Below are 69,612 nucleotides of genomic sequence, written 5' to 3' on the forward strand. Positions count from 1 at the left end.
CAGTGAGTGTGATTATTTTATAAAAGTAACGAAGTAACGCGTGTCGGGGCAATGTTAGTAACTGTAGTGTGATTACTGAATTATAAAAGTAACACGTTACACTACTCCGTTACCGACATAAGTAATATTATTATTATTACAGTTACTTTGTAACGCGTTACTTTGCGTTACACCCAACTCTGCTGGTGACCCAGTGGTGAGTCGGAAAAAGAAGAGCGAATGTCAGCAACCTTTTTTTCAAAGTAGTTAACAAAGTCGCTTGACAGAAGGGAGGAGGGGGAAGGGGCTTTGGGGGGGTCCAAGAGGGTGGAAAAGATGGAAAATAGTTTTTGGGGATTGGAATAGGAAGAATGGATCTTATCTTGAAAGAAAGTTCTTTTTGCCTGAGAGATCGAAGCAGAGAAAGAGGAGAGGAGAGCCTGATAGGTTAGGAGGTTGTCAGGGTGTTTGGATTTCCACCATTTCCGCTCAGCTGCCCGAAGGATGGTTCTATTAGCACGCAGTGCGTCATTTAGCCAGGGAGCAGGAGGGGACTGACAAGCCTGCCGAGATGTGAGAGGACAGAGAGAGTCCAGAGAGGATGAAAGAGTCGAGAGGAGAGTTTCTGCAGCAGAGTTTGGAACGGAAGAGTTGGAACGAGTCAGAGGAAGGGAGGGCTGAGAGCACCGATGAGGTCAGAGTAGAGGGGGAGAGGGAACGAAGGTTACGGCGGACAGGTGCAGAATTAGAAGAGATTAGTTTGTTATGTTTGGAGAGGGGGTAGAGAGAATTAAATGAAAAAGTGGTCAGATGTGTGAAGTGGGTTTACAGAGAGGTTAGAAGTAGAGCAGTTCCTTGAGAATATGAGATCGAGGACATTGCCAGCTTTATGAGTTGGTGGGGATGGAGACAGTGAGAAAGCAAAGGCTTTCAAAGGCTAAAAGAGATATTAGTTCAGATATCTTCCCTGTGTGGAGGTTGAAGTCTCCGAGAAGTACAGTGGGAGGGCCAGTTTCAGGGATGTGTGAGAGGAGATTATCTAATTCCTCCAAGAAGTCCCCCAAGGCGCCTGGTGGACGGTCGAGAACAACAATGGTTAATTGTATAGAATGGGTTACTGTGACGGCATGGAATTCAAAAGGTGGAAGGAGTAAAGTTAGGTAGTTTGAAGAGGGAAAAGCTCCATTTGGGAGAGAGCAGGAGACCAGTACCACCTCCTCTGCCAGTGGGTCTGGGTGTATGGGAGAAGGAATATGCTGTGGAGAGAGCTGCTGGGGTGGATGTGTTGGACGGAGTAATCCAGGTCTCGGTGAGAGCAAGGAAATCCAAAGACTGCAGAGAAGCGTAGCCAGAGATGAAGTCAGCCTTAGGAACAGCTGACTGGCAGTTCCACAGGCCACCTGTAACTATGTTGGATCGCAGTGGAGCATGTGGGATAGACGAGAGCAGGCCGGTTATATCGATTAGGAGATACACGGGGCCAGTGATAATTGTGAGAAGACACATAAACAGGAATGGAGAAAATACACATGATTATAGCATGAGGGGCTAAAAAAGAAACAAAACACCAACGATACTTAGCTCAAACAAAGTGGGATTTGCCTCCCTCGTGACTCCCGCAGGACTCTAATGTCTTTGTCAGTCTTAGACTCTGACGCTCCAGGAAAGAGCTGCCAAAAATGGAAGCTTGTACTGATTGCTGAGTTGTCACAGCTGTGTGCCTACGCCCCTTTAATTAATTAACTCTCTACAGCTGATGGGCGACAGCCGTGCCTTCTAGTCTATTGTAATGCACTATTTCAGACAAGTGTACCACTGAGCCCTGAGTAACAAGTTATCTTAGCTGATCTGAGATTTCAAAAGCACAATTTTAGCTATAACTACAGAACAATTATACAGAGTAGAATAAATGAAACAGAGAGGTCTCTTGACTCTCATACTACAAAATGTAATAGAATATTATAACAGTATACAGTACAGTATAAAATATTTGAGCTTTATTCTGATTGGTTTTCTGGGCACATCTTTTAGTAGTGTTGTCTTTTACCTCATTACAGTTGCTGGAAAGAGAGTGAATTGTTATTTCTTGTGTTGATTAGAAATTAAGAATCTGTTCTCATTGATGAACAGGCCTGATTCATTCATTTGTAGCCTACTCTGAAATAAAAATAAGAGCTTTGGGAACAATACCATTACAGTAGATCATGGGTGTCAAACTCAAGGCCCGCAGGCCAAATGCGGCAACCATGAGTGCCGCATTTGAGTGCAACCATAATGCTAATGTGGCCCGCCATGAAATTGAGTTTGACACCCCTGCATTAGATGAAGATAAAAGGTAAGGCAAGGGGGAGCTCATTCCACCATTTTGGAGCCAGGATAGCAAACCGACGTTTTTGCTGATGGGAACTTGGGTCCCCCTCGCAGTGCGGGTGCAGCGAGCCGTTTGGCTGATGCAGAGCGGAGTGCACGTGCTGGAGTGTATGGTTTAACCATGTCGTGGATGTAGGAAGGGCCCGATCCATTCACTGCATGGTACTCAAGTACCATTGTCTTAAAGTGGATTCTAGCAGTTACTGGAAGCCAGTGAATGGAGCGGAGGAGCGGCGTGGTGTGTGAAAATGTTGGAAGGTTGAAGACCAGACAAGCCGCTGCATTCTGGATGAGCTGCAGAGGTCGGATGGCACATGAAGGTAGACCAGCCAGGAGGGAGTTGCAGTAGTCTAGGCGTGAGATGACGAGAGCCTGGACCAGAAGTTGTCGCTTTCTGGGTCAGGAGGGGACGTATACTCCTGATGTTGTAAAGAGTGTATCTGCAGCAGCGGGTTGTAGCAGCGATGTTTGCAGTGAAGGACAGGTTGTTATCTAGGGTCACACCCAGATTCCTTGCAGTCTGAGTCGGGGAAACAGAGTTGCCGATGTTGATTGTTAGGTCAAGAGTGGGACAATCTTTTCCCGGAAGGAAGAGCAGTTCAGTCTTGTCAAGGTTGAGCTTGAGGTGATTATCAGACATCCACTGAGAGATGTCAGCTAGACAAGCAGAGATGCGTGTGACGACCTGGGTCTCTGAGCAGGGAAAATACAGAATTAATTGGGTGTCGTCAGCGTAGCAGTGGTATGAAAAACCATGCAGGCTAATGACTGATCCGAGCGAGTTTGTGTACAAAGAGAAGAGGAGGGGACCAAGAACAGAGCCCTGAGGGACCCCTGTAGTTAATTGACAAGGGTCTGACTCGGACCCTCTACAAGTTACCCTGTAGGTGCAGTCTTTGAGGTATGAGGTGAGGAGGGAAAGTGCAGAGCCTGAAACTCCAAATTCTTGGAGAGTGCGAAGGTGGTCTGTTACGTCCCGATTAGGGGAAGAGGAATGCAACATACACCAGTATGGAATTGGTAAAGTTACAAGGATGTATTTATACAACAAGTTAAACAAAAAGGCAGGCAAATGGCCAGGCACAAACAAAAGAGGCCAAAAGGGCGCAGGTTAAACTAAAGAGCAAACAAAAGGAGGACTTTAATAAAATGAGCCTGTTCAAAATAGAGATAAGGATTTACAACAAAACGAACAACAAAAAGAGACTGTAGAAAAACACAGCTATCTGTGAGTACAACAACTCAACGTAGTACTAACCTAAGCTAAACACCATAAATCACAATAACAGTAACCACTACCACATGAGGTACACAGTTAACAGCAAATAAGCAAGAAGCGTGAGGCATCTGTACACACACACACAACAGAGCCTCCCGAATGATGACAGTCGACCGGCTTTATAGTTCTCCCCCGGAAGGTGTGCGCTGGTTGTGCGCTGGGATTGGAGCATGTCGGCCCGTCAGCTCCAATCAGTCTTCGAGTCGGACCAGAGGATGCAGCCAATGACATCAGGGCCACTGCACCGTTCATTTACATCACACAGAACAAAGTAAATAGGACCGGGGAATCAGCGGCCGTAACAAGGTCCAAAAGGATGATGACAGAGGAGAGGGAGACTGCTTTAGCCGTGTGCAGTTCCTCAGAGACAGCGAGGAGGGCAGTTTATGTTGAGTGACCTGCCTTGAAACCAGACTGGTGCGGATCAAGAAGGTTCTTCTGATGGAGATAACAGGAGTTGTTTAAAGACAGCGCGTTCAAGTATTTTAGACAGGAACAGGAGGAGAGACAGGCCTGTAGTTTATAACATCGGACGTGTTGAGAGTGGGTTTCTTTAGGAGAGGGTTTACTCTTGCCTCCTTGAGACTGTTTGGAAAGTGACCAGAAGTTAGAGAAGTGTTGATGAGATGGGTGAGAAATGATAGAATATCAGGAGCGATAGTCTGAAGAAGGTTTGAGGGGATAGGGTCCAGAGGACAGGTGGTAGGACGGGCAGAGGTAATGAGGGTAAGAACCACACTTGGAGAGAGAGGGGAAAATGAGGTTAGTGTGTGGGTGAACGGTGGGTCTGGTGACCAGAGATGGGGTCGTTACTAAAAAAAAGTAATATATTACATATTACTTTTAAAAAAAGTAATATATTACACTACTTCGTTACTCTCTAGATAAAGTAACTCGTTACTTTACTCGTTACTTTACTCGTTACTTTACTCGCAGGGCCGGCCCGCCCCTACAGGCAGATCACGCAGACTGCGACGCACCTACAGTGTAAGCGCGCCACAGTTTTGCCTCTGCGAGACTCCACTTGCACCCCCAATTACTATTGCATTAAGGAAGACATAACACAAGTCTTTCTTTTTATATGCTCTAAAATAGGCTACCAGCCTACCACAACACACTAACAGTCTGTGACACGTAAATACACTAATTAATTAAACCAGTTCAAGACGCATTATTCTTATCATTCTTTATGAGCGCATAACGGTAAGGTATCTAATTACTTATTTATTTAGTATTCCATAACTTAGTAACAGAGATGGTCAAACTAAAGTGGTAGAGACATGGCAGAATTCCTACAATGAAGCGGGGCATTGAACTGTCCACCCGTGAGAGGGCGATCAACAAAAGAGAGCGAGCGGCCCCGTTGAGGGAGTTTACAGATGAAAAGACTCAGCCATGTTTATGCAGCACTGCTGCACGTGGAGATGTGGTCTCGCAAATCGCGCAGATTACATAGGCCTACATGTATATACACCGATATAAACCTGCGGCGGAAACCCCTCTTGTCTGTCAGTGAGTGTGATTATTTTATAAAAGTAACGAAGTAACGCGTGTCGGGGCAATGTTAGTAACTGTAGTGTGATTACTGAATTATAAAAGTAACACGTTACACTACTCCGTTACCGACATAAGTAATATTATTATTATTACAGTTACTTTGTAACGCGTTACTTTGCGTTACACCCAACTCTGCTGGTGACCCAGTGGTGAGTCGGAAAAAGAAGAGCGAATGTCAGCAACCTTTTTTTCAAAGTAGTTAACAAAGTCGCTTGACAGAAGGGAGGAGGGGGAAGGGGCTTTGGGGGGGGTCCAAGAGGGTGGAAAAGATGGAAAATAGTTTTTGGGGATTGGAATAGGAAGAATGGATCTTATCTTGAAAGAAAGTTCTTTTTGCCTGAGAGATCGAAGCAGAGAAAGAGGAGAGGAGAGCCTGATAGGTTAGGAGGTTGTCAGGGTGTTTGGATTTCCACCATTTCCGCTCAGCTGCCCGAAGGATGGTTCTATTAGCACGCAGTGCGTCATTTAGCCAGGGAGCAGGAGGGGACTGACAAGCCTGCCGAGATGTGAGAGGACAGAGAGAGTCCAGAGAGGATGAAAGAGTCGAGAGGAGAGTTTCTGCAGCAGAGTTTGGAACGGAAGAGTTGGAACGAGTCAGAGGAAGGGAGGGCTGAGAGCACCGATGAGGTCAGAGTAGAGGGGGAGAGGGAACGAAGGTTACGGCGGACAGGTGCAGAATTAGAAGAGATTAGTTTGTTATGTTTGGAGAGGGGTAGAGAGAATTAAATGAAAAAGTGGTCAGATGTGTGAAGTGGGTTTACAGAGAGGTTAGAAGTAGAGCAGTTCCTTGAGAATATGAGATCGAGGACATTGCCAGCTTTATGAGTTGGTGGGGATGGAGACAGTGAGAAAGCAAAGGCTTTCAAAGGCTAAAAGAGATATTAGTTCAGATATCTTCCCTGTGTGGAGGTTGAAGTCTCCGAGAAGTACAGTGGGAGGGCCAGTTTCAGGGATGTGTGAGAGGAGATTATCTAATTCCTCCAAGAAGTCCCCCAAGGCGCCTGGTGGACGGTCGAGAACAACAATGGTTAATTGTATAGAATGGGTTACTGTGACGGCATGGAATTCAAAAGGTGGAAGGAGTAAAGTTAGGTAGTTTGAAGAGGGAAAAGCTCCATTTGGGAGAGAGCAGGAGACCAGTACCACCTCCTCTGCCAGTGGGTCTGGGTGTATGGGAGAAGGAATATGCTGTGGAGAGAGCTGCTGGGGTGGATGTGTTGGACGGAGTAATCCAGGTCTCGGTGAGAGCAAGGAAATCCAAAGACTGCAGAGAAGCGTAGCCAGAGATGAAGTCAGCCTTAGGAACAGCTGACTGGCAGTTCCACAGGCCACCTGTAAACTATGTTGGATCGCAGTGGAGCATGTGGGATAGACGAGAGCAGGCCGGTTATATCGATTAGGAGATACACGGGGCCAGTGATAATTGTGAGAAGACACATAAACAGGAATGGAGAAAATACACATGATTATAGCATGAGGGGCTAAAAAAGAAACAAAACACCAACGATACTTAGCTCAAACAAAGTGGGATTTGCCTCCCTCGTGACTCCCGCAGGACTCTAATGTCTTTGTCAGTCTTAGACTCTGACGCTCCAGGAAAGAGCTGCCAAAAATGGAAGCTTGTACTGATTGCTGAGTTGTCACAGCTGTGTGCCTACGCCCCTTTAATTAATTAACTCTCTACAGCTGATGGGCGACAGCCGTGCCTTCTAGTCTATTGTAATGCACTATTTCAGACAAGTGTACCACTGAGCCCTGAGTAACAAGTTATCTTAGCTGATCTGAGATTTCAAAAGCACAATTTTAGCTATAACTACAGAACAATTATACAGAGTAGAATAAATGAAACAGAGAGGTCTCTTGACTCTCATACTACAAAATGTAATAGAATATTATAACAGTATACAGTACAGTATAAAATATTTGAGCTTTATTCTGATTGGTTTTCTGGGCACATCTTTTAGTAGTGTTGTCTTTTACCTCATTACAGTTGCTGGAAAGAGAGTGAATTGTTATTTCTTGTGTTGATTAGAAATTAAGAATCTGTTCTCATTGATGAACAGGCCTGATTCATTCATTTGTAGCCTACTCTGAAATAAAAATAAGAGCTTTGGGAACAATACCATTACAGTAGATCATGGGTGTCAAACTCAAGGCCCGCAGGCCAAATGCGGCAACCATGAGTGCCGCATTTGAGTGCAACCATAATGCTAATGTGGCCCGCCATGAAATTGAGTTTGACACCCCTGCATTAGATGAAGATAAAAGGTAAGGCAAGGCAAGTTTATTTATATAGCACCTTTTCAACACAAGGCAATTCAAAGGTCCACTTACTTGTGATTCTGAGAACTCAGCAGCATCTCATGGTATTCAGACAAATAAGACAGTTCAGGTGTATTTCAAGACAGAAATGTGACTTTTCAATCACGTGAACACAAAGGTCAACCAACACGAACCAGTCAAGAGCAAGAGAAAGATTGAGAAGACACAACCCAGTCTCATAAAAAAACGTGTAATAACTACGTTGGTCCACAACGTAGGACGTAGTATTTCTACAAAAACGCCTCTGAAATTGTAGGATCCCTATGTTTTTTTTCACCATTAATTCCAATGGCTGGCGTCTATGTCACGTGATCTTCACATTTCTCCCTGCAGAAAAAAAAAAGATGGCCGACATTCGTTTTATTCTCGGTGGAAAATGCCTATTTTACGGTTAGTTTGGCCATTAAAATGCCTTTTGATGTCATTTGATGCGAGAAATATGAGTTGTTATTTCAGATTATGTGTGCAGTGGATGTACATGATCTTTAATTTGCTAGTTATTACGAAGATTACTTCAGGAAATTGTGTCTATACAACGTTTTCATTGTTACCATTGTTCAGGGACGCTGCTATCGATATTATTTCTGTTATGTTGTGTAAAATGGTGTTATCTTTATTGCTACCCCCTTCCCCGTCAATGTATAGTGTTGGTCCACAGCACAAACGTATTAGTTTAACAAAATCCGCATCTAAAATTGTGGCATAGTGTGGTGCTGAGAGATGGGAGTCGGAGGCGGGGTATCAAAGGTACAAGCTAGACTTTTATTTAGCATCTCAAAACACATGTAAACAGCTTCATGCCCGGTGTCAGTACCAGATATGTTCGGGCTACCAGATATGTTCGGGTGTATTTCCGTCGCATCCGTCATCCGTCATATCCGTCATATACTCACCTCCCTCTGCTCCCAGCGCTCTGCTGCCACACACCGGCCGTCTGCGGAACTGCAGCCGGAGGAACTCGGGACAGCTTGTTATGTTTGGGGTGCTATGGTGGGGTCCCATGTACTTGTGCACATAAATAATGTTTCTAATTATTTACAATTCAAAAAATATATATATTCTGCGTTACTTTAGCCAACACTTTTATAAGGCCACTAGATTAGATAATTACGAAATGTGTAGATAGAATACATATATTTCAGGTTGTTATTTTGTCATTATGTTTAATGTTTTATTTACCTTTTAGTATTTGTATATAGTATCTGAACTTTGGAGAGGAGTTGGGAGACACACGACACATCAAATCACATCTACAGATCAAGGCGAAGCGAATGGAAGTACTCCCATACTCTATATACTAGCGTGAAAATGTTTGTGAAAACGTGTGCAAAGTCTCCGAAAATCCTAAAAATAAGCTCATATTTGAATTCCCCATAAAAAAACACATCATTCAGTAAAAACAAGGCCCCACTGATCATCTACTCTCTGAGACGATTCCAGGGATGCCTGGCTTGAGTTTCGACCACCAGGGAAAGTGGACAAAAGTGCCCGAGATCAGCCTCTTAATTTACCCAGGGCCTAGTGCTCAGTTTTGGGCATGAAAATTCAGGAAACTCCCCTGAGTATTTTATTAAATATCTGAAATTTGGAGAGGAGTTGGGGGACACACGACACATCAAATCACATCTACAGATCAAGACGAAGCTATTGGAAGTACTCCTAGCGTGTGAAAATGTTTGTGAAAAACGTGTGCAAAGTCTCCGAAAACGGAGCAGTGGCTGTGATGATAGCTTTGCGGCTAGCGATTAGTTGTTATTGTTTGAAGTTGTTGCTATGGAAACAACATGACGGAGAAAAATTAATATCTTCTACATATAATAACGGACAAAGTAAAGAATGAAGTGTAGGCTATGCCTGTTTGAAGTTGTTGCTAAGGAAACAACATGACGGAGAAAAAGTATAATCTTCTACATATAATAACGGACAAAGTAAAGAATGAAGTGTCGGCTATGTTTAAATGTTCGGAATTTGACCGTGATGGCCCTCTTGAGTTGCCGTAAAATATGACGAATATGACGGATGACGGATGCGACGGAAATACACCCGAACATATCTGGTAGCCCGAACATATCTGGTACTGACACTCGGGCTGCTTCTCAGGTCGACTATTTTCATTTCCTCGCTCCTCGGTCCTCGGTCTCACCGGAAGTTGATTTGCCTGCGCCATCTTGAGTACCGTCCCATGGCTCTTATTTCTGCCGGAGGACCGAGGATCGAGGAGCGAGGAGTGATAATGGAGGAGCGATAATCGAGGAACCACCAGACCATCCTCCGATGAAATCCTCAGATACTCGCCCCGCCCCCTTACTGTGTATCGCTCACTGATTGGACGATGCAGTGCATGCACTGATCTCATGCTTCTTGACATGAGAGCCGTTTCCCAGCGGAGTGAAGAAAATACATGAACCTCACGGGAGTCACTCCTCAGTTTATACCGTGTTTTGTTTCAATTCCTGTTTCATTTAGTTACACATATGTGATATATCTGAACAACAAAGTGGTCAAAAATCATTTTATTCATTTGTTGGAAACATTTTCATGATCGCTTTTTTCGTTTTACATTTTCATTTATTGTCATTTCCATTCAGTCAGTCATTAAGTGCTATTAAAATGTTAATGTGCTACATATCCAAACAAACAAACAAAGTGTGCAATCCAATGAATGTTAATCTAACTGGGTTTTGATAGATAACATATCTCTTTTTCTTCTCTCAATTATTTTATTTATTTTGTGCACTTTAATCAATATTAATCAAACTATTGTTCGTTTATACATTTTAAGAATGGCGTTTATCTTTTTTGAGAATGAGTTCTTATTTTATTTTATTTATTGGGATCTACAACAGATGATACAAATGTTTGTGTCAGTAAATGTGTACTAACAGAGGCGGGGGTGTGTGTGGAAATAACGGGGACAGAGCTGGCTGCTGCCAGACGAACAGCTGTGCAGCGTCATCACAAACGGACGTCGCTTCACGTGACGCTCCGGAGGAAAGGACGTCCCATTGCTCTTAAAACTCATTTCCCTGCTTCTCGTGGTTTCCTTGCGTCCCTCCATGCTTCCCTGGTGGGAGGGACTAAACGCAGGGAAACGACGCAAGTGAGGGAAGCAAGGATTTCATTTAATCGACCTGAGAAGCAGCCCGGGAAGCGAAGACCGGCGGAGACAGGAAGTCCGGTTCACTAAAATGTCCGTGCAGAACAATACCCTAACCCAGGCATCCTCAAACTACGGACTCTGGTCCGGATCCGGACCGAACCAGCACTGTCTCCGGACTCTGAGCAAATTATACTTTTCATATGTATGATCTCTCTGTATTATATGTGAGACATCGCCACAACGCATTCGCAACGAGTCAAAATTCTCCGCTATGTCCACTGCAAACAGCGCTCTGCATGTCTGACTGTTCCACTGTGTTCCACCTGTGTGTGTCAACGCTTTGGTCCAATCACATTCAGCATCCAGTCAGCGTTTTTTCCCCCCAAACAATCTGCGAATCAGAGGCACAGTAGGGCGGGTCTTCGCGGAATGCGGGTGGGAAAAATGTGTGTGTCTCTTTCAACCTGTCTAAGTCAGAGCGAGAATTAAAACAAAAACAAAAAAAATTCAGAGCGAGAGTTAACAGCTCATCTAGTTCCATCTGTACTGTAGCTAGTAGCCTAGTTTCACCTACCGGGGTGGCAACTGACACCCTAAAAATAGGCCTTGCCACCCCAGCTGCCACCCCAGTTGGCAGCTTTGTTTTGAAAGAAAAGTTGTGGCTCATCGGACATTTATGAGAGAAAGTCTCTAATGTCCGAGTGCAAGTGAATGCAGCACAAGATGCACGTCATGTAACCCCTCCCCCGGTCCTGGCGCGAGCGTGGACATACGATTTGGCGGCGATTTCATTTTTAACTGGACGGCGCAAAACGAGAAGCATTCTGACCCAAGCACTGAAGGAATGAGGTATTTGCGGTCTACAATGACAGAGAAGAGACTGTCAGTTTGTCTGTACTCAGCATTGAATCAAAACGCACTAAAGCTGTTGATCTTAATACGTTTGTGAGGCGTTTCGCTGAACAAGATGGTAATCGCCGCATTCAGCTGTAATAGACATGTCAACTTGATGCTCTGCTCACGGATGAGCATACACAACTATTAAGATGATGACCTTACGTGTGTAAATATATTGTTTTCTTTGAGGGGGTCTGCCCCCAAAAAACAGTTTTAATTCCTGAGAAAGTCAAATAAGACGGTGTGTAAAACTACACTGCCCAGCCAAAAAAAAGTAATCACTTTGATTTAACTAGGCCAGTAGGTAAGGACTTTCCACTGGATAATAACTGCAGTATAAAAGAATGCATGACTGAAGTGATTGAGACCATGTTGAAGGCAAACAAAAAGAGGAAATAACAGGTCAAATCAAGCAAATCCCCTCTCAGATTCCACAGCAACCAGAAGAACATAAATACTGGCTGGTGATTTGATTAATCAGCTTTGTGATGGAATAAAAAATGCACAGTGCATTTCCTTAGCTGTGGGTGAGTCCACTGACACCACTGACAATGCTCAGTTGCTGGTGTTTGTGAGTTTTTATGATGAGGCAAAGGGGGAGTTTGTTGAAGATGTGTTGGGCCTGACGAACCTCAGTGGACACACAAGGGGGCAAGACATTTATAAAGCAATAATGGGAATGCTGAATGAAAGAGGGTGCAGCTGCCTTTATTCCTAACTGTGCAGCTCTTACACTGCGACTCTGAGGGGTCAAGCACAGAAACAATAACAATGAAAACTGCTGCATACAGATTATTTTTGTTTTTGCAACCTCGTGTTAAGAATCTTGTTGCAATTGTTTAAAAGTTTGAATGACCGTAATAAACGGACCTTTGTCTTATTGAAACATTTATTTTGGACCTTTAAGATTTGTATTTGAGTACCCCTGCCCTAACCCATAGATCCGTGGGTGAATAATGTCAATCACCACAATAGATACGTTATTTTCCCATGTGCAATTCTCCATTTACTCAACAATAACACATAATTATCCTTGTGTTTATTTATTTGTTTGATTCATAAACACAAGTTGGAGTCCGTCAGGACCGAGGGTCGGAGCAGCTCATTTGCTTTACAGAATATTACACCCGGAAGTAAGTATTCTCTCCGCTTCGCTTGACAAACCCCGTGATAGTCCTCAAGCTCTGTGATTGGAGAGTGTGCAGAGCGTCGAACAGCACATGAAATGGGATGGAACCACGGCAGACTGTCCAAAACTGGATTTGAACGGGTTGTTCATTGATAAGCCTGAAACATGCACTTGTCAAGGTTCAGAGGCACATTTTGCAAATCTGGCAGTAGCCATCGATCATCTTAAGATAAGATATACTTTATTGATCCCAAGTTGGAAACATTTGCGTTACATCAGCATGTGTATAGTTGTAAATATGCAGTGGTGTTTATTTGTAAATCATTTAGTATAATCACACAAATTCTGTGTTTTATATTTAATAATTCTGTGTTCTTTATTTATTGATTGTTCAATACCTGACAAGGCCGGAGATGAAAAACTTGGGTCGCAGGTTCCTCAACAGTGCATTACAAGACATCTTTCAATATTTGTGTATACCTCCACCATTAAACTGTTGTATTCTGCACATTTCTTATACTATCTACATACATCTTATAAGAGTATAATACATATGTATAATATCAGTTAAAATAAGTGCTTCAATATAGTTAACATTGCTGGAGGTATACACAAAGTTTTACATTCATTGCATAACTACACCGTTTGTGAATATGTCAATAAACCTTAGATCTTGAAATCTTGAAAGGGATGTGCAAAATAGTCATTATATACAGTCTTTAATTAACTATTAGTAGAGAATAACGAGTAATGAACATACTTTATAGGCAGGGCTGCACATAACTGGTGCGCAGGTGCGCATGCGCACCTTCGCCAAAAAAAGAGCACCGTGTCATTTGAAAAAAGGCGCATTTGCGTACCAACATTGAGAGAGAGAGAGGGAGAGAAGAGAAAAGAGAGAAGAGAGAGAGTGAGAAATATATTTGCGAGTTGCATATGAACCATGATTTGAACTCAGGGCCGGCCCGTAGCACTGGCGTAATTGATGTTCGCCTAGGGCGCCAGATCTGTGGAGGCGCTGCGCTGGCAGCTCTGGGAGGGAAACTTTTTTTTTTACCGTTGGCGCTCATCCTAATTTTCGGCCTTGATGTAACAATATTCATAATTAAGTCAATGTAACACCCTTTTCACCCCGGTTACACGTTTCATTTGCCCTGTACGATGGGCGCTGTAAGTGATGAAAATGGGGGATGTTGGCTTATCTGGCGCCCGAAGCTCACAGCCAAAATGCGAGTGAGCGAGGGAGGGTGCACCAAGCCCCCAGGAAGTGCGCCGGACTCAGATGAAAATATTCGTGCTGGCCTAACGGCGGTACTACACTTCCGTTTGGTTGCCAGGCCCGGAAACACTTTTTCCCATTGACTTACATGGGGAAAGAGTGGTCTGTAACTCGTTGGATACGTTTTTTTAAACTAAATAAACTACCCAGTATGAACACTTGTATAGCCCTTATTAAAAACATTCGTTCCTCAAGTTGTAAAAATGTGCTAATAACGTTATTCTGAGAGTTATTTCCCTCTGCATTATGAATGCGCATCTAACCCACGGGACCGCGCCGCCCGGCACATTCATGTTACGTGTCCCGACCAATCAGAGCACACTGCTCACAGGGAGGGTGGGGGCTGGAGCTATGGAGAGGCGAAGTCACGCCCATCTACTTCCGGACCATGGGACCCCGGAAGCGAAAAATGTACATTGAATTCAATGGAGAGAGAACACGTATCTTTTTATCCCGTTTGAATTGTGCCACGAACTACACATATGATGTTTGTCAGTCTTAAACAATCATTTCCATGTCAAAAAAGTCACATTTTGTCGTAAAACTGCTCAAATATAAGACTATGAAAAATACGCTACTACAAAGACTACAAATCCCAAATCCCATTCTGGGTCGCGTAAGTGATGTCACAGGCATGCTCGGTGATTTATAATAAGACTCGTAATTAAAGCGAAGAAGAAGAAGATCTCATAACTGATTTATTCCCTCCAATAAATTATAGATCGCTAAAAATAAATTCACTTTTACAAGATGCCTGTGTGCTTTGTACCAGGTTGTAGTCATAAAAGTGATCATACCACTTGCTCCTTCTATCGATTCCCGTCTGATGAAAGGACCAGGAGTCGCTGGATCAGACATATCAGGTAATATCATAGGTAAATATACATGTTGTGCATGTTCATGTGCATAGTCAAGTTAGCTACCTAGCTAGTAGCGACGAGTAGCGAGCACGTTAGTTAGCATTACATTACTTAGCCTTGTCATTTTTTAGTAGCCTTACCATGAAGTTATTATTTTATTACATGAAGTAAACCAAAATGTTAAACAGTAACCAAACATGATGGTAAGTATTTCGTGAAACATTTGAAGAGTAGCCTACTGCGCCCTCCACCGGGTGCTAAGGAAGCAGTTCAGGGAGAGTCGAAGGCAGGCAGGGAGCTTTGCATGACATTCTTCTGGACGTGTTTCATTGTGATGACAATCTGTTTGTTGGAAAGACAGTCGTTGTGTGCTTATTGAGAGAAAATTGTTAGAAGAGATAATTATTCAAAGTGTTGTTACTTTAAAGTGTTGTTACTGACCTTTTTCTCTTTTATTTTCTTTACCTCACCTGTAACTGCTGAGACGTTGAGGAACATGCACACTGACCTGCTCTGGCAACCTGATTTCCACTGTACGTAATAGTATTTGGTTATGGTATATTATTTATATACATCAAAGGCACAATGCACCCCCCAGAGACACACATGTATTGAGTGTGATATTTTGCATAGGTCATGTGAAATCATCTTTACATACTAGAAAACTGTAGGAGCGGCAACTTGTTTTGAAATTGAATTTTTAATATCCGATAATAAAGTTGATCTGTTTTCTTTATTCTTCTCTCTTCCCAGCTCCATCCATCACCATTCTCTGTTCATGCAGGTCCTGCTTGCTAATCAATGCTCATATTTTTTTACACAATTACAAATAAAGTCATTGTATTGTATGACATGAAGTTGTGCTTCATTCGGAGTCAATAATAAATTAATTCTGCCTTCAACTGCACAATGATTGTGGACTGCACCGACATCCATGTAGCTGCCCCCCAGTAAGATGAACCAAGCAAACAGGGTCACCATCATGCCCAAGGACATCCAGCTGGCCCACCGCATCCGCGGAGAGAGGGCTTAGACTGACCTGAGACCAGCACACCCAAACACAACGGCTCTTTTAAGAGCCACCTACAGTTTCAAAGAGTTGCAATCCTACGTTATTATAATGATTAAACTGGTTCATGTATCACTTAGTTTACTGAACCGTGATGAATGAAAGAAATTAGTGAGGTAGTGGTTTACTGAAGTTACAAAGACATTAATATATGAGTAACAGGTCAGTGTAAACACAAGCTTCTGTCAATTATGGATCATTCAAACTATTTATATAAAAATATGTAATAAAGTTCTAAAACAAGTATTCGGTATATTCCTTGATAGCTTTTGGAGAAGGTTGTTTTTAAGTTTACTAAAATCTATCGTTTCAACTGTTTCACTTTATAAAAAAGGAACAGGTGAGTAGAGCATCATTGAGTTTCTTATTCTGTCAGTAAATTATCCAAATTAATTGTTTTTCATTATTTTAGTCAACCCTAAACACATTTATTGTACCTTTTAATGATGACCTTACATGGTCGGCAAAGTTAAATTAACTTCAGAAAATCAAATCTGTTCTGAGAAAAAACTAATAAATGTTTAAAGATAGGAACTTGCCATCCCACTGAAAAACAGTCCGTAGAGATTTAAAGGCGTAGTTGTAGTTCAGTCCAACGTTTCATTTGACAACAGTCAACTATTTTCATAAAGAATATATATATTTTTCAAAGTCAACTTTATTGTCAATCTTACTCAGTTTGAGAGATCAAAAAGACGTTTAAATAAAATTATACAATTTACAGATATGTATACAAATATATATATCCTATATACACCATCATGTATAATGATGGTGTATGATGTAGAAGGAAGTGTGGTAGATAACAAGTAAATATAGAGTTACATACAGATCCATGTTACAGCAAAATATGGAATAACTCAGAAGCACGCAGTATAATAATAATTACATGCAACAATTAAATAACTGCTCAGCATCTCCACCACAATCCCAATCTGCTGTGTCCTGTTTTCCTCTCCTCTGCATAACACCCCATCACACATTCGAAACACAACGCAGAGTCCGAGGGTGTTAAGAGTATGTTTATTGAAATGTCCTCCTCTCTACTGGCCAACACAGGGAGCATATGCTGGGTGTAGAATTTTTCCAGGAGGAGGAGATTTCCATGCCATGCAGGGTCTTTGGGGATGGGGATGATGATCACCTCCTTCGTGGTCCACACAACAAAGTAGCAGAGACTCCGGTCTGTGATATGCAGCTGCCCCAAGGGCAGGACTGGTGCCAGTATGGGTGATTCTACTTGAGAATATATGACCCACCCTCCTCACGAAGACAGAAGGATGGTAACTGGACTGCCTCCGCGATGGTCATGTTCCTCTGGCTGTGTGGACACTTCACCTCCAGCAGGGCAGATGGCTGCACAAGTCCATCGGGTGATGCTCCCAAAACACCCGACTCACTCACAAAGAGACCAGACTTGATTCTAACACTGTCACTTGATAGGCCTCCACAAAAGCCTTCACCCCTTCGGCCTCGTTTACAACCCCCCAGTTGACAGTTGGCGATGTCTCTGGCCAGTGGGTTGTATGTCTCCTCTCGCTGTTGGTAAAGATGAGACACCGGCTGGACTACTTTTTAAGTGCCAGGCTTCCTCCACTGGCACTCAACATCTGTGGAGCTGATCTGCCACATGGCAAATATTGCCAATGCTGCAGCGTGGCTGCATTTGTACATCTCCTGTGCACAATCACAGACAGCGCTCTGCATCGCGCCATCGTCTCCCATGCAGATCTGTAAAAATAAAGTAAGTACCATTTGTTAGCATGCTATAATAGATTGAATGAGCAATAATACAAGGATGGTCCGGATCTGGGGGTGGGAGGGTTTATTTTTTCATAGTTTTGTCCTCTTGTCTGATTGTTGTTATTGTTTGTTTTTTCTGTATTTTTTGTAATTTGTGTTGTATTGGTTGTGATTGTACATTGTATTTTTCTAAATGTGTATGAATACATTTTTGAAAAACATTTGATAAAACAACAATAAAAAAGGATTTGGTCAGGATCTAGACTCAGTGTGTAGTTTATTAATTAATCAATGCTCTCTACATTAGGAAAACACATACCAGTGTACCAGAGGGAGTCACACACAGCTGTGCCTAGATAACCAAAATCCTTGAATCTACACACAGCAAATAAAGTCAAATGACACAACGAGAAAAAGGAGATCACACATACAGTATAGTCGATATAAAACTGTCCGCTTCAATCTGAAGAGCAACTAAAACAAAACACGGGAGTGTACCTTGTTCTTGTGAACATTAATGTTATCCACAGCATACACAGAGACCACGAATTTCTTAAGGAGAAAACTAGTTACTAAAACAAAACACGTTAGTGTACCTTGTTAGCTAATGTTAGCTAGCTGACATTAACGTTACACATTGCACTCATATTACTCACCGAAACCTTGTAAAGCCGGTCCCGCATGCTGGCTCTTACTGACTAACTCCCCTTTCATATAGGTACAGCTCTCAACGTGCCCAGACTTGTAGTGATTTTCACCTCGTAAAATACTTTTATTCTCATTCTGAAAGAATGTGGTGAAATGTGCTAACGTGACGGCCATCTTTATGTTGGTGACGCGTATTGTGCGAGCCGAGAGACCTGTAGTTCAGCGGTTTCACACGAAAAAATGTGTAACTTCACAGTTTTACGACACATTTTTATTTTTTTGACTTGCAAAATGTTCTTTTAAATTGACAAACATCATATGTGTCATTCGTGGCACAATTCAAACGGGATCAAAAGATAACCCTTCTCTCTCCATTGACTTCAATGTATAATTTTCCGCTTCCGGGGTCCCATGGAGGCTTTCGGAAGGGGAGGGACTTCGCCTCTCTGAGCTACAACGAGCCGTTAAAGGCAGAGAGTGAAATTCAGTGAATACACGTAGTTTACAGAGATGCTGTATGAGAAACCAATGTGAGTTGCGTTTATCTTTACCCATGGATGCACAATAAGAACGGACCCATATCGTCTTACTGCCACCCCACGGAGCTGTAATAATGGATGTATTGCACATGTTTGCTGTAATTCATTATCATACTACATGGGCTGTATGATCAGATCTTGTACCGTAAATGTTGTATTAAATAAAGTTAATATTACCGACATTATTAACGTCCCTGTAGCTTCGTATTGCACTAAGAAGCTTATTGCACTGTATATATATATATATATATATATATATATATATATATATATATATATACAGTGCAATAATTATTTCATGCTAAATGAAGCTCTGTTGCTTGGATATCACTAGATCCTGTTACAGCGTAATATAAGTACATAACGATTGATGTGTACATTAGCATCATTACTAGCTAGCCGCTAACTGCCGCCTCGTTCATATCAAATCCATGATAACATTTACGTGTACGCAAATTGACGTGCTTGATGTGAACGAGCATTTTGGTTAAAGTTGCGCATGCTCTATGAGTGCACATACGGGTACTTCTCAGGCATGCTGGGTAATCTGTGACGTTTCACTCTCTCAAAAGTTGGGCCATTTTATCATCATGCGCTAATGAGCAGCTCTCATAGGAATGAATGAGGCCCCGCCTCCCACGCTGTATCCAGTTCTTATTATACATCCATGGGGTGCACCGGTACCAGCGCTGTTGTTATTAGTATCTGGTGCTAGCTGCTCTAACGGATATAAGAAGAAGATGTTTCTACAATGATGTGGAGGGAGAGTCCTCTCCAGTCAGACTGAGAGGCTGATAACTACAGCTCAGTGAGGTAAAGGACTCTGAGTGTTTAGATAGTTCACTTTAGTCTAAGTTCAAACGGTTTGGTCACAATGTATGTAAACAAATATTTCCAAGGCACTCCTTTATAATTATTGGGATAAACAGGTTTGAAATAATTCCAATGTATACTATAGGACAGTAACCAAAAATATCCTTTAAAACTGGAGAGATAAAAAAAAATGAATAAATAAATGTTAAGGTAAAATAAGATATGAATGAACAACATAAATAAAATAAGTTACATTCATTTGTTATTGGCTATGGTAGGTTATTGGTTATGTTCACATAGTTATTTGATTACATCCACTTTTCTAAGATGACAACAGAGACTTTCGACCCAAACCCAGCTGTTGACTTGTGGATGCAAGCAGCTAATCACAGACTCAACCAGAGAGAAAGAAGTAGGCCTACATCATCAGCTACCATGTCTGACAGAGAGGAAGACAGTGAGGAGAACAGTCAGGAGGGTAGTGATGACAGCTTGTAGGATTACTGGTCGTGCTAATGTTGTCTTGTGTTCACCTCTGCATGTGTGTTCTGTGTTCACCTCTGCACGTGTGTTCTGTGTTCACCTCTGCACGTGTGTTCTGTGTTCACCTCACGTGTGTTCAGTGCCCTGTGTCTGGCAAATAAAGTCAAGACCCCCTCAAAAGTTACGGTTTATTTCATTTTAAGGATGAGCACCAAGCAACATCTCCAGGTGCTCCTTTGAGAACCAGGGCAACAAAGTTATGTGCACCCCTGTTTATAGGGATTCTACAGAAGAGGATTAGGGCCACATAAAACATTTTTTTGTGAGGATTTGAAAAAAATATTATTATTTTTTGTTCTGAGAAAAAAGTCAGAATTCTGACTTTTTTCTCAGAACAAAAAAAAAACATTTTATTTGGGAGAAAAAAGTCAGAAATACCGGTAACTGTAGATGGTTGTAAAATTACTTATTATGGTTTCCTCTTGGATCCCTCTGGCGCGCAGAAATTCACTCACGTCCTCCATTGTTGCCTACTGCAATGTGTACATCGCAGTGAAGCTGGTTCTACAGTTACCGGTATTTCTGACTTTTTTCTCCCAAATAAAATGTTTTTTTTTTGTTCTGAAAAAAAAGTCAGAATTCTGAGATTAAAGTCAGAATTCTGAGATTAAAGTCAGAATTCTGACTTTTTTCTCAGAACAAAAAAAAATAATATTTTTTTCAAATCCTCACAAAAATGTGTTTATGTGGCCCTAATCCTCTTCCGTAGGATTCTATTCATATCTAATAATAAAAATAATGAAATTCAATAACATGCTTTAACCACTAGGTGTCGCTTTATATCAGGTGTGCACGTTTATGGTGTAAATACAGCCTATCTACCAATTGGATCAAATATAAAAGTCAGCCGAATTAGTGTTGATACTGCAAGGAGACGTATTGTGTGAAAAGAAATGTAAGATGTTGTTTAATTACTGATATATTTATGATCCACGTCACGTTTCCAGTGTTGGCGGCAGTTCCTCATGTGTGTCTAGAAGTCTTCTCATCAAGGACTACAGCACTACAGAACTACAGCAGATATGTAATATTTAATGCAGCCGAACCGTGTATTACAATGCCGTTATGTGATGACTTTCAAAGAGAAAAGCAAGAACACTCGGAATAAAGTGTTTTCGGTCGGTTTCCGGTATTTGTTAATGACGATGTGATGTGAGATGTGAGACTGGAATTGCACAGGGAAAATAACGTATATGCCACCATTTTAGATGCGGATTTTGTTAAACTAATACGTTTGCGCTGTGGACCAACACTATACTTTGACGGGGAATGGGGTAGCAATAAAGATAACACCATTAAACAGTTACACAACATAACAGAAATAATATCGATAGCAGCGTCCCTAGCAACCACCTTGGTAACAATGAAAACGTTGTATCGACACAATTTCCTTAGTAATCTTCGTAATAACTAGCAAACTAAAGATCATGTACATCCACTGCACACATAATCTGAAATAACAACTCATATTTCTCGCATCAAATGACATCAAAACGCATTTTAATGGCCAAACTAACCTTAAAATAGGCATTTTCCACCGAGAATAAAACGCAGTTCGGCCATGTTTGGTTTTTTCTGCAGGGAGAAATGTGAAGAATGTGAAGCCATTGGAATGAATGGTGAAAAAAAACGTAGGGATCTTACCATTTCAGAGGCGTTTTTGTAGAAATACTATGTCCTACGTTGTGGACCAACGTAGTTATTACACGTTTTTTTGTGAGACTGGGTTGGAAGCATAGACTGTATATATAAAGGTTGGAAGACACCATCCTTACACAAAGAGAGGGGTCATATGACCACCAGCTGACATGACACGTTTACCAGCTCCAGTTGCTGAATGGAGAGCATGAGATGCAGTTCAAATCTCTAAAATATGTACTACCTGACCTTTGAGTTTAGATTTTCTTTACAACTTGGTCATGGTTTTTACAGAGTTCACCAAGTCAACAGACTGTAAGATATTTCTATTTCAATATAACTCAATTTAATACCTGTTTTTTGTTCATACCTTTTTAAAAATTACTACACATATTTATATCAAAACATTTTTGCCAAAACAGACCCTTGCCTATTCCGCATGCCATAGATGTATAGGATCTCCTAAGAACAAATAGATTCAAAAACATGTAATCTATTTAATTATTATTACAGCCTATAGCAGGTGAAAAAAGATGGAAGCCTTCACCATCTTCTAATGCATGAAGTATCATGTAAATACATTTAGTTCTTTTCAAGAGCTGCATACAAAGTTTCAATCGGTTATAGAAATTATGATTTACAATGATGACACGATATTGAAGCATGGATTAATATAAGGATAATATCACTTTATTTGAAAGCAGTTAAACTTGTAACGAATCAATATGATTCCCCATTCAAATAAACAATCAAACAAAAATGAATGTGTTCACTCTGCATGTTCATGGGTGTGTGTTGACATGAAGAGCCAGTGCTCATCCGGTTTTAGGTAATCTTTTACTTGCATCTCTAATGCCATGAAATTGGTAGAAGAATAGTCCTGAGGTGTCTTTCTAACTTCAACAGTTTGATGGAAGGTTTCTGCCTAACAACAATCTTTCATCCAAAGTTCTCGATGATGTTGTGTTTACTAAAATGTTCTGGTAACGCTGTAAATCCCAGTCTGTCCGGGTGATAACAAGTCAAACGTGTTGTAAGTAAGCTTTGCATCTTAACCATATCATTATTGGTATATGCACATCATATTTTAAATAACCTTTCCTCTCAAATAATATCAAAATGATGTATAGCACATGACACTTAGACCTCAATGCTTAATTACTAATATAATCCACTCCTTTGAATTTTCAAAGAGACAGAAGTTGTCACCTTCCTGAGACCATAGGGAAGGCCCTTTTACACAGTGTCATGCTTCATTCAGTGTCTCATTATCTCACTCCTTCAAACTGGTAGTGGCAGTGTTAAAGTTGCATTGAAATGTCCTTCAGAGATCCTCTATTATCCCTGCTTTCAGCCTCTTTTTCATGTCTTTGGCATGCTGCTTGCTGAGTTCCCGCTTATCCAGTCTCTGTTGAATGGTAAACAAACAAAGAAAACAATGAATGAACAAAGCTCAATAATCCGATTTCTTGATGTCGGTCATTCACAAGGTGCTTAAAAATAACTGACAGACCTCTTTCTTCAGGCAATGACGCATGGCACGGTCCACATCGTTACACGTGCCAAAGAACCTTGTGACATTGTGCTTGAGGGTAGAAAAACACAAGATTTATATTGTTATGTTTTCTGTGTAAATGAAGCAAAAACATTGTTTAGGAGCATGACATACCTCTGTGTGGCACTGCCTCAGAAGAGTGATGAGTTTGTTACACTCTTCATTGTGCAGGTGAGGCGAAAGGTCAGGGTGCATGCTGAGTTAAGGTCTTACTGTGTCACTTCGGCAATACTGAAATCCACAAAACAAGAGGAGCACTGAGTTGACAATTACGGTGGGATTTTACTGAAATCACTGTCATACACGTCATTTGGTGGAGGCCCGTTTACCATTAAACACACTTTATGCTGTACTCTCATGGAATAGGAATATGCTTAACATTCTCAGGATTTAACCAATGGTCATTTTCATTAATAACTTTATATTTGGTATTTAATTGTATTGATTGTGACTACTGTATAACATTTGTGAAATCAGAATTTGAGGAAATCTCCAAATTGTCTGATTTGCCTGGTGAACAAACCAAAAGCCAAGCATAGTCAATTTCAAATACACAATGATATGAAAGCATCTGGAACTTTTGATTTAAAAATTGGATCAAACAATGAATCGATTTTAACAACGACTTATTGTTTCTGTGCCACTTTCCACCATGTCATCTCAGCATTGTTATACTCAGGTAAAGGACATGTTTTTCTAAAGGATACTAATGCCTCCCCATCCCTCTCCTTCTTGAGCTGTCATTGTGATGCTGTTTTTTTCCAGTGGACACTTAGCTGCAGACACACACAGAGAGAAGGAGAATATAAAACAATGCAACTACCTGCATTCACCCTGAACCTATTGAATCATGATAACAATTCAGCCTTCACTAGAGATACACTAGGTATTTTTAGTGTCTCTCACACATTATGCTACATCATGTCTACTGGTTTATTTTTAAGCTATTTGATAACACAGTGCACTGTTGGCTGCATGTAAAGGTGATACACTTACCAGTGGGGAGAGTGTATCATCTGAGAAGTCCCAGAAAACGCTGGTGAATTATCACGTTAGCTCAGTGCTAGGCCTCTGCTAACGTTAACCGTATGTAACACAGCATCAACCCAATCAACCCAATATGACCCACTGAAGATATACGTATGGCTTTGGTCTTCCGTAGAATAGAAACGCAGATTACTACAATGTAAGATAACTACACTAGTCTTGAAACTGTCTAACGTTAATTTAACCTACAAAAACAGCAAGAACTTGAAGGACGTCTGTCTGCAACTCTTTTTGGTTTTCGTAACTGTTTGGCGATAGTAAATTGACAATGTTATACAGCGAATCAGCGTCAGTCTTTTTTCTCAACGCACCAATGGCATGCGTTCTTCTCATAAAAGGCGGGACATCTGCTGACGGAAGTTCAGAGAAGAAACAAGATATCTCCCTACAACTTACTTCCGCTTTTACTTATGGATTCAACTACCAAAATAAACTCTCTGTGGTTACATTTTTGCTAATAGTGCTGTTGTAAAAACTAAATACAGTGTTTCCTGTCTTATTTTATTTGTATTTAAAGGCCATGTAATGGTTTGTGTAATGACACAAATGTTTGCTTTATTTGCATGTTTCCAACTAACAATATTTGTGTAAGTTTAACAAAAAATATGTTAAGAGAGATTTATTATTCATATGTATTATTGACAATATTGTTAGTGTACCCCTGCAATTGTCAAATAAAAAGGGTACATTCCCAGGTACAAATTATTTTCTATTTGTGTTTGAAATAGCAATTGACTACATTTTTGGAATTTATATTTACTTGTTAATTTATATTCAGATTGTTAAAGAATCCTTTATTTCCATCTAAACTTCTTAAACTGAACATTTTTAAATAAACAGTTCAGAAAGTAAATTTAAATAGATTTGGGTGTCACCATTTTCTACTTTCTTCTTCCCCCTGCTATAAATGATCTCTCAATCCCTACGGCTTATTATGACAATTTTAAAGCAACCTGACTACAAGTTTAGGAACTGCTTTTTAAAATCAGAATAAGCTCGTTTTTCTAACCCCACCAAGACCAGGTTCGTGTAAGTGTAAAATATGAAATCAATATGTAAACATTGGTTAGTATTAGCATTGTTATGTCATGGCTGGGGAAACGTGCAGAGCCAGTTACTGTAAAACATGTAGCCTACTTAATACACTTTTGCTATTTTACGGCAGAATGATAGGTGAAATAAGTATTTAACTGGTAATCACTAATTTTTAGAATATTGTAGTGATGCTTGTTAAGTAAAGGGTCTAAATATGTCTTCCACCGTTTTGCAGATGTTCCTAATGTGAGTCATATAGGAGCAATACCACTCCGAAACAACAGAGGACGCTATAGGGGTCACGTGCACTATTCTCGACATATCTGATTGGTCCATTCGTGTTCTCTTTGGTAGGCGGTTTGTTTGGATTTCTTCTCCTGCCTGCCACACTACAAGCTGTACGGATTCAACAGTTTAATTCAAAAAACTATCCAATACAACTGCTAATATTATAGCATCTGAGGAAGGATGGATGAATCTAAGAAACGCCTAGTGCAGCGACTCATAAGAAGGATACCGACTAAAATGCTGAAAACAACGCTGCAGAAGTGGGGCCATTTGACAGGGGAACAGCATCGGGCCATGGATAGCATTCAGTCCAAATGGGCGCTAACGGAAAGCCTACTCGCTATTTGCGAGGTAAGCAGACACTTATCTGATATTATAGGTTCTTCTGTTTGATAAACAGTGTAAAACAGTACATTTTCTATGAAAATGCAAGCTGAAGTAGTAGTGATTTCGCTTTTTTCTGTACCTAGGAAAACGAGTTGGCAGTTAAACACCTCACAGAACTCGAGATGATTTGTAAGTAAAGTGAAACTATTTATCTCATTTGGGTAAAGGTAATGCCAAGTCCAATCCAATAACCCTTCTTTTGTCCTTTTCTCTAGATATGATGGACAATCCAGACCAAGGGATGTGGTATGCCTTCCAGCTTACCGACCCTGGAGGTAATTTAAAATACTTATTAGTACTATGGATATGGTGGCTGGAAGTTTGCAGCTATATTCTAACCAAACACTACAGCGGGTTACGAGTGAAATGTTGGTTACTTCAACCAGTCAGCTTATCTGTTGGAGTTTGGTTAGTTATAGTGCAGGGTTAATTGATGAAATGGTCTTGTCGCAGATGTATTCTTTATCTGTTTGTTCCAGGGATTTAAAACATTATTGAGATACATTTTAATTTACTTTGCAAACCCGTATTGTCTATTTAATAATTTCCCTTTTCCACAGATGATGCTCAATCTGTGGATCTGATGCAGTTCAAGGAACAATTTAAATCTCACCTAAGAGAACTTGTGAGACAAGTAAGTCCAATATTCCTCCTCACACGGCAAAATCATATAAACTATAACGTTTCAACATTGAAAGATATCGTTTAACATCCTATATTTAAACATTGCATTCAAGGTGTCCGTCAAAATAAAAAAACACACAGATGAAGCCGTTTGGATTCGGATTGCATGGGGAGACGCCTACTCTCGCCCCGACCATCTCAAACCAACATATGTTGTTCACTATCTTCAAACACCATATGTCTTTGTGACCCGTCTGAATTCAAAGCAAAAGCCCATGTTATTCCAGGTGAGGGTTAACTTTTATATAGTTGGTTATCAGGTTGTTGTTTCTTTTGTCTTTCCATTCCCGTTTAACAGATGTATGTTCTTTGCAGGCCATGGTTCTGTCCACCAGGTATCAATATTTCAAGGATGCCAACCTCAGTGGCCGGAATCTCACTGCCATTAGGGACCTGCTAATGAGGAAATATCAACAGGTTAGGTGTTTTTCAACTACACACACACACACACACACACACACACACACACACACACACACACACACACACACACACACACACACACACACACACACACACACACACACACACACACACACACACCCCACACAAAGCTCTGTATGCCCAGTCCAAATATTACTTAAAAGCATCCATGTGTTAAGAAGTGTCCTGATACAAACATTTCCAAAATTTATATTTTATGACTTTAATGCATCTTTAATATCTTATCTACATTGTTGAATGACCACCTAAAATTGCTAAAAGTTTTTAATTTTTATATTAATAACACAGAACTTAAATAATACTTACAATGTCATTTGAAATGTTATTTAGATATTTGCCATTAAAAAAGGGAAGTTTTATCAAAGGCTTTACAGTATACATCTATTGTCAATCATGTTGTTGAACTAATTTCTCGTTCAAGTTAACCCATTGCACTTAGATTTTTGTTGAGGGTTCACAATACTTCCAGTGATTTAGAAAATAAAGTTGAATTATGGATTTGCTGTAAACCTATTTATTTTACTGTCAGAATTTTCATGCAATTAAGAGTACCACTGTACAGGAAAAAAATGTTTTAAATGTTTTTTGTTCTAATTTTAAGGTCTTCCCCACCAAGTATCCCAGCCCTCTCACAGAAAGAAAACAAACAGTCACAAGTATGTTTATCAAATCATCATGACCAAAAGCCAGTTGTTCATGTTATGTTACACATACTTTAACATTGTTTGTTTAGCTATGTATATTTGGCATTAACATGTACTTCTGGTTGATTTTTGCAATGTGATTGGATTTATTTGGTTTTCATTCTGTTTACAGACCCACACGTAGAAAGAGAACAAGCTAAGCCTGCAGCAAACAGACTTCAGATGGCCTGTGAGGCCTTTGGTGGTGGGACGTTACCTCAGCTACAGTCTGCTGTTTACAAGGTATCCCGAGGCATGCTTTGTGTATTAAAATACTTAGCTTCATCTTTAATAGCTAAGTATCAAAGTCTAGTAAACAAAAGGCATGAATTGCACAGAGTCAGCATCACTCAGCATCACTTGGTGCTGTAATCATCTCATTTATCAGGCATGAGAATCACTCACCTTTCGGCGAAATTCGCCGTTTTGAATCCAAAATAGGTCGTTGTGTGATTCATGTAGATCTGCAATAACAATATTTTTTGGGGTATGGAGGGGTCTGGGACCCGGAGTAATCTGCAGCCGCGAGCTGTTATGTGCCATCATGACACGCATGGTGTTCTTTTTTTATATATTATAATGCAGCGCGAGCTGTGTGCTCGAGTCTTCCTGCCTGGCGGCTCTGCTGCTCCGCGATGATGGTCTAGCTTCAGCAGCCACATTACGGGTGCGTTCGTTAATATTAACTGTGTGGTCTGGAGTCACTGTGGCACAGACTGGACCGCTGGTGAACAGCTGTTAGAACGGGCCGTTCAGGTGTTCAGAGCAGAGCTCCCTGTCGGAGCGCAGAGCGTGATGTAAACTGAAAAGTTTTTCTGTCGCAATATTTTCATGGGCAAGCTAGCATACATTGTCAGTCACTATCTACTAACGTTAGCTTTAGCCTTCGTTTTCTAATAGTTTTTCATAGGCTATAAACGGAGGTGGTATAAGTATAGATCTTGTACTTGAGTAAAAGTAGAAGTACTCAGATCTTGTACTTGATCAAAAGTAGAAGTACTCAGATCTTGTACTTGATCAAAAGTAGAAGTACTCAGATCTTGTACTTGATTAAAAGCAGAAATACTCAGATCTTGTACTTGAGTAAAAGTAGAAGTACTCAGATCTTGTACTTGAGTAAAAGTAGAAGTACTCAGATCTTGTACTTGAGTAAAAGTAGAAGTACCAGAGTGTAGGAATACTCTGTCACAGTAAAAGTCCTGCATTCAAAATGTTCCTCAAGTGAAAGTAGGAAAGTATTCTCATCAAAATATAGTGAACGTAGCGACAGTAAAAGTAGTCGTTGTGCAGATTAGTCCATTTCAGAATAATATATATGATATGTTTTATAATGATTGATCTTTAAAGTGTTCTCAAAGCTGGTGAAGGTGCAGCTAGTCTGAATGACTTTGTATACTGCAGGGTAGCTTGTGGATTTACTCCAGGTGGAACTAAAGTCTGATTCAACACTTGATTAGATTTCACATCATTCATCCACATCTGTGAAGTAACTAAAGGTATTAATAAATGTAGTGGAGTCAAAGTACACCATTTACCTCTGAACTGTAGAGGAGAAGAAGAACAAAGTAGCAAAACATTGAAATACTTAAATTAAGTACAAGTATCTCAAAATTGTACCCAAGTATAGTACTTGAGTTTATGCATTTAGTTACTTAACACCAGATGCCATAAAGATAGAAAGACTAAGCCTTGCACAGAGGCATGACAATATATTTTCAAAATGCTCAACAGTGCTGCCAAAATTATAAACTGACTGCTACACAATTAAAATAAATGTTTTTATATATTTCTATTAGATGTGACTCTTTAGCGTTTCTGTTATTATTAACACTGCTGCTTTAGTTGTTCTGACTGCTAAAATCCTCTGTTATTCCTCATTTTAAAGCCGATATTCCGTGGGGTCGGGGGGCTCGGGTCCTTGTCACCTTTTCCATACCTGATGAGTTTGCATCCCTGATAATACTTAGTAAGGAGGCCATAATATTTTTGACTCATGGCTGAAGTTAAGTTTCTCCAGCTCTCCCCAGGTTGGCAAAAAAATGCATCTCAAAATGCATCAGATTGATGCTTTAAAATATGGAATATTCAAAATGTTCTTCCGGGGGAGCATGCCCCCGGACCCCCCTAGAGGGATAATATCCTTCTCACCTTTTTCACCCCTGACCCGTTTTCATGCCTGATTTATGCTCTGTAATCTTTACTCAGCTGGAGACAAAGTTCAGAGACCACACCAACACACTCATGACGGAGCGAGAGGAGCCCTTCAGATGTGTTGTCAAATTTTCCAGCACAAACCTCCTGGAGTCACTCAAAAACTGCGCATCTTCAGGTATTTGTCACAGCCATTTATGTTTTTAGAAAGGAAATTATACTAGCATTTTAAAATAAAAAATTATTGAATGTTTCATAATTCTGCAATTTCCATAAATGACCACACGAGGGCACATAAACACAAGTTTAATTATCCCCTCTGTAATGCTCTTGTGACATAATCTATCATGAATATTAGGTCGGTGCATTCAAAGTGTTTTTCTTAAATCAATCAAAATAATTGACGGTCATTTTGATTTTTTTCACAGGAATTGCATCCACCCCAGTCACACCTCTGCTTTCATCTATACCCCTAAAAGGAAAGAATTATTTTGTCATCACAGACAATGTACCTGGTCCTTCCTCACAAATGCGCCAAACACAGAACTGATGGCCGACAGGGGCCGTTTCTCAATGTCGAGTATACCTGCTGCAGAGCCACTAGTTCAAGTATACTATGTCATCGAGTGGCGCCGAAGGACTGTTTTAAATGCATGTTAAATGCCCAGCATTCGACGCCACTCGATGACGTAGTATACTTGAACTAGTGGCTCTGCAGCAGGTTTACTTGATTTTGAAGGAGTGAAAGCATGGCGCCATGTCTGGTCAACCCAGGGTTTGCTTTTATTGTTCTATCCTCAATCTCCTTGTTCAAGAGCCACTGCCCCTCCAAGATCTGTAGCAATTAATGTACCTTTATTACCCAGTTGCAAATATCTTATTAGTTTTTTTTTCTTTTTTTCTTTTTAGTGCAAGAATGTTATTTCTATGAAATATATATGTCCCAAATTGAATATAAAGCTGTAACATTGTTTTGTGGAGTATCGGCTGGTGAGAGTGAACTTTAGTATTCATGCTCCTCATAATTTAGCGTTTACAGTCGATGTTACAGGGTTTATTTAAGCTCCATTGTCTCAGCACAACATTTTTAAAGGATACGTTCACACTTTTTTCAGGTTTGTCTTGAAACTGTACTTGCATTCCCATATGTGCATAGAACAGTTATTGGAGTGTCCTGTGCAAGCTGGCCACAGAGAGATTATTCTCATCACAACTACACTGTGATCAAAATACCCAACGCTGAAAAGATTTAGCCATGTCAATTGAGTATTTTCCAAAGTTACAGTCTATGTTGTCAATAGCCCCCCATGTTTAACCCACAATGACCCCTCCTTTTGTTATACAGTAGATCTGTGATACCTCCCTTTAACAATACAATGAAAACAGGCTGTTATAATAACCATCAGTTCTCTTTGGTTCCTCTGTAGAGCTAGGCTATGGAATTGCTAAACTGGATTCTATTTATTTATTTTTTTGCTATCAGCTACAACCTACAAAAGTCGGTTTGATTTAAACAATTTCTAGAAAATGTCTGTGTGAGATCAAACTATATTATACCAACAGTTTTGGTTGAAAAATGAGTTACAGCTTCTTGAAGAAATGCAGTTTTAGTGCTTCAAATATAGCGTGTAAGGTACATCAATACTACAGTGCATTAGTCATAAACATATTAAAGGAGTCAGCCACATTAGAAAACTTTAGTTTGATGGTTTACTTGTTTCTTGTAAAACGGAAGCACGTAATTAAAACCGGTTGTGACGTAAGATCAGCTGGTTCAGTCGTGCTAATAGTGGAGTGTTGCAGCCTTTCAGGCAAAGCTGAGGGAAGAAATGCCAATGTTAATTAAATGCTGCTGCTGGAGGTCTCAGCAGAAAACAAACGGACTGTCAACATAGAAACATGGCTGCTTCTGCGACGAGCAGGGCGAATAACAGAGGTAACGCCACTAAAGACAGTCCGAGATGCCATGAAGAGTCTCTGTCGCAGTCACGGGAAATAATTAAACCTACCATCACGGAGCTGACCAAAGAAGTGAGGACGAACATCCTCTGCACCGTGGAAGGATGTGGCAAGATTCTCCCCAACACACCTGCATTGAACATGCATCTTGTTAAGTCACACAGGATAAAGGTAAACCCTTAACTAAACCTGGTTAGTGCTTAACGTTAGCCTTTCGCTTAACGGCAATGCTAGCTTAGCTAACTCATTCTCGTGAAAACGCTGTCAACAAACAGGAAAACGCAAGTCATCCACAACAAGTAAATTTAAACTGACGATAGTGATGCTTCTTGAACACGAAGCCATGGTTAAACGTTTGGTAAATGTTGACGTATTCCTATGTGAGTGAATCTCCATGACAGTTGCATTTAGGGAGCTAGCTTCATGGTAAGTAGCTAACGTATGTCATCAATTAATGATTATGGTCGCGTGTCATGGTTGGTGCTGAATTTACCGTATCAACATGTTTTATACCGCTAAGATTACAGCTTAACACCTTCAACTAATGGACTGTTTGTAGTTTTGGGGAGGATATTATTGGTTTGGCTAACGATAGGGTGTAAAGGGAAATCTCTTTAGGGAGTCTCTTTACATTTCAAAATATGATCACAGGACAGTATACATTCTACTTCCAATACTTAAAGGGGACCTATCATGCAAAATGCACTTTTGTACGTATTTTATACATGAATATGTGTCCCCGGTGTTCCAGGGAACTCACCAAGTGTCAGAAAACACAACCCTCTCTATTTTCCTCCATACCCAAATCTCTAAAAAAGGTGCTGCAACGGATCTGATCCAGATTTGAACACTGTTCTGACGTCAGGACGGTGGCGCTACGGCTATTGGTCAATTCTCCACTTATCAGGGAATGAGAGGTTGGGCCACGCCGGCCATTGCTGCTCGAAAGCGCTGGAGACGCTGTATTACATATATGCCAGGCCTGTAAATGGCGCTGTAGTCTGCAACAAAAGCAGCGAAGAAGACTTCCCTTGCATTGTTGCCCTTCTGTTTATTCTCCGCTGTGGCTCTTTTTCTCCCTCCCAGAGGCAAGCGTTTGCACCTCGTTCTTTAAAACAAATGAATAATGACTCTATATTATCATATGTAAGGCATAATGTGCAGCGACGCGGTCATTATGGGGAAAAGAACACCTTCATGCCGATCTAGATCCCTCCGCTTCGCGTCGGCCTCCTGATCAGCCTGTCGGTGTTCTTTTCCCCATAATGACTGCGTTGCTGCACATTATCCCGCTTATTACATTGCCACATTCTCAACAAAGTAACGACATGACTCCCAATATTAATTGAAATGCTTTTTTGGATTTAGAAAATGATTTTATTGATTTAAAAAATAGTTGTATGTATTGAGAAAAATAGTCCGTTGTTACTGTTTGAACTAACGTAGCAATGGCAGGAACTGCTTCCATAGCGTTTTTGAGGAGCTTTTTGATTACAGATTTGAAAACATTGTTGCTTGGTTTAAAAGTGCACAATTCATTATGTCAAACCTTGGAAAGTATCTAGATATCCCTGCCCTAATCAGTGGCGTTTTCTCCCGGAGGCCAAGGGAAGCCAGGCTTCCCCTGTTTTTTTGGATTGTAGTTATAATTTAAATAAATAAATAAAAACCCTTTGTTTTGTTTCGATAATTCTCCTTTGCTGTGTGTTGCTGCCGGCCCGTCTTTCCCCCATTCTCATTGAGTATTTTACAAAGAGTGAAACAAACAGCGCCCCTCTAGATGTTATGATGAAACAGTAGATTGCACTCACTGTTGCGAGAGGAGGCCAGCCGAAATTGGCTTCCCTTGGTGAAAAAAAATTGAGGGATTGGCCAATCAGATGAGGCTCACGTCATGCCCCTGCCAACCTGTGATTGGTCAGGGCCATGCCAAGGGAAGCCAGAGGCGGCTGGCTTCCCTTGCCTCACAATCCAATCAAATCGCATCAATTTAGTGTTGCAGTGACGCATCCTAAAACCCGGAAGTAAGCTGCGCTCGGTTTCCCTCGACAAAAAAGCAACGGGATTTCTCCATAGGATTTAGGAAAATAGCTCGAAATAAGGTCAGTGGAAAACGAACCTGTTAGATAAATGCAAGTTTTGTTCAGTCGGATAATATCCACATGTCTACCCTACTTTTATAATTTTCGAATCATAAATCTAATCGATGGAAGATAGATAGCGTCACTGCATCACTCTCACCGCCGTTAGAAAGTAGCAAGCAACTGAAGCAAGTGCAATTGTGGAGATTTGGAGTATTTCATCAAAAATAATTGTACTGAACTTCCGCTACAGCAGCAACAAATACAATCTGATGACAGGCCGATGCCCAAACTGGAGCTGTGTACAGCGAGGAAAAAAGGAGCGAATCGGACGTAAAACGTTAAAGGTCTCCTGATTTAGTTTGTGAATGAATGCTTATTAGAGTTTCGGCTGGAGAGTGCGTGCGGACCTGTCGGTTAGATAACACAGGCGTGTGTAAGTCCGGCATCTGATACAAATGTGTGTAAAATGATACCGGGTGCTGTAATCACTCATCTGGTTACGTTATTACATTGACCACCACACCCCCCCGACCCAAAAGAAAGGACGTATTATTGGCTTCCCCTAATTTTTTTCCCACGCCACGCTACTGGCCCTAATGCCAATGTAACTGCCAACTCCTCTCTCCTGCAGGGGGGCGTGGTCAGTTGCAGCTCACAGAATCAGCCCCCTGCAAAAACAGGGCTGGAAAGAGCGAAATGAGGCATGGCTAAAATGCAGCATCTGTTTGGTATTTTGAAACAAAAAAAAATATTTATATACTTTATATAGGTATGGCCCTACAATATATGTTTCAAATATAGCATGATAGGTCCACTGACATCCAAGGGGAGGAAGTCGATGCATTTTGACCAAAGTCTACTTTTGACCCTGGCCCTTTTGTCCTCACTGACCATGGCTTTTCGTGGGAGGCAGTCATTCACTGTTTCCCCTCCATGAATGAAGTTCTTTGCTGGAAAAGGCTACATTTTGTCCTGAATTAGACTAAGCCCTTTGTAGGTGAATATGATCGTTTGAATTAGATCTCAGAAGTAGTTACTCTTGCCAAGCTGAAAAAGTGTGTTTTTTTAAATGCCTGATTTGTGTTTTTGACAAAACATTTGAGGTACTATCTGTAGCTCTACTGCAGGGGTGGGGAACCTTTTTCCTCTCAAGGGCCATTTCAATTTTTTCAACATCCTCCGAGGGCCCGGAGGTTCCCCACCCCTGCTCTACTGCATCACAAGACAGAAGTAATGTATATTATCTGATCATTACTCCTAGTTCTTACTGGCCATGAACACTAATACATTTCATACCAACTCATTCACTCAGCCCAGTTTGGATACCTTTCCTAAGTTTAATGTGCCCGCATCGTGCTTGGCTATTGGCCTTTTCATCTATATCACCTACTTTGGCAGCAAGGAGAAGCAGAATTACACTATTACTCTGACTTACCACCATATTAAAATGTCTCCCAGAAATAAGAAAGGACCAAGGCTATAGCCACATAAATGGCTGTGTGTTGACCCCTTCGTATCAGAGCAGTGCATTTCAACCAGTTTTAGACCACATCCAGCTACTCAGGCGTAAGCCTATATGACCAGATGATGTAGAGGAAGTCAACTAAACACAACCTGAACACAACATCTGTTTATACTAACTCCTTATGACAAACAAAATGGTGACAGCTTTAGCTGTTCTGTTCCCTTCAGTGTTAAAGCAGATCGAGGTCACCTTGACCACTGGAAGGCGGCAGTGTTTGATCGCGTGATGGGTTTTGTCTGATTCCCCCATGCAATTTATAATCAGTGTTGGTGCTTTTCTCTGTAATGAGTAAGATTTGCTTGTCTTTTCTACAATGATGTACAATATGGTAACATCTGCCTTGGGACAGGAATCAGTTACATCCCATACTGCCAAGCTCATTAGTTTCTTTGTCAGTTATGTAAAGCAGAACCTAGATTTCTTCAAAAGGTTATGATAAAGCACATAGCATATTTAGCTACACTGAGGAAGGGAAGAAACACATTTGCAACCATCACTTTTAATCACAATCCATTTTAAGATGAATTAAAATTGAGTACATAAAGACAACATTGTAGAATTTGAGGTATACAGTTGGTGTTGTGTGCCTTTCAAATCAGTTAATGTAAGATATATTGTAGTTCAAGTAAAACCTAAGTTTATCTGCTAAAATCTTAAAGGTCTTTAACAGTAAACTTGTTAGGTTGCCATCTTAAAACTTTGCTCAACCCTTAGAATAACACATAAGCATTTTAGTGCTATTTGATGGTTGATTGTATTTATGGTAATCACATAATTCATTGAGTTGTGCAATGCTCACTGTAAGCCATGATGATTAAGAGCATGATATAAACATCCAAAAAAAATTCTGACTTTCCTCTCTCTTTTGTCTTTCACCGACTTTGTCACCCTCAGGATGGTCTTATCAATCCTACGGTCAGAAAAGACATGAAGGGCTCTCAGAAGCTCTACTGCTGTCCAATTGAGGGTTGTCCCAGGGGGCCGAACAGACCCTTCTCCCAGTTCTCCCTGGTGAAACAAGTAAGCCTCTCCAAGGATCTGTTATCCTGTCCATGCAAGTAATATAGCAAAAATGATGAGGTTTCAGTTATGAGGTAATAGCTCCCAATGTTTCACTTGGTACCAGCGGTCATAACAAAGAAACTAATATTAAGTACATTAACTGAAGCACTTATGTTACTTACTACTTCTACTTTATATGATGTCTGAGAGAAATAGTGTAAACTCGACTACATTAGTCTGACAGCCTTAGTAACTTTGCTAATTCTAATTCTAATCATATTATTACTTTATCTTATTAAGCTACCCTGCAGTACAACATTAAATAAGCTTTACAGCTTTCAACAATTAAGGGATAGTAATTGCATCTACAATTGTAATATAGAAATATATATATATATATATAATACTGAAATAGAGTATTCTGCTTAATGAGTACTCTTCCTTCCGGTAATTGAATTATATTTTGATGACACTTTTGTTCTCATACTTGAGTAACATTTTAAATGCAGGATTTAAACCAGTAACCATGCCAGTAACACATTCTACGCTTTTTTTCACACTGGTATAACTACTTAGTAAAATATCTGTATAATTGTTTCACTGATCGGTACCAAAAATGTTACACATGTACATTTTACAGGATCAAATTAGTACTGCTAAAGTATATATATATATATATATATATATATAAATAAATACCCATACCCAAATACTTTTCTACTGCCATGTGTTGATCAACAACAACAAGCTGTTAGCATTATTTATCAGCGTACCTCATATCCTCTTAGATATTTAACCAATCGCACATTGTTGAGACCAACTGTTACTTACTGTTCAAATCAAGTCACCTTTAAGATTAAACAATAAGATAAGAGGTACTTTATTGATCCCAAATTGGGACATTTTTGTTTAAAAAAAGCAAAACAATTGTATGCAATGAATTTCTTGCTCATGTATCTGTTTCATTGTAGCACTTCATGAAGATGCATGCAGAGAAGAAACACAAGTGTTTTAAATGCAACAACGGCTACAGCACTGAGTGGGACCTCAAGAGGCACATAGAAGACTGTGGGAAGACCTACCACTGTACCTGTGGCTGCCCCTATGCTAGCCGAGCTGCTCTCCTCTCCCACATCTACAGGACAGGACACGAGATCCCTACAGAACACAGGCATGTACCTGCATGGCTCAGACTGATTTATATTGAAACCATTCAAATAGATATGGCTAAATATTAATTTGGCTCGCTTTCTCTCTTCTATTGTCCTGCTTTACAGAATTCCTCCAGTAAAAAAGCGAAAGATGGAGAAACTGTTAGGTGGCTCTGAAAAGGTAAAGATAAACGAGTCGACCTGTAGGATCATGTCAGTGAGTCAAGAGCTGACAGACACTGCTCTTTCTTCTCACACAACCATCCATATCCAGGACTCTGGGAATCAGAGCTCAAACCCCCGTAAGAGCCTCCAGAAGATGCTCCTCCCAAAGCCCAAGATGGCGCTGGTCAGTGTTCCTGTGATGCACCTGGCCCACCTGCCTGTCCTCCTTCCATCTGCAGAAGGGGGGACTCTGAGGTCTGTCATGCTGGCAGTGGACAGCCATGGCTCCGTCCGCACCCTTCACCTTCTGTCACATCCCCAAATTGATACAAAGAGTCTGTGTTTCAAAAATAGCATGCCTACGTCCCGCTCCATCCTTGGGCCCATCAGCACAGGGATACAGGTCAGTCTGGACCTTGCAGATGACTCGGCTAGCCTGGCAGGACATCGAGGAAGAAGCACCTCCACCAACATTCAGACGGACAAGTCATATTTGTCGAAAATGCCAACAGGAGTAGGGGTTGGTGAGGGCCTGGCATTGTGCTCTGTGGGTGAGTCCTCGGTGTCGTCATGCTCCCAAACAGACATCAGCGTGAGTGCCCAAGTCCTCCTGCCAGTCAGCGTTGAAACACAGACATTCCCCCCCCGAGCCAGAGCCACTTCTTCTATTGCGGCTCAGACAGATAGCCAGTGCACGAGTCAAATTCCCTGCTCCTCCTCCTTTCTGCCCCCATACAAAACAAGGCAGACGCAGACATATGTTTTTGTGCCACAGCCAGAGGAGAAGGTGCAGGACCAGGCCATCCTGTGCTCCGACCTATTCGACAGCGTCTCCACTCAGACCGCTCTGGAGATGGACGACACACTCAATGCTGCGGGAGGTGGTATGTGTTTCGGGGTGCAGACTGATGAGCTCAACTCAAACAACATGGCAGATAACCAGACCCAAACAATGACCTTGTTAAATGACCTAGAAAATATTCTGTCAGACAGCATGTCAGGCCACCAGGTGCTCTCAGTGGCCTCTGCAGGCTGTGGAGCAGGTCTGGGATCTGTTCAGGAGCAACACACTGGCATTGACTTTGACTTTGAAGAGTTTCTTAATGCTGTGCACATCCAGACCCAGACAGAGGAGAGTGAGCTGGGAGGACTGGGTGGGGACATGCCTCTGGAGTCTCTGGACATCCAGACCCAGACTGACTTCCTCCTGATGGATGAGCTGGACCAAAGTGAGGGACCAAGTCGGACCCAGGCCAGTGACCTGGAGCTATTTGATACTCAAACTCAGACTGACCTCAATTTCCTGTTGAACGCCGGAAGCCACATGCCCCTGAGCGGCATCTTACGACATTCAAGCTTTTCCATGAGCACTGAGTCTTCAGATACAGAAACACAGACAGATATCCCGTCATTTGCAACAGGTCTCTCTGCTCCGACTCCTCTGAGTCAGGGTGAGCAGGCCCGGCTGCTGAACAGCACAGAGACTCAGACTGTGACCAGCCAGTCAGACAGCCTGGGAAACCTCTTCCTAACTAGCAACGAAACACAAACCGTCATGGATGACTTCTTGTCAGCAGACCTGGCGTGGAATATGGAGTCTCATTTCAGCTCCGTGGAAACCCAGACATGTGAGGAGCTCTGTGCTCTCCTGCAGAACCCGGAGAAACCCAACAGCTGAAGCCCTCTTAGTGAAGCTGCTCCTGCAGTACAGGTCTCTCATGCCGTTCTGTTCCTGTGAGAGGAATCAGTCCTAGCAGTTAGCAGTCTCCGAAAATGTCTTTGAACATTCCACTGTAGACATCTTGTCCAGAGCCTTTCCAGGTGTACATCCTCACAGCTCTCCTGCACTTTATTAGCTCAATGGGCATGATTTGATAGCTCCTCTGACCGTTTACATATTTATTTGCACATTAAGTAACATATTGTTTGTGTCTTCTCTTAAATGCCAGTTGACTTCTATGTTTCAGTGTATAACCAATCTGATTTTCACTCTGGTGAAATCTGTCATTTTTAAATGGCAAGTAAGACCAATGTTAGATCTGCACTAAAAAGGGATAACATCTTTAGCTGTGGGTGACTGTCAAGAAAACTGGCGTATACAAAGGTTATGACCGCATTCTGATGTGCATTTACTGCATGAAAACAATTTCATCTCAGCTGTACAGCAAACAACATTTTGCATTGAGTTACGTACATGTTTTGAAATGCGCATGAAGCCTTTACTTGGTCAGCACAGTAACATCATATATCTATTCTCAGCTTGCTCCCTTGTGGTTCATTAGTGGCAGCAAGACTATAACATCTGAATAACATCCTGTGAGCTTTACAGCCAGTGGAAAACTTGACTAGCTTTATGTTTTCCAAAACCAAACCCCATTAAACCTTTAACAGTGAACAAAGCATCGCTAAAAGCTGTTAAGAGGCATCTCTGAAACACACCATTACTCATGCAGATGTGGCACAAGTGAAAAGTAATTGTTTGTCTTATTGTTGCACACTTTTCATTGAAATGTGATTGTGAAGTTTGATGTTGTGTAAACACTTTGGTGTGTATGGGCCTCTATAGCTAAGCAGTCTGTTCAAATCAGTAAGCAGACTAAGCTGTCGGTGTCTTTGACTTATTCATTAGCTAGCTGTAAGAGTATACAGTAGCAGTGCTGTGTTACTGTACAGAAACACATAGGGGATTAGAGCAAGGATTAGCTCAGAGCTATTGTGTGTATCCACAACCTGATTTTCACTGGAAATAACCTTGTTGAATATATTCCATCAGATTTTCAACCCTTAACAATCAGAACAGTATTTTAATGGATTGCTATTTGTTTCTATTATTCTGAATGTTTTGATTTTATTGTATTGTTGCACTAAGTTACCTCACTAAACACAGGCACCAGACTGTGTTGTACATAGGAAACATGCTATAGGCCTTGATTATTTGTTCATTTTGTTATGTTGGTGCCTTAACCCAAGTACTAACTTTAGTTCTGTTACATACGATTTGCTGCTTCAAAGTCATTTATTATTAATGCTACTTGTTTTGGAAAAGTATCCAACTCAAAACGTGTCATAATCCTTTCATTCTGTTCCTTTGCATGTTTAACCTATTCTATGTTGGTATTTTCATCCTGTTTGCATGAAATATCGGACTGTCCCCAGTCTTTCTCCATGGTTTCAATGGAAAGATTTATGGTTTGTCACTTGAAAATAATGCAGCATTTAATTTAACATCATTTGTTCAAGACCATTTGACTCCTTTTTGGAAGGGTTGGTAATGCTTTGTTAGATTTCAACTGAAGAATGTACAGAACATACACTGCCCAAGGTAAACATGCTCTATTTTTTGCACACACCAAACGGTTCAAGGATCATTTCCCTGTGTTAATAACGATTTGTACCCTATGCTACATTTCAATATTTCTTGTATTGAGTTAAATACTTCTTGTTCGTGGTTCCTGAATGCAAATACAGCATTACAGCTGCTCCCTGCTGGTTTAGTGGCACAGGGGAATGCCTTGCTTTAATACAGATCTCTGTTGAAGCCTTGTCAGTCTCAAGTGTCTGTTACAGTGCTTTATTTTTTTCTCTGCATGCAGATATTTTCCCAGCACAAAATATTTGTCTAAGCGGAATTGACGTTTATGTTGCCTATATGTGTAGTGCTAATGGTTGCCTTGATTCATTGTTGATGCTACACTACAGATGTTCTAAATAAACGGCTGGAAAGTGTACGTTGTGCTACTTATGACTTTTTTATAGGACAAAAGTGGAAGAAGAAAAAACATTGCACTCAACCAGGATCAGTACAAAGGTTTCTCACACACACATATCACTCGGCTTGCTTATCGAAATGTTCTCCTTTTTTAAGTGAAACAAAAGAAACATTTGACAAGTTTCCCTATACTTAACTGAAATGTCTTTTATCTTTTCTCCGTGATGCAGTTTCCTCTTGAGTTCTGGCTTGTGCTGGATATCGCAACTCCTTTCAAATGTTTGGAGTAACCATTTTATTTTGCATGCACATTCAGGTAAGACAAGAGTGTGGTCTAGTAAGTTACACCGCTGGTCTTTTGTTTATATAAATACCACAAGCGGATCGTGGATAATTTTGTATTTAACAGGGCAGCTATACAAAGGGGTAGTAAAAAAAACAAAGTAACAGGATCATCCCAGTTGTAAATCATGTGGCAGTAATTGGCTGTCCTTTGGAGACCAACATAACATACAGTACAGTATGATCCCAGCATATAGTGCAGCACTGATAACCCTTGTATTACATTTACATAACCCAGATTCCATCCACAATTACCAGGAAGCCTAACACACTGGCTGATATACAACTAAAGTTGTCTACAATTACATTTGATAGAGCACATGCAGTTTGGCAACAGGTTATATCTTTATCTCTAGTTTTGACGTTTTGACCTATGTGGCGGAGGTTTAAATAGTAGAAAGTGTGAAGCAGACGCACAGCCATGTTTCTTATGAGGTAGTTACTATACATCCATGGGTAGTTACACAGTTGCTAGGTAACTAGAACAGCTTAATGAGCACTTGTGGGATTTGTTCATGACAAAATAAAGGTCTAAAGCAATTAAAAAGCCTAACATGTAAATGTTAACTTGACACTCATCAGTGTTGATAGTATGTTGTACTATCTGCAGTTGTATGTCTCATACCAATTGTTGATGTTAACATTGTATGTGGTGGTGAGGCTAAGACATGATACACGTTAGATCAAATCGGTTTTTACTTGATTAATCCTGAGTTGCACATTACATACACACAGTCTTGCCGGTGTGCATATGGGCTTGTGCGCCTGCAGTGCCAGGGTGGAGGGCCTGAGTGAGGCTCTTTCCCATTGAGTAGCTGGTGCCGTGCACTGTGTCAGGTTTGGAAGACACTGGTACTTGATACCTCCTGGGGACAGAGACACTCACAGAAGAGAACAAGTGGGGTTTTTGCTGACATGTCCGGTACTTGGTGGTCAGTGCTGCAGAGTTAGCAGGAAGCTCAGGCTTAGCAATACGGTCCACTCTTGATCCACTTTTCTTATCAAACATCGTTACGTTTTCTTCCGGGATTTCTCCTTCTGGAGCCTTCCTTCCACTGCAGGGCTGGCCTATGACTTTTAGAGGATTCTGATGTTGTGATGTAATTGGTGGTAAAAATGTGAAGTTTTTAATGGGAACCACCATGTTGTTTGGCCTATGTCTGTGTCCTTGAGGCTTAGTGTGCTTGTTCTCTGAGTATCTGGAGGGTAGATGGTGATGCTGCAGGGTCTCTCTGAGCATCCCTTCCTTTTCTGTCTTCTCTTTGTGTAATAAATTAGACATGGGGCCTTGCATTGCACTGGGGACAGGCCAATCTGAGGCGTCTTTCTGCAGAGCTGCAGCAGCAGGGTTAATCCAGTATTCCGTCGGCTGCTTTAGTGACACGGCCTTCTTAAAGCTGTCATGCAGGCCCTCTTCAGACTCACAGTGTTGCTCTGCAATGCTGGCTGAGCTGTCTGCTTTAGGGATTGTTGGGTCAACATGCAAGGGGGTCAGGGTCTCAGCCTCCTTAGGCTTCGGTTTCTTGTATATCTTCTGATTCAAAAGTATGCAGCTCAGTGGAGCAACTCTGGCCCAACCATGAACCTGTTGTCAAATCAGATATATAATATGTTAATATAAAAACAACAGTTGTGATATGTTTAAACTGAAAACCCACAAAGATTGCGAAGTCAAATTTAAAAGTAAGGTAGTGGAAATTATACTACTGACAACATTTCTTTGTGTTGAAAATCAACAGACACTGGAATGGAATGGCTACCATAGAGATTTCGATTTAAGAACAATTTGGAATAGTCTCTTAATTTTGAACATCAACATGTGGAAATAGAATTATTTAGACATTTAAAAGTAAACGTTTATACAATAGTTATTCTGATTTTAACATCATGTTGACTTCTGTGTTAGAAAACACTTACTCATGATCAACATACACTGTAATATAATTCACAAAATCAGATTAAGGCAGGCAGTAGAAAAAGGTTTGCAGTAATAAGATACGTACAGCTTCTTCCCAACCAGGGTAACAATGATACTCATGGGGCTCCAGTTCGTTCATGAAGACCTCCTCACTCAAATCTAGAAGTGCATCAGCATGTCTCCTTTGTGGTGTCTGCTCCCCCACTGCCTCCCCCTGTGTTGAAAGCTCCTTGTCTGATCCATTCACAGATGAGGTATCCACTTCATTTAAAGTCGACATTATGTAGTTAACTCATGTGCTTCATGGTGAAATCTAGACAGAGAGAAAAAAAGATACAGGAATAACAGAGCTGGCTCAGGCTACATTTAGATGTTACACTTATACTTATTTTGTTTTAAACTTCACTCACCAAAAGGAAGACATCTGTAGTCCCATTAAACGCATTAAACGGATTTGTATAAGTATTCCCATAGCAGAAAGCAGCATTCACAGATAACTATCGTGGTGATCTGTCTTTCCGGTCCACAGAGTTTTCCCAAACACAAGTGCAGAGACTCTGAATGCCATTACAGACGAGCTGCAACGACGTCGTCATAGCAACCCGTAGAGGCAGCACGGGGGAGATGTGACGTAGAGAAAAGGGGAGGGCTCCGCTCCCCTTTCAGATCAATTATTACTTCCCTGGTAAGCCAAAAATATTCAGTTACACTGTTATACAGTACAATATATATTATAGTAAAACATAAGAAAACGGAGACTTATGTTAGGAGGCTGCTCATGATAAATGTGATTAATTATTATTATGAATGAGCCGAACCGTCCTCACACAGAACATGCCAACATTCAATAAAATGTGATAAAAGACAGTTATTTTTGTATTTTCTGTCAGCATTTGGGTCTCTCGTGTAGTCGTGTTACAATTTGAAAAGAAGGAAGTTACTGGCTTGTGAAGGAGGAAACCATATTGGTAAATTGCAACGTTCACTTCTGCACGTAGAGCAATAGACGTCACCCAGGCTCACGTCACTTGAGAGAGAACCCCACATGATGTGAGGGACGCTGCCGATGGGAAAGTATTCTCTTTTTTTGTATTCTTTATTTTCAATGCATACCAAGCGATGGCATATATTATTCACAACCTTAAAATACAAGATCTGAGTTAGAGTCGCACTTTGTTGGTGCACGCATAGCCACGGCTTGGTTTATTGGTCCAGAGCAGCACAGTGTCGACCTCTGACGCAGCCGGAGCACCTATCCGCGAGAGCTCCATCCCTCCACGCCAGTCTTTTTCATCACGACCACTTCGGATCTGCAGTGCATAATCTGCTGTGTTTTATGGAAGCGGACTCTCTGCATCCTGTCGTGGTCATGCTGCCCCCAAAGAACTGCCTTCCCAGGAACTACAGCTGCATAGCCGGACTGTTCGGAAGCCTGGCAGCGGCAAACCCGAGGCTTGATGATGGGGAAGATTTTGACATGATCAACGATAACTGTGAACCTACCGATAGCCCCGTGGTGGAAGAGAGACCCCGGGGAAGAGAGATCTGCCTGAAGCCTCCACAGAGTCCAAATCTGCGTCGGAGATGCAAGTCTCTGCCCACACCCACAGAGAGGGCAAAGTTAGAGATCTCCCGCAGCAGGAGTCCAACCAGTCAGAAAAGGGTTCGGTTCGCCGACTCCCTGGGCTTGGAGCTCATTTCAGTCAAGCATTTCAATGATACAGATGAGCCAAATGTGCCTGAGCGCATTTTGGCCAAATTACCCAAAGGACACCTGCACCTTACTCATTTGGACACAACGTTCCCACGTACTCCTGCACAGCCTGTATTCATGGAGTTGCAATTCACCAACCCAGGCACACTACCTGAGTTTGAGCTGAGAGTGAGGGAGGTGAAAGTCTTGTTAGAGACAGTGGAGGCAGATGAATACAACCTTTCCGGGGTTGTGCGCGTGTTAAACATGGCTTTTGAAAAGAGCGTCTATTTGCGGTATTCCCTTAACAACTGGATAACATGTATGGACAGCCTGGCTTCCTACGTACCAAACTCAACCAACGGTGACACCGATAAGTTCCGTTTCAAGATCGTCATGCCTACTTACCTTGACAACGGAGGCACGTTTCAGTTTGCAATTAAATATTGCGTCGGAGGGCAAGAGTTCTGGGACAATAATAATGGGATCAACTACAAAGTGAGGCGTCACCGACTCAAGATGTCCCCGCCGCGAGAATGGGAGAATGGATGGATTCATTTTATTTGAGCTTTGTCGTCTTAAGTGGCACACTGCGTGCGTAATTTGCGCGTAACTGATCCCTGGAAACCTTAAGTATGACTGTGGCTTTTTTTAAATGTTTTTTTTTTCTGCCATTGCCAGCTACATGCTGCGACCATCGCTGTGACACTCAAAATTCTACCACAATAATTCAAATATTTGTCCCGCTGCGTTAACAGATCGAGTGGCGAATACTACAGCATAAGCCTTTGATAGGTGCCTGGTTAGGGATGCTCTTTGATCATTTGCCTTGATGTCAGGGCTCTCTTTACAGCTTGGTGCCCTTTGGGAGGGCATGTTCACGTTATGTAATATAGAAACACGTGCCACGGAAAAACGTGCCAGGCAATGCCGACTATAGGCATCACAGTCCCTGTTAGGTGAAGCTGTTAAATGGTTGGGGGCACGGAGCTGTTTGAATTAGTTTGCTTTGCATGCTTGCGTGCGTGCGTGCATTCATATTGGCTTGATGGGAAGCAGAAAGCATGGCATCTTGGCTGATATGGATGCCAAGATAACCTAGTGCATATTCATCCAGCATTCTCCTGCAGGCTGGGAGAAACACACCCACATTGTCTTACTTGACAGACTGAAAGAAGTGGCAGGTTGTTTTATTAAAACATTCAATGTATGATTTCCCACTGTCATGCCATGGAAAAATGCCTTATTTTAAGCCATGATTTGGGAAGTTGTGCATTGAATATTGTACAGTATTCTCTTCATCAGGCTTGAAAGCATTAGATTACATTTTAAATAAGGCCCTTTGGGAATCAGTCTGTGTCCAGGCTTTCGATCCAGGGACACCATACTTAGTCATAAACCAGCAGCATTTGCATCTATCCCATTTTGAACCCATTTTATATTTTTGCTGAATAACTGTTTTGCTAAATTTGAAAATCAAGAAACCCTTACCAAAGTTCAAGACTATGAAAACGTTTTATTTAATGATTAAATCATGAAACATATTCCATCAAATCATAAACGCTGTGTTTATAAAGGATGAAATGCAGTTATCCCATGCTGTATTGTGATCAGAATTAACAACTTGAGTGTGGTTTTTGTACCACCAAAGAAAATAAATGTAGTAGCAATGGTTGCAATGTAAAATGTACCTCATTACTAGCAGACCTTTTCTCTTCTATTTCAGGTAGACCGTTTTTAAAACAGATGTTATTTTCACAGGAATTATTTTCCAAATTTATTGCAAATTTGCTGAATCAAAACACAATGTGTAATCATTTCTAATGTTCTTTATCGTACTGTGTAACTCTGTTTTCTTAGAGCACTGTTGTTTATAGACAAATTAGCTATTTCACGGATGACTGTATTTACAGGGCTTTAAAGGTACTCGATAATATCCTCATTCCCCACTGTGCAAGAATAGAGCTGCTCCTTAAACCCCAAATATTTTGAACCAACTGAGCCTGATATTTCCATCCTTAGATGGCAAACTGTAATCAAATTACTTTATTTCCAAACCATATGCATAGATTGATGTTAAACAACCAGTCTGATATCTCCATACAACAGCAGTCATAGGTTTTTTTTTATCGGGTAATCTTCCAAACTTTCTTCCGACCATTTCTGATAATGTACTCTGTGGCAAACAGGCTATAATATGTCATAGTCATATACTTTGATTTGAAAATGTCAATATTCATCATGCTGATTTTGAGGTGTATGATGTTATTTATGTTTTTAGTGTAGAAACTTGATTTCAGTTCAGCAAGAGAAACAACAGACGGGATGTTTTTAATTCCAGTGCTCTGACTTTAATCTGAACAACACTTCTGTGTCCTGTGTTTACATCATCTTGGCATCAGAAGGAAGCTTTCCTTTAATGAGGCCATCATGTTGGGATGGGGATAAAGACTCTTCCTGTAACCACTTAGTTTTTGGAGCAGTTCCACTGTGTTTCCATCAGTATTGTTTGTCTATAAATCCAACACGGTTTCTGAAGCTATACCTGTTGTTGTTAGAATTGTTTTGCCAAAGTGAGAGGTGGCCAGCACTGAGTTCATATTTGCTTTCTCTACTTTTATCACATCTAGACCTGCTTTTTATATATTTCAATACACTGTGGATATAAAGATCTGGCCACGGCAGAGCTTACTGTGTGCTATGTTTTTTAATCAGTCAGTATTTGCATATTGTCTGCTTTGGCCTGTGTAAACTTTGTTCAAGCCTTGATGCTGTGCAACACCAGAAAGCATTAACTATCCAGTCTGACGTGGGTACTGAGATGCATCAATACCAATTAATCACTGCCAAAGCAGATTGTCTTTTTTAGGTTTTAACATTGGGTTTTAACAAGTCCTGACAATATTTGCTCGGTCAATTAGTTTGAGATTACTTGACATAAAATAATATATGATCCTTTCTCCATTTTTCATCCCATGTGACTCTCTGGTTAAAGTTTCCAAAAGTTTGGAAACTGTAAGATAGCAGTGTCCAGTTTTAGGCTGGTTACTCCAACACTGCTGTTGTTATTGGTGCATCCCTACCATAAAGAAAACGAAGGGCTTCTGGTCTAATTAGATTTTCACCTCAATGTCAACGTAACATTTTGCATCCAATCTCACTGATATTTAAATATGTATGTAAATGTGTTAATGTTTCATATTGAATGTCTTCCTGTTACTATTCTATGTTGTGTGTATTTTGAAGCATTATGAAATCAGTATTGAGGGAAGCGAGAGGTAAAAGTCTGTGAAGTTGGAAAATAATATATTATGTGCCCAACCAAATTCCCAAAGCACACTTATTATTAGATTTCATTATCAAACCTTTATTAAATATAAGTTAAAATAAGGCTGCTTGTAATATTGGTTCTACCAATCAATGCAATAATTTGTCTCAAAAGAACGTTGTGAGAAAGGTATTGCAGAATTTCCCTAAAATAGGTACCAAAATGTGAGCAGTGTATCTGAATGAAATGAGTACTTCGGAAACCCATGTGCACAAATATGGGCGTGCAATGCCTTATTAAAAATGTTACTAAGAGACATGAAGCAAGATGGAAGAATGCAAGTTTGTCGAGAAATAATGTGATTTCTAATGGGTGGAAACATGTGCACTGTAGACATGACAAAGGGACAAATATGTGCAAGAAAGGGAAAGCAAGATGCACTTTGATAGTGATACGTTTTGGCATGAATGACGTATGATTGTAGCTGACACTGAGCAGACTTTGTCAAAGCAGGTCCAATGCACTTTGAGTGGGAACAAGGAAAGGATTACGGCTGAACGTCACTGTACATTGTAAATGACATATTCTCCATGCATAGCTACTAACCAAGATGTTTTCTTCTGCTCTTTTATCTCACTGTGAAAAGCCTCAATCACGTCTGTTGTATGTATAGCCATTGTATGACATAGAATTTATTTCAGTGAGTTTTGTTTTCTTTTGTGTATTCTATGCAACCACTTCTGTTTGTAACACCTCAGTCATCTGACTGTGTTAATCTATATTGTGAGCTGTCTTTTATTTTGTCTCTTACAGTGAACTTTGTTATTAACCATGTTTGCATGAACAACTGTGACATACATGTATTTACATTTAATGCTTAGTTTTCTAATGCAACCTATATTTTGTTAAAACAATGGTTGATAAAGACATTTGTGATGGAAACAATACTCTGCCAGTACTTGAAACTATCAAAAATGTTATCTCAATACCTAACCTTTATAATCCTTCTATCCTAATTGTATTGCTTAATGGTAATCAATCAATAAATCACATCTCTTAGAATCTAGAGAAACTCCACAGTATTTATTATAATAATTTAAATAAGATATTAGAGTGCATGTGTTATAATGTGTGTTCCCGAGGTGTCTGACTTAGATCAGCTGAGCGTCTCAGCTGCTGCTGGCGCCCATTCATAAAACAGCACACTGCAGAGGGCTGCAGCCATCACCATTGTTGTCATGGCTGCGGAGATGTCCTTGAATTGATCACAGTCCGACACCACGCCCCCTTTCTGTTGTTGGAATGGGAGGGGTTGAAGCAAGAGAGCTGAGAAAATGTGCAATACACAGTATGTATAAGATGGGAAATAACACAATTTATTTGACCTTTTTTTGTTGTTGTATCCCTACCATATAAATATAAGTATGCCCTCATGGCTCAAAGAGTAAGTTCATATATTTAACTTTAGACAGACTTAATGCAGCTGTGTGTTTAGCTTTACTTTAATCAGTTGTTAGTAGTCTTTTAATCATATATTAGATCTGAACATTTTTAAAATATCCCCGCACTTCAACATCTTAGATGCTCAACCGATGCATTGAGTATATCCTCTAAGATTCATAGCTTATTTGTGTTTTCTTTTATTTCAATTTATTTCAGTGTTAGTGGTCCAAATAATATACATATTATTAATATAGCAAAATACAATAATTTTGCAATCTCTTTACTAAAGCTCTAAAGCTCTCTCTAAATAGCGAAGGCCATTCTCATATAATAAATATTTAGCCAACTGGCAGGCAATTAGATAAAGCCACAGCATAGAGCACATCGACAAAGCCTCCAATTCTTTCATTAACTGAATTAAATGGCTGATAACGGCACAGTGATTTAATGCGATCTTGACTGATGGAAAGTGAAGCGAAGTTTTGTATGTGGAACACAACAAACATGCATTTACAGCCTATCCACTTATTGGAACTCAATGGATATGTGCTGCATTTGAAGCTTATCCTTTCATGTGTGGCAGGTGTAGTTGTTTAGGTGTTGTATTTGGGAGCTTATGTGTCCTGCCTAATCTTCATGTTAACCTAAAGCAGTGATGAGTGATGTGTTGACCCCCAGTCAGAGGAAGTTCAGTTCAACGTTGTTTACCTATAGTTCTGTTGAAGGCATCCTGACTGTTTGTAGCTGCTCTGTATTCCAGCTAAGTGCTTTCAGAAACCAGTCAGTGTGAATCCATGAGGCCGGTCAATACAAATCTGCTGTGAGATCCCAATTTAATTCTAAACTTAGAGCTACTCATCAGTTAGCTTCAAGCACAACATGAAATAAATCCCCAGAATACAGATAAAGAGAGATTAAAATACCCGCGCTCAGTGAGTGGTGAAGCAGGGAATCAAGATATTCACGGTTGGCTTTTCCTGCAACGTGGTTCATTTATCTTCTGTGGATTTATTTCACTTATACTTAGAAACATTTAACTTTCATTTGATCTCATTTCTATATATTTGACTTTTTGGTCGAGTGGGAATCCAGTCAGTCAATATACAAAGGCAAGTGTGCTTGCCTGAGTAAAAACAAGCCGTGGTAATTAGGAAACATGCTGTGTAACAACAGCTGCTTTTGTAATGTGATGATGACGTTTTGATTGTTCTCTCCCTCCGGGGTCTGGCTTTATTAAACTGCAACCACAGAGCCATTTTCTCCACACCTGCGTAGCTTCTCATCCTAAGTGTGTCCTACAGCTCTAATAATGTGGTCAAGTCGTCGTAACACAAATAGGTCTCATGATTTCTAGTTTGAAAACTGAATGTGGGGCATTTAGAGAAATGCTGTGACATGACATTAATCCTGACTCAGCAGATGCCATGTAGAGCTACAGCATAGGGAACAGTCCTAACCTCATCTCAGTGAGCACTGGATCTGAATAATTAATCAGCTAAAAGGTCTTGACAACTTTGGAAAAGTAATGTTGTTGTTTTGAATTGTCTACGTAGACAGCCCACCAAAATGTCTTCCTTTTTCATTTCACTGCAGCTTCTTCTTTTACATCCATCGTCTTTATTCCCCTCAGGGTGAAGCAACCATTATGTCGCTTTCCCCAAAACCTGTTAAAACTGAACTTTCAAAGGACAGTTTCCTTCATACATGCACCTTCACTCTTTCACAAAAAGGTGGAAATCACGTAGGCAGGAGTCAGACTGAATCTTTGTCAAACAGCCTGCTCTCACCTTTCCTTTCTTTCCCTCTTTACAGCACAATTCTTATCTCCTTCTCCCACCGACTCCTTACTTTATTTTCATCTTCAAAATATTTTTTGAGGTACTTCATCCTATGCATGATTATGGTGCTGCTACTGTACCTAACAGTGATGCATTTTCTTGATTTGTGCTGGAATTATTAGATTTTTTTTATGAAAGCCAAAGGGAGCTCAAATATTCACACACGAAAGTGTCTCATGAAATATCCAAAGACTGCAGAGCGTGTTGTTGTTTTTAGAGTTTTATAACGATTCACTGAGAGATAGAGGATCATGAAATTTTGATGAAGGTGGAAACCCAAGTTGCATCAGGAAGTGCAGCGAACTGAAGAAGATGCAGGTTTAGCTTTTGTCCCATTCATGTGAAACCCTATTAGTAGGTCAACAGAAAGCTAGAGAGAAACATAAGCACACATACAGATAACCAAACCATCCTATTACATTGGGCGTATCTTTATCAGCGGGGTCTTTCCGGACATGGAGCTCTCAGTGGAAGTATGCCAACACACCATATTTAGACATGGTAAAGAAAACAGGTTAGGGAGGAAATGTTTTCGCAACAAAACAATGGCCATGTGCCAAGGCTGCATACCAAAGTTAGTCAGATAAACCTAATGTGATTTATAACTTCCTCTGAGTCACAAATAGTTGACCCATGGGTTACAGATGTCCTTTTTTGAATGTTGCTGCAATGCCTGGAAAAGACACAGAAAACTGCAATGATACTTTTCCCTAAAACAGCTATATTGCCAATATGTGCATTAACCCAATCAGATTGAATGTGAAATCAATCTGACTTTGAAATGTATTTCCTAGATCTGAAGCTCCCCTCAGCTTTATAGCAAGATTTAGCTCATTGTTTTGCTCTCCAGCCTGACATTTTACTGTTTTGGTTCACTGTCACCACTCGGTGTAGTTTTTAACTGCTGTAGAAAGCTGTTCTTAACGAAAAAGCTCTAAAAAAAAAGCATGTACATTACATGTTCAGCACCAAACATACAACGTTAGCGACTAGCTGGTAAATATTTGTCAGTTAAAGACAGAGAGGTTTCCCTCAAGAGTTGATAGAGATTGAATATGAAGCTAAACTGGATAAGTGATCATCACTTGTTTACATAAATGTCAACATACTTACTCTTTAAGCATTACATTACATGTCACTTGTTAGACGCTTTTATCCAAAGCGACTTACACACATTCAGTACTGTGGACAATCCCCACAGGAGCAATTTGGGGTGAAGTGTCTTTGCCCAGGGACACAACGACATGCTGACTGCAGTGACTCGTACTGCCTATCCCCTGATTCGAAGTCCAGCACACTATCCACTGAGCCACAGCCGCCCTCGCATTAACTATTATATAATTGATGGTATAATCTAAGTTCACCTGCTGATGTTTAACCTGCAATAGCAGTCATGCTATCCACCTAGCTATTCCCAATTCAATATGCATGAAATGGTATACGCCTGATATTGCAAAACTGAAATGTAGTTGAAAGTATCTTGAGAAGCAGTTATCTTGTCCTGTGTGTAATGTGAATACAAAGATCTGTAGAGGCGGTTCTGTCCACCTTTAATAACTCTGTCCTGCTCATCTCGTGACCTCAGGTCTACCAAGCCTCCTGTAATAAAACCCCAAAGTTCTGTTTCATAAGAATACAGCGGGAGATATTGCTCTGAATAAAACAAAAGGATTAGATAAGCAATTCCTTTCTTATTTTGAATTTTGAATCTCTTTCTTTTCCTCCATTCTCTTCATTGTTTTCATTTTCCATGCTCTCTTCTCAACGCTCTCCAATAATGAAATGGTTCTTATTCCATTCTGTTCATTACATACTTCTCCTTTCCCCTCTCAACTCACTGTCCTCACTTGACCTCTATGCTCTCACTGTCCTTCTGGATGTATCTGATATTCAAAGCAATGAGCATTCTGACAGCAGAAAAGTGCATTTCTTGCAGTGGCACCAGTGAAGAACACTGGGCCAGAGGCACACTCTTAAATAATCCACACATCCAGATTGTTTCCACCCTCTCATGAGCTTTGCATCATGTCAGTCTGACCTAAGATGGATAAACAGAAGACATCTCGTTGACAAACGGGTGGAAAGACCATTTTAGTCGGCTATGGGGACTTAAATAAAAAGCTCAAACACCAGTACATTCACTCCCATGCTGAAGGACCATGTGACCAGACGAGATAATCAGTGGAACATCAAGCATCATCAGTTCCCAGCTGACAGGTCCGTCACTGCCGCTCTAAAAAATGGCCTGTCTGTCACGACAACATCGGTAATGAATTGGGGACATTTGAAGAACTTTCTCCTCAGACAAAACTGTTGGGACGCAACGCAAAATATGGTAAATGGTTTAAAGCCATAGTGCTAAAGAGAGTAAATATAGCTTCCTATCAGTTGACTGTATATATATATATATACTACATAAACTACATGGTCTATTTTTGGAAATACAAAAGCATTACTTTTTGTTGTTATTGTTGAACTTCTTATATGTTGTAATAGCAGTGTCCTGGTAAGGCCTTCCACATTAATCTGGCTGCAGGAATGTGTTCCTCTCTAGGCACACATGCCTGATGCTGGGAACTGAGGTTGAGCGATAAGGCCTGGCTCGTAGTCTGTGTTCATGTTCATTTCAAAGGTGTTGGATAGGGTTGAGGTCAGGACTGAGGTGTAGAATACTATTCCCTATATAGTATTAATATTTCCCTCAGTTGGATCTTAGGGGCATAACCATGAGAAACAGCCACAGACCAAAACTATGCAGACAGGGGTGGAAGGTTGTGGTTGAATGTTGAATGTAAGAGAGGGGAGCGGTAGTATTGGGCTTACTTGATTGGATAATAGGAAGGATTTGCTTCTTGGAGTTTAGGAATAAATAAATAAATGAAAGTACAGGATCCAACCTGTGTACCTAAGATGTGTCATGAATGGGAAATAGAGCAGAGTAAATGAAAAAGTCCTGACTGAACTTTCTGGAAGCTTTATAGAATATTAGAACGTCAGAGTGTAAGCTCTGTGCTGGTTTGTTAGGCATGACATTTTTCAGGATATGCACCCAATCCATTCTGAGACAGACTTTAGTCCCCTGGGTAAAACCATCCAATTAGATTAGCTTTTTGATTCATACAAATACATTGTGTGTGTACATTAGTGTGTCTTTTCAGAGTGGATTGCGGTCTGCCAGAGAGAAAAAAGAGAGAATACACTCAGCAGCAAAGAAAAAGGTCACCCTTAACTGAACAGTTTTTAAACAGGATCTGTGTGTCTCTCCAGTGTGTCTGTAACAGGAGCCAAAGATGCCGGTTGGTCTCTCACTGTTTACCCTGTTTACGCTGGGTGACTCAAGTCCCACAATTCTCCGTTCTCACCATCATCACCCCTGCAGGGCAATCGTGGGCTTTTTCACCAGGAATGACGTCACTGAGTCTTACCCCCACCCTTATTTCCAAAATAAAACCCTGTCTGCTGTTAGGGAGCAGGACAGGGCGCGTGAGTGATTCAGCGAAACGTGACTGCTGTCAGGTCAAATATTTGTTAGCCTGTTAGTGGGCCTCTCTTCCTGAACATGGGTGCTGGAGATGCACCAGGCACGAAGAAGCGTTCATGGATGCGTGAACATGAAAATACTGAAAGTTCATTTGCGTATACACATCTGTGTTGGTTAGGGAATGCTGTGTGTATATTTAGGATGCCCTCTCTCTTTGTGTCTCTCTGCCTTATGGTAACCTGAATCATATCAAATTTCACCCTTGTGGCTACATCTCTATGAACCCTGTTGCCTTTGGGTTCACTGCAGAGCAGGTCTCATTAAATAATGATGTAGCTGGACCCCTCACACACCTCTCTGTGTGTCTGGCTTCTATCCCAAAGCACTCTCTTATGTCTCACTGACCCCCCCTCAACCAGAGACAGGTCACATGGAGCGAACGTGTGATTGAACGCGCTGTAGTCTTCCTTCACCAGCGGCCCTTAGCTCACGTACGTGCCTGGGTGTCATTTCTTTATGAGTCTCAGTGTGTTTCCATTTGGTCAATTTGCCTAGACTGACAAAGCCAATGACATGTTTTAAGATTGGACCATCAGACTCATAATTTCAATACAACATTTCAGTATTTTTTAAATGTATCATTCTTGACATCTTGTTTTACTCTGTTGTCCTGATACATTATAATTAGATGCAGTACTTTTTCCTTGAAAGGAGATATAGACATAACAAAATATGATTATAATGCTGGTTATGTGCACTTAAACCCATCTGTAGCACACATCCAGACTGTGGAGCATATGCAGGCCTTCATCATGTGTTTATTGAAAGGTTGTTCAGGGCCTTGCACGTGTGGGAGGAAGTGTATCTGTGTGATGATGAACCTATTTGATTCCCTTCATGCTTAATCTCTGCTGCCCTCTGTTGGGCAAAGGCGTCAAGAGAATATTTGCTTTCCAGTGCTACAGAAAAGGTTAAGAACTCCTCAGTGAGAATGTCCTGAAGGGGACTAATCATATGTTGCTCTCATGTAAACACAGAGCTAAATCTGGTGTGAATCTTCAAGTTAGGTTATTAAAAGAGGCTTTGTTTGGGGCCTCATCTAATGTGTTGTGTTGCTCATAACCTTCAAAATGGTCTCATCTGTCCAGATGCTCTACAGGTTAGCAGAACAAACCCAGAGTATGAGCCTGCTGCCACAGAGAGGCAATGGCCCCTGTCTCTGGGGCCCAGTCATCAGAGACAGCATCACTGCTTCCATCTGCCTGAAGGACACAATCTCTCTCCTCTATCACCCTCTCACAATCCATCTGCTCTCCTCCTTTACTGTGTGTGTGTGTGTGTGTGTGTGTGTGTGTGTGTATGTGTGTGTGTGTGTGTGTGTGTACACGTGTGTGTTTGTGTGTGTGGGTGGTTGTGTGTGTGTGTGTGTGTGTGTTTGTGTGTCAACATGACCATTATCACCATCGTATGCAGGCCAATCACACACATATGCTGTCGGAAATTGACTGTTATGTATGTTTGTTATATGTTTCTTGTTTGCATGTTCCTCAATATTCTTGCACAAATCAAATCAAATCAAGTTTTATTTATATAGCACATTTATAAACGATTTTTTGTCGAGCCAAAGTGCTGTACATAAAATAAAAATAGCCTACAGTAGAGACACTTTACAGCAAATACAACAGCACAGATTGTTCAGAATATCAGTATGAGAAAAACGACACCCTCTATCCTTAGACCCTCACATCGTACAAGGAAAAACTTCCAGAGAAAACCCACAGTTTAAAGGGAAAAATGGGAGAAACCTCAGGGAGAGCAACAGAGGAGGGATCCCTCTCCCAGGACGGACAGACGTGCAATAGATGCCGTGTGTAAATCGAAGAGATAATACATTTTACAGCATATAGACCGAATGTTAGGAAATGCATGTGTCTGTAATAAGAAGACACATGCACACACTAATACATATGTAATGATCTCACCCGCTGTGATGTTGCAGATGCCACAGACATGCCAACATAAATGTATGTAGAACAGCACATTTATTTCGGTTTTGCAACAGCATACAGTTGTTGCAGAGTGTGTATCATAAGTAGTAGTCAATTATTTGCGGTAAATTACAGTGGAAAAAGCAACAGTTGCTAAACAAAAGAACAAATAATGATTTGTTATATATTTATTTGAACAAGGACCATGCATACAAAAACATTAATGAGCTAATTGTAGCTAATAGCTCATTTCGATCTGCAGTGCTTATACTTATCACCAAAGCAATGTTAGGCCCCAATTTTTCCCAAAGGGATTCTCTTATCCAGTGAGTATGAGAACACGTGTTTACCAGGTATGCTTTTCTCACTCCCTGTCTCCCTCTCACTCACTTGCTTTAATCTCTCCATAGACTTCCCTGTTGCCTTGGTGACCTACTACTCCAGCATAGGTGAGACCCCTAACTCTCCAATTATGTGTCAGGTGATATACCAGCAGATTAACCACCCTGGATCTCTGTATTTATAATTTTGAAAAGCCGACGAGGGGTTAATAGAAACAATTCATCACAGCAGCTGTCAAACAGAGCTGACACTTCCGTGCCACGAGGAAGAGGTTTTGGCAGAAGATGAGTGGAGGGCTTATGATGTTGGCGGCCCTGTGTGAGTGTGTGAGAGAGGATGGAGCACGGCTCTTAAATGTCCTCCACTCCATGTTGTTTCAGCTGGGCAGCCTCAGGCAGCGGGGAGAGATCTAGAGGAGCAGACAGACAGACAGACAGACAGACAGACAGACAGACAGACAGATAGATAGACAGACAGACAGACAGACAGACAGACAGACAGACAGACAGACAGACAGACAGACAGACAGACAGACAGACAGACAGACAGACAGACAGACAGACAGACAGACAGACAGACAGACAGACAGACAGACGACAGACAGACAGACAGACAGACAGACAGACAGACAGACAGACAGACAGACAGACAGACAGACAGACAGACAGACAGACAGACAGACAGACAGACAGACAGACCAAAACATTGATTCTAAGTTAAAAATGATAAGATATATACCTCGTTAATCACTTTAATCTCCAGACACTTACATTGTGTGGAAACAATAATGACCTCAATCAATCCTGACAGACTGGAACAGGGTGAAATATGAAAGGTGCTCCACACTGACGTCACTATCTTTGTGTTGATGTCATCCTAGCTCAGTGTGTACGTGCCTGTTTTTGTACGTGTGAATACAATCCCCAGATGGTTGAACTGGAGCTATGTTGCATTTGGGGCCTCAGCATGTGATAACAGGTGCTTTTATGTGTTATGGTTGCACACACAAATGAGACAGAAACCGTTGTTGTGACTTGGTTTAAAATGAATTCTCAGGTCATACAGTAGCAGCCTTTCTAAAACAGTAGTTATGGTTCATATTCAGCCACCAGGGCAGGGCTGAATATTATTCATGTATGCATTCAATGGGAACAAAATGATGATGAGAGTTTGTAGCATTCATTTTGTGTAATTTTACATTTATAAGCTGTCTGAAATGGCATGCTTTCAGTTTTGAATGTCTTAGAGTTTACTCATTTTGTAAACAGAACAAAATATTCTCTGTTACATTGTACCATCTAACAGATTTCAAAACTTGAGTAAACTTGTGTTGAGCAATTTATCTTTGCTGAGGGCAAAAATAGCTCCACAGTCATCGAGTTGATTGATTATAGCACAGAGGAAAGTATGGAATACATTTTTACCTACAGCGAGGGACAAACAGACAGCATGTTCTGTTTTACATCTAAAAGCAATTTGTGGAAATCAGCATGAGAGTTGCTTTGTTCCCTCTAGCTGTACAGGGGCTAAACAAAGGACTGAGGGTATAATCATCTGCCAGTTATGCATGTTTGAGATAGATAATAAAAAGAGTGCCACCAAACGTAACAACTGTTTTTCGTGTGTAAACAGAGCAACCAAACAACAACCCTGCTGACTTGCTGACGAGAACATGTTGTCTGTATCCTATTTATCTGCTTCAGTTTAGTGTCCTCTTGTTGCATGTCTTAGTGCTACGACTTGCTGAGACTCTTGAATAGAACACAGCTGTCGTTTATGTTATTAGTTACTCCTGTGATTTCAAGTCAAAATGTTTGCTGTAAAAGAGGAGGACTTTCTCAACTCTTGCCCCCTGAGTGCAGTCTGCCCCTAATGTTTTATTTTTGTTCGATTTATTAGTCAGTCTCCATGTACAAAAACATAGTTTGTCAGCAGTCTCTCTGCCTGTCTGATATTTAAAACCAAAATAGAGTTCTTTCTCAGCCTTTTTGAATGTCTCTTAATAATAATAATAATAATTGATTTAATTTGTTAGCGCTTTTACAGGTGCTCAAAGACGCTTTACAGATATAGTGAAGGGAAAAGAAAAGGAAGGAACAACAAATAAATATATAGTTAAAGTTAAAGTCAAATAATACAAAAACAATCACACATTAAAAGCCAGATTGAAGAGGTGAGTTTTTGTGAGTTTTTTGAAGGTGGTGAGGTCAGTGCAGTCTCTGATGGGTTGTGGGAGTGAGTTCCAGAGGGAGGGGGCAGCGACGGAGAAGGCTCTGTCCCCCCAGGTCCGGTGATTGGTGCGGGGAGGAGGTTGGCTTCTGATGAGCGGAGGCAGCGGGAAGGGGCCTGGTGGTGCAGCAGGTCTGTGAGGTAGGGGGGGGCCTGATTGTTGAGGGCTTTGTGAGTAATCAGGAGGACTTTGAAGTTGATTCTTTGACAGACGGGGAGCCAGTGGAGGTTCTGGAGGATGGGAGTGATGTGGTCTCGGGAGCGGGTGTGGGTGAGGAGGCGGGCAGCAGAGTTCTGGATATGTTGGAGTTTATTGATTAGGTTGGATGGTATGCCGTAGAGGATGCTATTGCAGTAGTCGAGTCGTGAAGTGATGAATGCATGAATCAGGGTTTCAGCAGCAGAGGAGGAGAGTGATGGGCGGAGACGGGCAATGTTTTTGAGGTGGAAAAAGGCGGTCCTGGTGATGTGATTTATGTGGTGGTTGAATTTGAGCTGACTGTCGAAGATGACTCCGAGGTTGCGGATGTGAGGGGGGGGGGATAGAGTGTGGCTGTCAATGGTGAAGTTGAAATTCTGGATGTCTTTGATACGGGATGGGGGGCCGATGATGATGATGTCTGATTTGGCACTGTTCAGTTGGATATAGTTTGTTTGAATCCATGCTTTTATTTCTGAGAGACAGTTGGTGAGAGTGGAGTGTGTTGTGGGGGTGATGGTTTTTGTTGAGATATAAAGTTGGATGTCATCGGCGTAGCAGTGAAATTGAAGGTTGTGGCGACTAATTATTTTGCCAAGGGGGAGCATGTAGAGGATGAAGAGGAGGGGGCCAAGCACCGAACCCTGGGGGACACCTTGGGACAGAGGAGCAGTGGAGGAGGTCATGTCTGTCGATGAGGTAGGATTTCAGCCAGGAGAGTGCAGTGTCGGTGATGTTGAGTGATGATTCGAGGAGGGACAGCAGGATGGCGTGGTTGATGGTGTCGAATGCTGCGGTGAGGTCGAGGAGGATGAGGATGTTAAGGTTGCCGGAGTCAGAGGAGAGGAGGAGGTCGTTTGTGATTTTGAGAAGAGCTGTTTCGGTTTTGTGTTTTGATCGGAAACCGGATTGAAATGGCTCAAAGAGATCATTGGAGCTGAGGTGGGCTTTAAGTTGTGAGGCAACGACACGTTCAAGTATTTTTGACAGAAAGGGGAGATTTGAGATGGGCCGGAAGTTGGACATGATGTCAGGTGTGAGTCCAGGTCTTTTGAGAATGGGTGTGACAGCAGCCAGTTTGAGAGAGGGGGGAACTGATCCAGATCTGAGGGAGGAGTTAATGATGGTGGCGATGAGTTGGGAGATGGCAGGGAGGCTCTCTTTAACAAATTTGGAGGGCATTGGGTCAAGTGTGCAGGTGGAGTTAATTCCAGTCATGAAGTCGGACAGTTGCATGGGGGTCACAGGGGAGACGTGGGACAGGGGCTGTGAGGTGAAGGGGGGGGAGCCAGGAGGGGAGGTGGGGGGTGCTGATGAGGGTGTCAGATTGCTGTAAATGTTGCTGATTTTGGTTTGGAAAAACGAGAGGAAGGAGTTGCATTGTTCGGTGGTGAAGGATGAGGTGGCGTTGTCACAGGGTTTGAGAAGTTTGCTGATGGTGGAGAACAGACGCTTGGGGTTGCTGGAGCCAGACTGAATGAGTTGTGAGTAGTAATTAGACCGGGCTGCTTTGAGTGCGTTACTGTACTGCTGGAGATAGTCTTTGTAGATTTGAAGATGGACTGTTAGTGTGGTTTTCTTGTGTTGGCGTTCAAGTTGACGTTCAAGTTGACTCTTCCTTGCTTTTCACATGAACAGTTCTGATTATATACATACAGTAGAGATACAAAAGAAAATAACAATGATAATATATTTTTAGTATTACAATATTGACTTCTTTGATTATGTTTCATAACAGCTCTGGTGGTGTTTGTCTCAGTACTTGCACATTTTGATTATGTATAGGCCTATTCAAAACCAGAGATGCCTTACAGAAACACACACATCAGAATAGCCTTTGAAATATTAGTTTTACTCTAATCATAGCACATCACACATCAAGAATATATCTAGAAGAATTAGAAATTGACAATGCAGAAATCTTGCTCTTCATTTTGGAGAATATTTTCTTTATCCATCCAGCCTGACCAACTGATAGATGCCTTTTATATGGCTTTGCACTTAATTCATGGATGTACAGTATACATGTATATGTAAACAATGCAACACAATTACAACATTGTAACAACATCATTCCTTTTAAATTGATTTCAAACTCTTTATAATCAAAAATCCAGTGCATGGCACACATCAAGCGTCCTTTTCTTTGTATTAACTATATTTATCACAATATAAACATGAATAATATGTACATTACAATGTTTAGTTGATTATTCTGACCTTATATTTTTCCCACTTTTTAGGTATGAGCTGCTCCCAACATTCATTTTCATTTCATTTCAAACCTTTATTTACCCAGGTGTATCCCATTGAGATCATTGATCTCTTTTTCAAGGGAGACCTGCTCAAGTAGGTTCCACATGAAACATAAAAACATAAACAGAACAACAAAAAGGACATCTTACAGCATCATTACAGGGATTACAATTACAATATCTATCCACATGAACAGGTACCAACAGCTTCCGATTGAGTAGCATCCAACCGAGCTTTAAAAACATTTAGTGGCACCAGATTGCTCAGTTTCCATTTCAATTGCAGACTATTCCAAGACAGAGGAGCTGCGCATCTAAAAGCTATCTTCCCTAAGACAGTCCTAGCAGTTGGCACACTTAATAAAACTACAGCATGCGATCTCAGGCAGTAGCCACTTACAATTCGCCGTGAGATCAGGGAGCAGATGTAGGATGGAAGTTTCCCTAACATGGCTTTGTAGATGAAACTTCCATCCTACATCTGCTCCCTGATCTCATGAATTTCGTTGAACTTATATTCAACATTTCCCAAGACAAATCTTTTTTAAGACGCATAATCGTTTGTGTGACAAATCACATATTATTACAGCTTCCGTTACAAAGTATTTACTGTTGCATGCAGTGTGAAAATTGGAGCATACTACCTCATCATAACAATCCGCCATACACTTTGACCCTCTTGCTCATATATCTGCTGCACAAGCGGTAAAATAAAAAGCATACTGGCTCGCAAACAGTAAAATGCAACTGGATTAAGTACACTGATATTTTTGGCATACTGCATTTACCATGTATTGGTATTTATTACATATTTCTCTGGCATATTGAATAGTATGGTGTTCGAATGCAACCTCTAGAATGTAACTGTGATTTGTATGGATGGACAGTTAGTAGTTGATTTTTTATTTTTCGGCCTCATGATGGCAGCAAAGTAACATGATTGTGTTCTTCTCACAGAGCAGGGGGAAATTTAACAAGGAAATAAATTGTAACCCCATCCTCTGAGCCTTTGAGGAGTCTGGTAAAATTGCTTTATAAAAGTGCTCTCATTGGCTTTCCCTACCCTCTGTCTGTCTCTCTGTCTCTGTCTCTCTCTCTCTCTCTCTCTCTCTCTCTCTCTCTCTCTCTCTCTCTCTCTCTCTCTCTCTCTCTCTCTCTCTCTCTCTCTCCCCTCTCTCTCTGTCTTCAGGGGAGGAATTGTAAGGACTGTTGCCTATTAACAAGGGTCTGTGAGAGAGATGTGTTGAAGTGAGGCCAGCACAGCTCTCCATCTGAAGAATGTGTTGGCATATACAAGGGGCGCCACTCAAATGGAACTTTAATTCATTTACACAAAAACCAGAACAATCGTAAAAAGTCCTCACTGCTGAGAGCTAACAGCTTAGGTAATAAAAGCTGGAACATAACTTCCTTTAACCTGAGAATGAGCATTTTATAGGCTTTTCTTTCAATATATATTGCACCTTGAATGGGAAGATGGCACGTTCTTCTGCGAGTGTGTCCCCGCCTGTATGCACGGTTGTCTATGTGTGTCAGATGGTCGAGGTGGGCTGTGAATGAGCCTTTGATGTAGCCTGCCAAGTTTCCCCTGTGGACAGCAGCTGTTATTATAAACACACTGTCTAGTAGCAACAGATCCTCCCAAGATGGTTCCCCACCCCTCCTCTCCACTTTCCTCTCCTACTTTCCCTCTCTTTTCTCCCAAGGCTGTGTTTAATGGAAGGGAAATGAAAACAATAGCCCTGCCAGTCGCCAGCAACCGCTCTGCCAACCTGACAGTAAGAGACCATGAGAGAAAGACTGCGATGTACCAAGCACAGTCCAGACAGTAGTGTTTCACATGGGGGGTGAATTGAGGAGATTGATTGAGCATGACAGTCCATAGTATTTATCTTGGCAACCCCAGATTGATGAGGCCTTTGGGTATTTAACATGCTGGATGTGAAACCAACTTTTATCTTTTTATGTGAGCCGCCTTTTAATGGGAGCCAAATTTTCGCCCAGAATAGTATGGAGGGGTCAGTGGCGAGCCGTCAGGGCCCTCTAGGCCCTCTGTGAGGGCCTAAGATATTCTATATATTTTTTTTTTAAATATTTTTTTAAAATATTTTTTTGTTGTTACATTTTTCATTAGTTTTACCAAAATAACTTGATTTAATTGTATTTAAAATAATAAGTACGCCCGCTGTGAGGTCTATGCAAGTGGGGCAGTGACGCGTCCTAAAACCCGGAAGTAAGCTGCGCTCGGATTCCCTCGACAGAAAGCAACGGGATTTCTCCACAGGATTTTGGAAAATATCTCGAAATAAGGTCTGTGGAAAACTAACCTGTTAGATAAATGCACGTTGTGTTCAGCCGGATAATATCCACATGTCGATCCTACTTTTATTATTTTTGAATCATAAATCTAAACGATAGATTTATGATCGATATATTTATAATTAGCATAAATTCGTTCATGATGGCTCACTTCAGTGATAGTGATGACATCGTTGCGAAATTATTAACCGAGTCATTTTCAAGATTGAGTTACAATGATAAACTGGAGTGGCAAAGGATCAGCTGAATGACCCGCCATCAAGTGCTTCATCCAAAAGGACAGGAGGATGGACTTTGTGTTTCAGTGATTTGATCATCAAAGGTATCATCAAAGGTCATTTTCAATGTGGGCCGCCGTGCCGACTTAATTCATTTGTAATTGTTTCTTGGCTGTGGGTGCCCTGTCATGATAGGTGTTTATATAAATGATGTTGTTTTGTGTGGTAGAGGGTCGCTGTCATTGATGCGTTTTGCACCCCGGACCACTGTTTTGATATTCCGCTGAAGTCTACGTTGAGACGTAATATCTCTTCTTTTTTTCGAGGGAAGGGGGGTCAGAGGGCCTAGGTATAAAAGTCACGGCTCGCCACTGGGAGGGGTCAATAGTATACAACAGTAATACTTACTGGAAATGATAACATTTCCATTAGTTGGTCTATTTTTGTTGTAGTTTTCTATTCTAAGATAGATATTTGCTTCAGGGGTCACTTTGATCTCTAAACTGTGCTGTGATAACACCAACCATTAAAATGTCTCCCCCATAAATACAAAATTTGATACTGTTATCTATTTTTTTTAAAGGTGAATGCCTTATTACAGTAGCATGACTTAGTAGCATGACTACTCAATGTATATTTCAATTTGAAAGTAAATGTTTATGGAAATATTGTCAGATCTAAATAAAAATATTTTCAGATTATTTCAAACTACAAGGTCTATTTCAGTTTTTGGGATAGTTATACACCACCTCCATGATCATGTGATTTTGTTCAGTATCTTTCTTAGATTAAAAGCATGATTATTAGCAACCAGGCAAAATAGTTTTAACACAGATATTTTATTAACAACTATATCTTTGTATAAAATATGACCATTTCAAGATTACAGTGAGCACTCCTTAATCATTTTAGGTGTTAATTTCTTTGAGCAAAGTTGCCTAATGACATGTTCAGGTTGGTCATAAAACACCTTTGTGAGGAATGAAAATAAATTAGTCAACGCTTACTTTCCAGCAGTCTAGGTTTACTCATCAGGAAGCTGTCAGGTCTTGTAAAGGGTTGTTGGTTTCCATGATCATTTGCTCTCTGCAGTCATGCACACGTTTTTGAGTGATGGTGAAGGAAGGGTAAGAACACACACACACACACACACACACACACACACACACACACACACACACACACACACACACACACACACACACACCACACACACACACACACACAACACACACACACACACACACACACACACACACACACACACACACACACACACACACACACACACACACACACACACACACACACACACACACACAGTGTTGGCACGACAGGCCCAACCACAGGCACCCATGTGGAACAGGTCAGTGAACAGACCTTGATTCTTGCACTGAGCTGCTCTTTGAGTAAACCAACTCATTCCAACACTCAAACTGTGAGGGTCAATTATTCTTACTATCAATTAGTTATTTGTGCGCTGCCAGTTTGGTATGACTACCAAAAGTAGTTCAAAATACTGAACTTATCTCAATAAGTTGCTTTTGTCCAGTTTGGATGCTGACCCTTTAACTTGTAGGAATGAGTTTGCCTGCTCTGTGACCTTGGGGTGAACTCTCTCTCTAGTTGGCCTGTTGCCCAGCGAGGGACGTGCAGCCCGTTTGGCCCCCCAGTACCTGTCTGACACTGATTGGGTTACTGACTGTGTGTCGAAGTAAACAGGTACTTCCCCACCTATTCAGGAGTCAGCCGGTCTGTGTAGCTGTACACAAAGATCCTTTTACATTTTCCACTCTCCTGGAAGCCCTGGGCGCCCTGTGTGTGCTAATGTATGCATGCGTACATGTGTGTGTTACTGTGTGCATGCTTGTGTATATGCAAAAACACTTGGAAACCTCTGGGTGTGTTTAGTTAAAGAGGACTCTATAGGGGGCAACCAGCTTATTTTTTGATATGTGTTTACAAATGTATGAGGTGTGTTGGAGTGGTTGATTGAATAAAGACTTATCTTTCCCCAGTGAAGGTATTGGACACAAACGGAATGTATCTTTGTGGGATATCATGTTGCCTACTTCCCCCTTATTCTCTCTTCCCAGCAGATTGCTTCTGTCCAATACCCCCAAACGCACACACCGGTGCACATAGCACTAAAAAACCCCTACGGCATCAGTCAGTGAGCCAATCCATCATGGGAAGTTTGTGCTGATGTGAAGAAAAGGGGGAAAAAGCAGAGAAAGAAAGGAAAAGAGGTTAGGGTTAGAAAGGGAGAAGATGTAGAGCCCTGATTACAGTGTTGGATGAGGATGAGGATGCTGGCTGATTGCTGGTGTGAAGGAACATTGGAAACCTGGAGGGAGAAGTTGAGAGTGAGAGGTGAGGTTGGAACAAGTGTGTGTGTGTGTGTGTGTGTGTGTGTGTGTGTGTGTGTGTGTGTGTGTGTGTGTGTGTGTGTGTGAACCCTTGGGTATATGTGTAATCTGCAAGTGTTTTATTGTTTTTCTCTCCAGATAACTCCTGCCTAATTAGCAGCAACATGGGTGATAACCCTTGCACATACATTACTTATGTCAGTTCTCTGCAGTGGAAACATCAGACAAAAGGCTCGAGGATTTATACTGGTCAGAAATCAGTAACACTCAAAAAGGGAGAAACCACAGTACTGTCATGATCTGCTTCCAACAATGGAAGATTGGTTACATTTCGACACTAGACTGCTTGGAAATGCAACATTGTTTGACAGGCCTTACAAGTGTTATGTTGTGAGAGGATGAATATCGAGAGTTTGAGAGAGGAATAATAACTTTTGATCAAGTCTTTATGTATATATTATGTATATATTATTATTATATATATTATGTATATATTTATGTATGTATATGTGTGCTTTATGCAAGGCTTGATGATAGGCGCTGATGCTAGCAGTAACAAATGCATCCCTAAAGAAATAAAGAAATTGCTGGGTAAACAATCAAAAAACCCTCCAATTTATTGATGACCATTATGAGCTTATGACTTCTAAAACAAAACCTGGAAAGGTTTCATCTGACTGGAGGGTAATAAAAGTTGGAGAAAAAGGGCAAAGGGTTGAGAGAGGCAAGAGAGGAGATGGTGCCAAAGAAGTTTGAAGGAGTGGAAAAAGAGGGGGAGAGAGAGAGAGAAAGAGGTTTCCAATGCAGGGCTGTGTGGCTGGCTGTGTGCTCCTGTTCTGCGAGGCGGCCGTGGCTGGCTAAATAAACAATCCTAATTGGCTGTGGAGCCCCACTAGTCTGGGGTTTCACTCGCTTTCATCCTCGGGAAACTGCTGGGAAGCTGTGGGAGAGCTGAGGTGAGGCATCATGATAAACACACATGAGAATCTGCAGACATCTATGCCGAGACAGGGTGAAACTCAATTAAATGCACATAGGCTGCCTTTTGATTTTGTGCTCTTTCTGTTGTCAGGTAAATGGTGATACATGAGAATTAGTATATATGAGCTGTGGAGAGTGTCTTTCCCTGCCTGCAGTTTAGCTCAGAAGAGAGTATTGGTGGCCACCTGCTCCGCACATCTGGAGATGAGCAATGTACCACACGTAAACTTCCTTTTTACATGCAGTAATAGATGCATACTCAGACACATGCACATTCACATTTATTCATATGATTCACAACACATGGAAACACACTGTCAGACAATCACAACGGCACATTCCTGGATGTAGAGGACACCCAAATCCATAATGACTAATGTACTCTAATAGTATTACAACATTTACTTCGAGACAACTAAGACACAGAAGACTTTATCCACCATGGTCCATTTACATTTTAGATTCCTTTGCTGAGATAATGATGAAGAAATAGAGAATCTCTTCTTTTGGCAACACAAGCACACAGTAAAGTACTTTTCAATATGAGAGAAATCTAGTTGAGAGCCATATCCAACTCTGTCAACTTCCAAACTGAAGAATCATGTCTGTTTGTTTTTGTTAATGTATATAACATATGAGACAATAGCCCTGTTTAAAGTGGGAGAGGCTACAGTATGACCAAGACAGAAACATGGGTGAGATTTATATGTGGCTTCTTAATTACATTCAACATCAAACCAGGACCAAGTTCCTGTCATGGCTAACCGTTGATGCACTGTCTAATTCAAATTGTATGATGAGCAGCCTGGAGGAGCAATAGCACTGGAGACTGCGGTTTCAATGTGATGGAACTGTTGGCTGAGAGAAAGAAAAAGATAGACGCCTCTTTTGCTCTCTGGCCCAAAGCCATGGCTCAGGAAGGGGGATTGTGAAAGGGGTTGCCATGGAAGAGAGCAGGAGAATATAAAGACATATAGGAGACGAAAAAAGAGCCTCACTCTCTGTAGACGCATGGCAATGGTCCCCTTGTTGTCGCTACTTTGAATGATCTGTTAAATAGGCTCAACTAATAAAGAATGTGAGGGAGGTGACACA

General features: G+C 41.0%; 5 protein-coding genes across 8 annotated transcripts; 3 read left to right on the forward strand and 2 right to left on the reverse strand.

The window, feature by feature from the left end:
• Window positions 1–22,433: 22,433 nt before the first annotated feature.
• cmc2 (C-x(9)-C motif containing 2) lies at window positions 22,434–24,626 on the reverse strand. Of its 2 annotated transcripts, XM_034231576.1 has the most exons (5): window positions 24,317–24,626; window positions 24,028–24,096; window positions 23,435–23,505; window positions 23,279–23,350; window positions 22,434–23,173 (listed from the first exon to the last, which is right to left on the reverse strand). In XM_034231576.1, exons 2-5 carry the CDS (start codon window positions 24,062–24,064, stop codon window positions 23,090–23,092), a joined length of 264 nt encoding a protein of 87 aa, XP_034087467.1. In that variant the 5' UTR covers window positions 24,065–24,096; window positions 24,317–24,626; the 3' UTR covers window positions 22,434–23,089. The 2 variants fall into 2 exon arrangements, with proteins under 2 accessions (XP_034087467.1, XP_034087468.1); XM_034231577.1 differs by lacking the exon at window positions 24,028–24,096 and having other exon boundaries at window positions 23,435–23,551.
• Window positions 24,627–25,749: 1,123 nt separating this feature from the next.
• On the forward strand, window positions 25,750–31,021 carry cenpn (centromere protein N). 2 transcript variants are annotated; one of them, XM_034231572.1, is made up of 11 exons: window positions 25,750–26,041; window positions 26,161–26,206; window positions 26,293–26,352; window positions 26,638–26,711; window positions 26,815–26,988; window positions 27,077–27,178; window positions 27,807–27,861; window positions 28,022–28,131; window positions 30,094–30,217; window positions 30,468–30,608; window positions 30,750–31,021. In XM_034231572.1, the coding sequence occupies exons 1-10, from the start codon at window positions 25,871–25,873 to the stop codon at window positions 30,587–30,589; spliced, it is 1,038 nt and encodes a 345-aa protein (XP_034087463.1). In that variant the 5' UTR covers window positions 25,750–25,870; the 3' UTR covers window positions 30,590–30,608; window positions 30,750–31,021. The 2 variants fall into 2 exon arrangements, with proteins under 2 accessions (XP_034087463.1, XP_034087462.1); XM_034231571.1 differs by having other exon boundaries at window positions 30,468–31,021.
• Window positions 31,022–31,687: 666 nt separating this feature from the next.
• Window positions 31,688–41,651, forward strand: atmin (ATM interactor). 2 transcript variants are annotated; one of them, XM_034231568.1, is made up of 5 exons: window positions 31,688–32,169; window positions 36,502–36,627; window positions 37,581–37,780; window positions 37,887–37,941; window positions 38,035–41,651. In XM_034231568.1, the coding sequence occupies exons 1-5, from the start codon at window positions 31,939–31,941 to the stop codon at window positions 39,601–39,603; spliced, it is 2,181 nt and encodes a 726-aa protein (XP_034087459.1). In that variant the 5' UTR covers window positions 31,688–31,938; the 3' UTR covers window positions 39,604–41,651. The 2 variants fall into 2 exon arrangements, with proteins under 2 accessions (XP_034087459.1, XP_034087458.1); XM_034231567.1 differs by having other exon boundaries at window positions 37,887–41,651.
• A 258-nt stretch (window positions 41,652–41,909) lies between these two features.
• Window positions 41,910–45,170, reverse strand: LOC117556268 (uncharacterized protein C16orf46 homolog). The gene is made up of 4 exons (XM_034231569.1): window positions 45,067–45,170; window positions 44,305–44,576; window positions 43,980–44,207; window positions 41,910–43,561 (listed from the first exon to the last, which is right to left on the reverse strand). Exons 3-4 carry the CDS (start codon window positions 44,172–44,174, stop codon window positions 42,698–42,700), a joined length of 1,059 nt encoding a protein of 352 aa, XP_034087460.1. The 5' UTR covers window positions 44,175–44,207; window positions 44,305–44,576; window positions 45,067–45,170; the 3' UTR covers window positions 41,910–42,697.
• LOC117556270 (protein phosphatase 1 regulatory subunit 3E) lies at window positions 44,937–49,921 on the forward strand. Its single transcript, XM_034231573.1, has one exon. It carries the CDS (start codon window positions 45,231–45,233, stop codon window positions 46,152–46,154), a length of 924 nt encoding a protein of 307 aa, XP_034087464.1. The 5' UTR covers window positions 44,937–45,230; the 3' UTR covers window positions 46,155–49,921.
• The last annotated feature ends 19,691 nt before the right edge of the window (window positions 49,922–69,612 follow it).

Source organism: Gymnodraco acuticeps, unplaced genomic scaffold, assembly GCF_902827175.1.
Source record: "Gymnodraco acuticeps unplaced genomic scaffold, fGymAcu1.1, whole genome shotgun sequence".
Classification (NCBI taxonomy): Eukaryota; Metazoa; Chordata; class Actinopteri; order Perciformes; family Bathydraconidae; genus Gymnodraco; species Gymnodraco acuticeps.

Excerpts from the sequence above, each read along its gene's own strand:
- LOC117556270 (XM_034231573.1), top strand. The coding sequence starts at position 45,231 with ATGGAAGCGGACTCTCTGCATCCTGTCGTGGTCATGCTGCCCCCAAAG.
- cenpn (XM_034231571.1), top strand. The coding sequence starts at position 25,871 with ATGGATGAATCTAAGAAACGCCTAGTGCAGCGACTCATAAGAAGGATA. Across the intron at positions 26,042-26,160 it reads GCCTACTCGCTATTTGCGAG|GAAAACGAGTTGGCAGTTAA; the intron begins GTAAGCAGACAC and ends TTCTGTACCTAG. Across the intron at positions 26,207-26,292 it reads CACAGAACTCGAGATGATTT|ATATGATGGACAATCCAGAC; the intron begins GTAAGTAAAGTG and ends CCTTTTCTCTAG.
- LOC117556268 (XM_034231569.1), bottom strand. The coding sequence starts at position 44,174 with ATGTCGACTTTAAATGAAGTGGATACCTCATCTGTGAATGGATCAGAC. Across the intron at positions 43,562-43,979 it reads ACCCTGGTTGGGAAGAAGCT|GTTCATGGTTGGGCCAGAGT; the intron begins GTACGTATCTTA and ends ATTTGACAACAG.
- atmin (XM_034231567.1), top strand. The coding sequence starts at position 31,939 with ATGGCTGCTTCTGCGACGAGCAGGGCGAATAACAGAGGTAACGCCACT. Across the intron at positions 32,170-36,501 it reads TTAAGTCACACAGGATAAAG|GATGGTCTTATCAATCCTAC; the intron begins GTAAACCCTTAA and ends TGTCACCCTCAG. Across the intron at positions 37,781-37,886 it reads GAGATCCCTACAGAACACAG|AATTCCTCCAGTAAAAAAGC; the intron begins GCATGTACCTGC and ends CCTGCTTTACAG.
- cmc2 (XM_034231576.1), bottom strand. The coding sequence starts at position 24,064 with ATGACAGCTCAAGAAGGAGAGGGATGGGGAGGCATTA. Across the intron at positions 23,506-24,027 it reads AGAGGGATGGGGAGGCATTA|ACCTTTCGCCTCACCTGCAC; the intron begins GTATCCTTTAGA and ends GCATGCACCCTG. Across the intron at positions 23,351-23,434 it reads TGAGGCAGTGCCACACAGAG|CACAATGTCACAAGGTTCTT; the intron begins GTATGTCATGCT and ends TCTACCCTCAAG.